This window comes from Chironomus tepperi, unplaced genomic scaffold, assembly GCF_022539635.2.
Source record: "Chironomus tepperi strain 1889 unplaced genomic scaffold, CSIRO-AGI_Ctep_v1 contig_23, whole genome shotgun sequence".
NCBI classification, from domain to species: domain Eukaryota; kingdom Metazoa; phylum Arthropoda; class Insecta; order Diptera; family Chironomidae; genus Chironomus; species Chironomus tepperi.
In genome coordinates, this window is record NW_027226145.1 from 92,085 (window position 1) to 164,173 (window position 72,089).

The 72,089-nt window shown below is 34.0% G+C and overlaps 1 pseudogene; it reads left to right on the top strand.

Moving 5' to 3' along the window:
* The first annotated feature begins 28,711 nt into the window (after positions 1 to 28,711).
* Positions 28,712 to 31,032, top strand: LOC139093542 (UDP-glucosyltransferase 2-like; annotated as a pseudogene).
* The last annotated feature ends 41,057 nt before the right edge of the window (positions 31,033 to 72,089 follow it).

Below are 72,089 nucleotides of genomic sequence, written 5' to 3' on the forward strand. Positions count from 1 at the left end.
AGAAAATTTTTTTGGAAGGGATTGGAAGAAAGCAGTTTCAAGGAAAAATGATAAATAATTTTTTCTTGTGCTTCCGAAATTTCCTGTCAGAGAAGATTTAAGCTTTAAGCTATCCAATATTAATGATAAGAAACATTAACTTTGACATTTTCGGGTTAAACTGATTTCTTCAAATTAGTGACTAACGAAGATGCTCAAGAAGCCAACCAAAGAAATTTGCATAATTTGTTAATTTCTGAGGGGTTAATGACATTAAAATTTATATTCCAATGAGTTCCTAACTGTACTTGTCATTTGCTTGTCATCGACAATCTTGAAAGAGGATTTAACCTATGTCGTCATGGGTCAATGAGTTTGAGATGAACAAAAAAATGTCATTAATCATTGAAAAAATTGATTCTCATCGATAATTATCAAAAGGCTGGAAGCAGTCGCTTTGAAAAAATGTCAAAATCAGATAAGGGGTCGTTTAATTTTTATGTTCATTTTTAAGGGCAGATCCATCGTCTGCAATTTTGTAATATTTTGCATAAAGGAATCTCTTAGCAATTTTAAATTTTGGAACAAATAGGGAATCTGTTGCATAGTAGTTTAAAGAGTCATCAACTCCTCTAGTAACGTTCTGTAACAAAATTTTAATCCACTTTCCTCTAATAAGCGCTAAGTAATTCCCGAACATCCCCAAAGTGAAGTTCAACAAAATGAAATTTATATCATGCATTTTAATTTAATCGAACAGAAGAACATGTACGGTAGTGCACTGCTACGTCGCCGGATCAACAGCAAGATGCAAAGTTATCCTGGAAGAGTCGTGTTCGCTGTTTTTGACCAATTTTTACGGTGATTAAATGCAGTTTGTCGTATTGTATTACTCGGGTTGAAAAGTAACAGATGAAACAATTCTCTTTCAAGTTGTGGAATATTTGGTAAAAGTTCATAAACCCTAAGAGACGCTGAGAATGCTCTCAAGAGTCTATTCAACTTAAAAACACTAGTTAAGCATGTAAGAGCTTATTGCGCTCCAAAGCTCGAAGTCGACTCAAATTGAATATGAAGCTCAAGAAATTGAGTCGACTTCAAGTTCTGCTCTGCTCTTTAGAGCACGTTCTTTGCCAGTTAGGGGAGCCTAAGTCTTAATAAGATACAATTTAGAAATAGTTCCTGGGATGAAGCCATGGAATCTGTGAAAAACAGAATTTTTACGACATTTGTATGAGATTCCTTTGTTCCTTTGTTTTTTTAAAGACCGTTGGTCATACCTTTCTATCCTAGCTTCACTAGCTACACCCCTAAACATAGACACAAATGAGATTTAATCAAATATAATTGCAGTTGTTACTCACAAAATTACAAATGTCTGGTAGATGTCTTGTTAAAATTGTTCAGAAAAGCATGAAGCACCAATTTTTCTGACAAAAAATCTGTTACTTCTAACAAAGCAAGCAAAATTTATCTACAGCAAAAAAAAGAGTCAGTCTGATATGCATTTTACAATTTGCTGTTGCAATCACATCCTATACAAATTATTCAAATATCATCCTGCTTTAGATTTTTCTGTGCAGAAATCTCTGCTGTTGATTTATTTCACTGCTGGTGATGCCACTTTGGAAATACAAGAAGTAAATCTACCGACAGGCAACTTTACGAAAATTAATTGCTTTCATCCTTTTATTTGGAATAATGACCTGGTTATTCACGTATGCATGTATGCAGAAGTAACAGGATAGCAATTGCAGGGATGTAGTCGTAGTTTTGACCTAGATAAGTGGCAAACAACCATGTTTGTGTCATAGCACTCGTTGGTAGTTTGTCATGAGCGAGATCGCAGACGGCATGTGGTTTATGTCGCGGCACACCGATTGTCCACCACTGCCTTAGATAGTCAGTACCCGATTTTGACTCCAAATCCCATCAAATAAATGAGAAATGGAATCTGATGTTCTACAAATTAAACAGAGCTAAGTCAATACTCAATGAAAATTATCCTTAATTTGTCGTACCACACTTCGGAACTAACTTTTCGAGAAGCTTATAAATTCCAATAAATTTGTATGTATTCCAGCCACAACCCATACAACCATAAGTTCCACAATGAACTTCTAACCCTTGCAATTCACAAATTTTGTTGACATTCTCTTTGACCTAAAAAAAAAGCTCCAACTTAATTTCAACCTCCGCTCTTTGGCGTTCTCATTTTCCTCCTCATCTACAATTTTTATCCACAATCCTCACATTCATTTCTACACATTGAGCAAGCATAACCGGAACATACAGTGGAAAATTTTTTTTTTTATATTTTCTAATTTTATTTGTGATGCCACAATGCACATGCACATTCATACGATGACTATGGCAATGACATAACGCCAGTGAGAGTGGTGGAAGTGAACTAAGCATACAAATTGCATTTTTTTCCATTTTCATATTTTCTTTTTATTCTTTTTTTTTTCGAAACACAAGCCAAATTGCAAAAAAAAATCTGAAATGTTGAACAAAAAATCATGAACACAAAAAAAAAATTACTCTGCAATGATTTTATACTGAGGGAGCAACGAGTAGGAGTGTTGATGTAGGTCAAACAATAGAACGCAATCCGATTGGAATAATTAAGTTCAGATGTGAATAAAAAATGTTGAAATTATTTTGTCATTATGTCACTGGATTTTGATTGACGAACAAGAAACTGGAAATAGTTTAAAACATGCAAAAGTTTACAGTTTGAGGCAGTGCTGCCTAAACTTTTCTACGTCATGGTTTACCTTGATGATAAACCTCGAGCAAACAATACGGTTCATGACATTTTAAGAACGTTTTGTTGGATCACTAGTGTGTCGCGACACACGGTTTTCACAAAACTGCTTTAAGGAACATCAATCAAATAATATTGCAATGCTATTAAAACATTCATTCCAATTCTAAATTCTTGATAAAAATGAAAAATATTGCATAAACTTCTAATAACATACCAGAGCAACACAAATGAGGAAGGTTCTACCAAGGAGCTTTTAAGGGTCCGCGGAACCTCCTTTATTGACACTAAATGGTAGGCGATCAAAGAACTCTTAGGAGGAAGCTGTCGATGGAGATAGTGTTGCACTTGGAATTGGAAATTGGCATTTGGAAGTCAGTGTTAGAGTCAGCATCAGACGACACATATGGAAGGTCACAATTGATATTTATGACCAGGGAAGTAAGTAAGTATTGCTGCCAAAAATAGGCGACTCCGTTTAAGGTCCATATGGCTGCTAAAGGAGGTTTAGGGCAAGTGGAACCAAGTAATGTAGGTTTAGAGTCGATTTTAGGCGACATCTGAGGAAGACCATGGATCACACTTGATATGTACGACCAGCGAAGTAAGTTCTATTTGCCAAAAAATAGACGGCTCCGTCAGGTACCAGAATTGCTTCCATTTGATTTTAATAAAGGAAGTTCAGTGGAGCCTTAAATGCTCCTAAATGGATCCTTCTTCATTTGTGTCGCTCGGTCTCCCATCCTCAAAACTTCCTTTATATAGAAATAAATCGACATCCTCAACCATATAAACAAACCAAATAACACAAAAGTATTTGCTAGAAGAGAAAACTTTTTCCTTCATGAAGTGTTGTGAATTTCACCAATGCATCTACCTTCCTGTATATTTTTGCATTAAACTAGATAGAAATAAAAGACTAAAAGAAGGCAGAACTTTTTTTCAGGTTGCGTATGGGGAAAATAAACAAAAATAAAGTTTTATTTTTTATTCTATCAATGCACACTAGCTGAATATGTGAAGTGCACTTTCTAATGTATGTATATGAACACATACATGCGATAAAAAATAAAAGTTTAGCAAATAATTCATCTGGAAACAAGTGTGCAATTGAAGTGATTTATCAAATACAAAAAAAAGAGTCTGTATACCGGTGCTTATAACTTTATTCATACTAAAAATGTGCTTTTTTTGAAGAGCGACTTTTTTTTTGGGAAAGTCAATATAATGTGGAGTGTATTTGACTGCCTATGTCGAAACTTCAAAGTCATAGCGATGAATCGCATTGACTTATTGACTTTCCGGTTTTTTAAAAAACGGATGAATTACAAGAGGTTCATGAGCTTTTTTTAGATTTCGGGTATCTAGCTTGTTATCTGAGTAGCTTGTTGGAATATAATGTATTGAAAAATGCTGTACAAGGAGTTCCAGGAATTTACAAAATCATTTAAAAATAGTTCAAAATCAAGGAGTGGAAATTCAAAAAAAATCTCAAAAATCGACTGAAACCAGCTGGAGAGCCATCGGTGAAAGGTATCAGTGGATTGCCTGCAAAGAAGGCATTCGGGAGAAGGTGACAATCTGCAAAAAGAATCTTTGAAGAAGATTGTCACCATCTGAAGAGATCTCCTGGGGAAGCTGAGATTTGGTGGGCTTTTGACAACTATTTCTACCTGATCTCTACTGCAGTTTATGATTGCTTTAGGGATATACAGAGAAATTTCAAAAATCAAGTTAAGAAGTAATGGGATATGTTTGAAATCTTAAGGATTTATAGAAGTTTCCAAGCCTTATTCAGAATTGCCTTCAGAGAATGTAAGTTTAAGAGTCGGCGAGCATGCAGACAAAAAACGCTGGTTTGCAGCCTTGGAAGAACAATAAGGTACAGCCGAAAACTATAGACCAGTGTATCTAAAGTGTAGGTCAGCGGTTCTTAGCCGAAAAATATTTTTAGACCTTATACAGCTAAACTGATCAACTAATCCTAGTATGTTCCAATCCTGCACCGATTCTACAACTTTTAATAAATCAAGCTTCAAAAACATTCCCCTTGCATTTCAACTACAACCCAGCAACCACCATTACCACAAAACATTCAGAAAATTCACATTTTTCTTATCAAAAAAAATTAATTAAAGCTTCAATAAGCTCCTTGATGTATTTGGGTCAACAACTACAAAAAAAAATATTCAGCATAACAAATAGAGGATGCGTTCCATTTACCAATCAGCCTAAAAACTCACATATTTTTATTTGATGCCGCACACCATCCGTTTGTGTGTTTAAGCAACTAGAACTTTTTTTTCTGTATGCTATCTCAATATGCACAACTTTTGGCTACACATCAAAATTGACATTTTAATTGATGATCATTTGAACGAGATTTGTTTGTCAGTTTCAATGTGTGTGTCGTTAGAGATGTGAAGATTCATAAAAGGCCAAAAATAGCTTTATAGCTCAAAATTGTAGATTCAATATGTAGCATGTTGTTTTACGTCATGAACAGGGTAAATTAGATTTAATTAGTGCTCTAAAAATAACTGCTTAATATAAATATGGTTTCATGTGACCTTTTTGATTTGCGGTATTGTTGAATGGGTCAAGATTTTGACGTAGATTCAGTGAGGTACGAAGGGTATGTCCACTTATTGTGTAATGAGAAAAATCGATTATTGACAGCTTTTATTGATGAAATTTCCATACAATTCAATTTCCAGAGTTTTAGGCATAACAGCATCTCCCCTTCTTTAAGAGCCTTTCCTAATAAATGAACGCTCCAAGCCTGCTTAATAAGTCATTAAAATTAATTACTATAATGATGAGATAATTCAATTAAAACTGGCAAAATAAGTGTAATTCTTGAGAATCTTAAGTATAATAAGGATTATTGAGATAAAAGTCAAATTAAAAACTTGATAATTTTTAATTTTATTAAATAAATTCCAATAATTAACAATATTCGAGCAAGATTAATACGCCAACATGAAAAGCTATTTGATTTCATTAACTGAAACTGGAAAAATCGAAATAAAAATTTAATCAAATTATGAAAAGTTCATGATTAATTTTTGTATCATTAATTAAGGATTCATCATAATATGATGATACTGGGGTATAATATCGTCAAACATGATGGACAGAAATAACCCGCAAAGTTGGGTTTCTAAATTAATAGTCGTAGGGCTTCAACTTTACTTAAATTAAGCAAAATCTCAATTGGAGATTCCGCCTTTATTAATAAAGACGACGAAGCTTAGACAAGAATGACAGACAGAATGACACATTTTATTGATTATGTTTGTATTGTTGGCAAGTAGTAAAGGAACGTTTGGAAGTTACCTAGCCCTAGAAATTGCATTATTGACTTCAGGATCGCAATGCTTTGTGACAGATTTATTAATCTAAGTTTGTAGTATGTGACAAAACTGTTAACTCTCCCTAAGTATTACGTAATTTATGAACATTCCCTAATGCTTTATGCAACTCAATTTTTACTCCTGTTCATTACTTTACACATCTCGTATGCTATAAAATAATTAATATGGAACATGAAAAGTCGACTTTCAACACTGAAGTGCATTAAAAATTAAGGTGATAATTTGCATAATTTTGCATGTCTTTGACTTCAACTTACATGCTTCACAAAGCCAAATTAAAATTTCCTAGTAATAATTTTTAAGGATTTTATGATTTTAGCACTATAAAATTTTATTGCACTATATGTGTCGTGTTTATCATTCTTACAACCTTTGATTACAGTCCAATTTACAGATAATTTACTTGAATAAGCCAAATGCTTTCAATGATTCGACCATAGAGGTTTACGACCAAATTGACACATTTTTTGAATTGCTGCTAAATGAAGGCTATTTATGGAATTTTTTATGGCAGTCAACAAGAAAATTGCCATATTGCAATCAATTGACTACCATGAATAATTTGCACCGATCGGGTTTTTTTTTTCCATAACACACAACTCACTTGCCCTTGACACGATTTATAGATGATTATTTTATTGCAAAATTGCAGAAACTGTTATGACTTTTCAATTGGAAAACTTTAATGTGGTGGATAGAAAGCTGTAAGTTGTAAATCCAAAGCTAAAATCGACATACTTGAAGTCGAGTCAAACCAATAAGACTTCGTATCGAGTCAAGTTGGTTTGAATTTTTTGAGTCGACTTCATTTGAATTCGAATTCTGTGTAGAACTCAACTAGAGCAGCATACAACATAACTTACTTCGCTGACCATGCAGATCAATTGTTGTCCATTGTCTACTTCAGATGGTGCCTAAAGCTGCCTAGTCAGGCTCTCTCGAAGGGTCTCTTAGTGTAATTTAAGGATGCTGGCTTGCTAGGTTAATGCACCTTGTATTAACCAGAGCCTCGCCCACTGTCAGCAAATTGAATTTCTGCCGTATCCATAAATATATGATAATAATTAGATGATAAAAGAATAAATTACTTACTTACTTACTTCGCTGGTCGTACAGATCAGTTGTGATCAATGACCTCCCTCCTGCTTGCTAAATACCACTCCAAAACAACAAAACACTCAAAAAATTTATTTTCTTTAAAGGAATTCAGCAAAAATTTAATGTAACTGAACTTTTCTCATAGGACAATTTATATTATTAAACTTTTTTTTTTGCTGGTGCATGTAATAGTTGAGACTAAAACCACTTCATTTGTAGAGTGTGACCAACGAATAGTGTATAAATACCAGAACAAAGTCAACATCAAGTTTATGGAAAAACTATTTAAATTGTCCAACGTATATTGTTGTTGTAAAAGAATGTAAAGTTTTTCTTTCAATTTATTCATTTTTCATTTTTCTCTTTTTGCGGTTTTTGCGGATTTTCCAAGAAATAAAGCACATTGGAACTAACCAGAACCGAGTGAGAATGGGGGATGGGATGAGAAAAAAAAAGTTGTGCTTCATTCTTCATCATTTTAAATTACATGTGTTTGTATACATGTCTGTATTTAGTCATGAGCAGCATGAACAATACATCCATAAATGTATTAAAAGAGCATTCAAACCTTAAATGAGGTTAACCCACTTTTCCATCTCATAGCATTTTATGCTTTTGGATCCTATAAAACAGACATACATGCATGCATAGACATCATTACTATCATCATCAAAATCAGGATAATAGGTAAAGAGACGTGCTCTTTCATTTACAGCAAATACTCGTTTATAATTATATTTTCTCCATTATTCAAAAATTTTCCTTTCACTCGCATGATTCATTACATTATTTTTGGCATAATATGTGTGTATCAATAATAGGGCTTGAAGCACTTTGTTCTTGGCAGATTCGGAGGTCCTCTTCTCATGAATAAACACTGTCGATAGAGATGGTAACGCGTTTGACATCGGTAAATAACAAGCGGTTGACGGCGATAGAGTCAGTTTTAGACGCAAACTATTGGAGACCATTGATTATAATAGATCTGTACAGCCAGTGAAGTAAGTGAGAAAAGTAAGATTCGGAGGTCGGGGTCCAAATTTAGACAAAATTCTATAATTGGATTTCGTTTTTGAAGATTCTAGTCTAGAAGCTTAACCTTCGAGAAATTGCTGGCTACGACTATGCATAATTTATTCCTATAATTCAGTCTTAATTACTGACTTTGTGTCGAGTACCAAAATGACCCAATAAATCACAATTCAGCATATTTAAGATGTAGGAGGATGTTAAGGATGAGAAACTAGGATGTAATGCTGGAAGTTTCATTCAACTAGGATGTTTGCCAGTTTCATAAAAATACCGCAATAAACCCCCGATACCGCCAAGCTTCTCAGCAATGGCACATTCAGAACAAAAATACAAATGCGCTCTATCCCAACTCTATCCATTCATTTCCAACTTGCAGTTCACATTTTAATTTACTTTTTTTTCACAAGTAATGCAGAGAAGGAAAAAAAATATTTGCACAACACAGCTAAAGCTTCACAAATACTCTTCTCATCCTGTTTGCTTGTTACTGCATGCAGTAAAAAAATATTCTTGGTAACAACACAATCATATAGTTTCAACTATGCACATTACCGGTACACAGATTATAGATGCATAAAAAATTAAATACCTTATTTTTTTCGCCTGTGAATGGAATGAGATGGCAAAAGAGCAAGGATGGTGAAGGAATTAAAATTATTCATCATGAAATATGATGTTAAAGTATATCTACAACAACAAAGTAATATGATGATACAAATACACAAAAAAATGAGAGGAGGAAAAGTTAGTAATAATGGAATGAGAATGAGAATCATCACATCAGGCAAGTTGAAAGAAATTTCATGTCTGCAAACATTTTTGAATATGACAATTGGAACAACTTTTGAATGTGAATCAACGACTTTTCATATCAACTGCCAGACACATTTGGGAGTAAAGGAACGAATGCATCAATTATTGTCTCTGAAGAATTCCTGCATTGAGTATTGGAAAATTCCTCGTAATATTCACAGTAGTTAGTACTTTAGTATAGCATAGTGTGATCTGAATCCAACTCAGGTTCAGAAAGGTCAATTTTGCACCATCAGATATCCTAATTAATTCAAAGCTCAGAACCGACTAGAATTTTATTTGTAGTCGAGTCGACTTCTTCATACAAAACCTAAATCGAATTCATGCTTTGATTTACCTGACTCAAGACTCATGTGACTGACGCAAAGCAACGAACCCTCATTGAAAGGTCGAAATAAGCTGTCGAGGTACCATCAGGGCAACTTCATGTCTTATAGTTAATTCAGTGATGTAACGGTGACTTAGTGATCAAGTTTTGATCAAGTTGTGCTGTTGAAGTCGGATACTAGATTTAGAAAATTTCTGATCATCCCTTAGTAGGTGTTTGAGAAGAATTTATGACAGGTACCCCAATATCACTTAGTTACTTACTTCGCTGGCCGGACAGATCGACTGTGATTAATAGCCTTCCTCAGATGTCGCCAACAGCAAACCCCAAAATCACGATGAGTCAAATTTTACTTCTCGCAGCAAAAATTTGTCAAAATCTGCCATCAATTAGTCTTATGGGCTACTTCTTAACCCAGTCTTGCCATCAACATGATGACGTACCGGCACCCAAGCGACTCTATTGTGTTGCTTAGATTAGTCACCATTTGACTGAAATTATACCACTGAATTTAATCTAAGTAAATGATAATAACGATTGATGTAACGATGCAAAAGTGCTGGGAATTAAAAACTGTCCGAAGTTATTTAAAGACAGATCCAGCTTCCAGAATTCTAAATGTGGCAATGGGACGCCGTGTGCCTTCGCCAAGAAAGTAAAGTAAGTAAGTGATAATATGCTAAAACTGGACATTAACTTGCCATTAACCAGTAGTAGTATATTCTTGTCTACTCATAGAATCAGATTCTAGACCCCACGAACCATATTGTAGCTACATTGCAAAACATACAGATCATCAAAACATCACAGATTATTAAAAGAAAAATCTCGCCTGAGAAAGTCGCGTCAATTTATTATAAAATCGTAAAAATTTGAGAATGAAGGGATTTCTTCCTTTACACAATTTGAATGTAAAATTTATTATGCACAAGAAAATTATGTTAATAAACTGAGTGTGAATATTTAAAAAGAACCATCTCATTTGTTTACGACAAAAAATGAAGAACTAAGAAGAACAACACAAAAAAGTAGAGGAAGAAAGACAGAACAGCCAAATGAGAGAGTTTATCATTTTTTATATGTGGGGAGATACGATAAATGAAAAAAAAGAAAAGAAAGCATGCAAAAGCTTACAACAATATATAAATTCCTAATAATATAAAAAAAAGAGAGAAACAAGGAGTGGAGAAAGTTTTACTGCTGGAAAATTTTACGAGACGCTTTTAAAATGAGACATTAAAATCTGGCAAAAAATAAGAAGGAGAAAGAAAAAAAACTTTTAATGCAAAACAAGAATGTTCCTATCCTTTATTCTTAATATTCAGAGAAGAACATCGATGGGAAGAACAAGAAAAGAAAAGTTTTACGAGACACGAGAATCATTTAGGAAAAAATTTTATGATTCTTTTTTTTTCTCTTTTTTAACGAATGAGTTATCTAAAAAGTAGCTGTCGTTGTTAAAATAATGCCTTTGTTACGCAGAACTGCCTTCAAACAAACATTATTTAGGAAGAAAGAAAAAAAATGTCGTTAAATGACTTATTTTAGTCATTGACAGGCACTGATTCAATATTCAAGTACATTTCGCAGTACGATGTATTTACGTGTGAATATATAGTAAGCATAGATACTTAACATTACATAAAGAGATTTTGTCTTTGTTAGAGTTTCCAAGGAAAGTTGCATCAACGGTAGGGATCTATATATTAAATACAAATATTCAGAGCAGAATAGTAGTTAAGATTGACATTCTGCAAAGCATTACAAACAACCCTGATAGCTCAATATTAAAAGCTTATTGCTGCAAATCATAAGACACTGGTTCTTTCCCCCATTCGGAAAAAGTTATTGAAAGTGTTCCTTTTTCTGCTTGAGGTTATTAATTATCAATTTGGAGTTCCAACAGTCTAGAATTGAATAAAACTTTCTCAATTCAATTCAAATATTCCGAGACCGAAGCTCAATTTGAGTTTGTGTCCCACAGCACATTGAGAATTTCCAAAGAATTCTTGGAAGGAGGCTGTTGATAAAGACAGTGTAGCACGTGGTATTAACAATTGGCAAAGGGTAACCAGCGATAAAACCAGTTTTTAGACGTCAATTTCGATAGAGAGCTCGAATCGCTCCTGATATGTACGTCCAGCGAAGTAACTAAGTAAGAACAGTTCGCTAAGAACCAATTCAAATTTTTGTAAAATGATATACTTCACAATTGTCTGCAGAAAAAGATTTCTTACTAATTTTAACCGATTCCTAGCTAACTCAACCCGATCGGCACAAAAGAAGGCATATGAACGCCAAACGGTGGTGCGGCTTTCATCAAAAAAGGTGCCTTCTTCATTTGTGTCACTCGTTCAAGTCAACTTCAACTCTTATAAATTACTTCTAAACTACTTTATTAAAGAAATTTTTGAACAAGTCCAAATACTTCTGTAACCATCATACACTCTACTTTTGCCATCATTGTTTAAAGTTCTTACAAATTCAATTCTGCAATTTCCTATGAATAAAGAATGGAACAATTCCTACGTACTATTCTTATAATAAGTAAAGTTGTTTTTGAAAACAAACAATAACCTGATTTAAACATTCAAGCAATGTGGTTATGCTACGAGTAAACAGTCATTGAAAAGTTTTTGAAATTTTAATTGGATCGAAAGTTTTCAATGCCGTAATACTGAAAAATATTTTTTTCCTAATTTCACTGAAGGTGATTATCTTAAATTTCGGATTAATTCAATTGAGTTTTGAGGATGTAAGTTCGTTTTAAATTTTAGTATGTTTCACTATATTATGCCTAATGGCACATATAGAGAATGCTCCAATACGGAACTTTCAGGGTCTCGCTAAACCTTTTTTACTATCAGCATATGGAATCTGCTCAAATCTCTTGCATGTCCACATGGATGTCTAATTTAGGCAACTTCCATTTTCTTCTTACTTTCTTGACTGAGGCGCTCGGGGGCCCATTTAGGGTTTCTGATTAACCGCGTTTTTTCATAACCGCTGTTATGCTGTTATGAAAAAACTCAAAACAGCTGTTAACGCGGTTAACAGCGGTTATTAAGAATTTTTAATAATATCTCAATTTTACTATGTTTATGAGCTTTTCATTGATATATTTCTTTTTTTATTTGCATCGTATGGTTGAATTAGGTTTCGTAAACCTACAAAAGTAAAAAATTAATCAAAATCAGAGAAAAAGAATAACTTTTAATGATCAAACTCCAAAATTATTTTTTCTATTGAAAACTCATAAATATTAAAACATTTTATGATATATTTGAAAGCAATGCTGTTTTTTTGCACAAAAATGTGCGAAAGTTAAGAACACTCTCTACGTAACATTGTAGACTGAAATTTTCCTGAATTTCAAGGCACGCAGGAAGAAATTGCCCACACGACAATCGCGAAATTTTGAAGGAAAAAAAATTCCCAAAATTTTTCAAAGGAATTCTAGCCTAAAATTTTCATCTAAAACTCACATTTTCTCACTATAAAAAAGAGGTTTCAGAATGTAATTTAAAAATTTTTATTTAAAGCCTTCAAATTGCTTTCAAATTTTTCTTATTTATAGCCTTAACAGATAAAAATGCTGTTAACAGCGGTTAATTTTCAATAACCGCTGTTTTGCGTTAACCGCATTTTTGTAAAAAACCGCTGTTATGCTGTTAACGGTTAACCTCTGTCAGATTAGGCCCATTGCCGCGTTTAAAGAACGACTGTAGACAGCTCTATTTTTCGATAACTTCTGCCGATTCGGGATATTGAGAACTCTAGCGTCCAACTAATCCAGGACATTTTCAAGCAATTTCCATTTGGTAATAATAAAAGAGATTTAACGGAGTCTTCTTTATTTGTGTTGCTCTGGTTAGGCTGAAAATCCGCAATCGAGGATAATTTACATTAGTGAAAATGGCCAATTTTGAAACTTTTGGTATTTAAAATTTGAATGGCAAATATTATTGGAGAAAACTTAATGATGAATTTATCTGCTTTAATTAATACAAGATTAAATAAATAAATACTAATAATGCAAACAATGTTAACTTACAAGGAACTACGGAAATTATGATTTAATTTAAAATTTAGCTCGTTTCACTTAATTGAATCAGCACAGATCAGCTAGATAATCAAAAATCAGATTCCTCGCTGCCATTGGGTCAATTTTGAGTTAATCAGACACCATGTTCGAGTCACGTCTGGTGTCAGATTTTGGATCAATTAACCAACTTGTGCTGTCCAGGTAAGACATTTGAAATTATGTCTAATGTAATATCCCATAGATAGCCCGTCATAAAGTTTGATAAGACATCATTTGCCCAATAGTCCTCAGTAAATTTACATTCATTGAAACGTATAACTGTACACATTATACCACATGAGACTACGTACAGCAATAGAATTACCTTGTTTGAATTTCATGTTGAACACTTTGATTAAATTAGAAAATTTTCTGCTCATGATTGTACATTATTGCTAATGAAAATTGAAATGAATGTTTCATATAGATAGTATAAGAAATTTTGAAAGAGAAAACTAATTAGATTTTGTGTCATTTTAATTAAAATATGTCTAGAAGATTTAATTAAAGACCAAATATTTTTTAATGAGGTTTCATGGTAATAATCAGCTTTGTGCAAGCTTTGTGTATGCACAATCATATTAGGTTGGAAAGAAAATGTAAGCCCGAGCAGTACAAGTGAACGCTCTTAAGGGTTCATTGGTAAGTCTAGGGGACAGTCCATTGATGGGTCGATTATACAGTCTATTGATTGGTAGGTTGCATAGTCTATTGGTTGGTCGATTGGACAGTTCACTGCTGAGTCGATTGGACAATCACTTGGTGGGTCGATTGGACAGTCCATCGGTTGGTCGATTGGACAGTCCACTGGTGGATCGATTTGACAATCTCTTGGTGGATTGATTGGACAGTCCATTGGTTGTTCGATTGGACAGTCTGTTTTCCGATTGGACAGTGCCTTAGTGGGTCTATTGGACACTTCAGGATCTGACACGGAGCTTTTAAGGCTCTTAAAAGCAGCTTTACTAACACCAAATAGTACTTCTATTTGACTGCCATATGTATGCGTTAGAAGAGCTTTGGAGGATCCTCAATTGTGTCACTCGGGTAATAAAAAAAAGTAAAAATTAAGCAATCCTCTCAAAAACACAAATTAAATGTAAACGAACTCATTATCGACTTGACTCCCCTTAATCCAAGCCGTATGTCTGATATCAATTTGAGTCACCCATTTCCACGAATTTTTTAATGACTCTAGACATAAAGAAATTTGCAAAATCGTTTGACATTCAATATGAATATGTTTTCAAATTATAATAAACGTCTTCAGTTTAAATGCGGCAGCAACAAGAACATCAGCATAATCATCATGATTCAGGATATAAAATATTAAATAGGATATATGTTCTTTTAAATGTTTACGTTTGCACAATAAATCTCTAAATGTATGTGCATATATATATTTATTGTGTGAATGAATATAAAAAAAAGAAAAAGGAGATAGAATGAGGATCTAAAGCACTCAGTGATGCTCTGAAAACATAAAACAATAAATGAACAAACATAAAATGACTCAATTAAATTTTCTGTTTGCATTTTATGCAAGCAACAGCAAGTTTCCATCATTTTATGTATTGGCTTTACAGTCATAAATGTAGATTTTTGTGCGTCAGCTGCAATATGTGGTTGATAAATTCATTTTGTCTTTAAAATTTTCAAGGCATTCATACATCTTTTGAAAATAATTTGATTTTAGTGGAGATGAACATTTGGCACACTTGTCATTTTGTTTGCTTTTAATCCATTTAAGCTGATTAATTATTATCCTTGGGATTTTGGTTTTGTAATTTGATGAGAAGTATGCTTAATTGATGATTGACCTGAAGGTCATGATGTGGCAAATTTAATCTTTTGCTGTAAAAATGAGCCAAAAACAGTAATCATGGTGTCAGCAGGGACACACCTTGCAATCAACGGGACAGAATAAAGAATTCCTATTTAAAATGTAGGGATTAATAGTTGACCCAAAGAGTTACCCAACCTCCCTGAATAAGCTCCTATAGCAACCCAACGTAGCGATGTCCTTGTGATTAAATTGTGTTACTCAGGATGAATGATTTACCTAGTTCTCCATACAAGAGAGGCCACATATCTTTGGATAGGTGTCTATATAGGCCTAGGTAGACCTAGAGATGCCTTAGGCAGTTGCTTTGACTAGGAATGTATTTTGGTCATTCCATGTGCAAACCAATACGTAGTCAGTGTCTAAGCCAAGGCAATTGCTTTCATTATACATCATGCAACATAACAGGCAAAGAGCATGCTCTCGAGAGCTTGCTTATCTTAAATATACTAGATGAGCATGCTTGTGAGCGTTGAATTCAGCTTACTTAGCTCTTGCAGCTAGGCACATTGCAGCTATAGCATGTAGTTAGGCAAATTGCATCTATAGGATGCAGTTAGGCACATTGCAGCTAAAGGATGCAGTTAGGCACATTTCTATAGTAACTTATCTGACAACTCTGATCCAAATCCAATAATGCGCCAAATAAATAATCTCACTGCAATTTCACCCCAACTTTCCTCATATGTTGTTCATGGTGAGGCTTAAACATTGCATGAATAACACAACAAATCCGTACACAAATTTCTCTCCCTTCGCTTGTGATTTTCACAAAAAAAAAGAGAATTTGTATTTTATATTTTATCTCATCCATGACAACCATTCTTGTACTTATTGTGTGTGTATATGTGTGTCCCCAACCACACTCAAAAGCACGCCATATGTTGCAACTCTCATGAAATTTTATAATATATAAAATATGTTCAGCATAAGCATAGAAGAGCCAATAAATCACAAACAATAACTTTTAGTTTCCTTCATACATTCCAATATTATTATTATTATGTATTGTTATTATTAATATTATTGTTGAATAAATTTTTGCTGTCGCTTATGCTTGCTGTTTAGAAATTTATTGAATACAAGCAATAAATTTTCCATCCTTTTAGAAAAAAAAGCTTGAATTTGTTATTGATATTCATATTTATTTATTCCTATCTGCATACAGCTATTGAAATATGACAAAAACTGTCAGGGGTGGTAAACCCTGCCTCATTCCACCTTTTTAAGTTCTACCTTTAAAAAAAGCTTTTATTACTTTTTAATTTTATCAAAAATCGCGTTCCTGATAAAAGCAATCACTGACTACAAAAGACCTTAACTGAGCAAACTATTTCAGCTATTTAATATAAAACTTGATTATATGAAACATTTTACCGTGACACCCACGTGCATATATGTTGTTTCACAATTTACAGATCAACCCCCGCTGCATCATATCAATCGTGACATGGGTATAGGAAAATTTTAATAAAATATTTTATTTTTTTCCTCTGTTTGTCAATATTGTTTATTATTTTGCATATTTTATTGGATCGCTAAAATTTCAATCCCAATCAATTTTTTTCTTTCTATCTAATAGGAGACTGTACAGTTGTTACGTGACGCTCTTAAGGTTGGAGGTGTCTCTTTTCTATAGGAATGGAGGTTTACTCAAATATTCAAGCATATGTTTAATGAGAATATTGCGTTACCAATGAGTATGCTCACTAGGTATTGTAAGATGCTCCATGAGCATATGCTTGTTTGCTAGGGTACTGTTACACCTCAAATAATGCAAATGTAACGAAGCACCACCTCTCCTTTTAAATCGTCAATTATTTTAACGTTGTGTGAGTTCACTAGTTGTTTCATGAATAACAATCCAGTGCTAAACCCAAGATCTTCTATTTTAGATAAATCAAGCGACTCAAAGCAGGACGAGGGTTTTACATGGAGCCCACAGAGTCTGAATGTAGGAGCAACAATGTGTGTCTTCCTAATGACTTTCAAATAGAGTCTTATAGAGTCTAGGAGAGCCTAAGGACCCTTAAAGAGTCTTATATAGCTTAATAGAGTCTTGCTGACCGAAAACGCAGGCATGGTGCTTTGGACGCTCCAGATCTCGTCAAAAAATTCAAAAGCGACGTTATCAGCGATCTTTTACGTAATGAGTGAACGGCAACTTCTGTAATTAGTGGACAGTCCCATTCGTAATAAGTGAACAGTTTCTTACATAATAAGCAAACAGTCTTTTACGTAATTAGTGAAGGTCCCCATAGTATTTTTATTTTCATCATTTTCACCTAGACAGCTACAATTTTTTTTCGTACAACCCACATACTTTATGACAAAATATGAAATCTTCTTCCTTTATTTATCTCTTTTGCCTTGACTTTTGTGTAAAGACATGAAGGACTTAATTAGCTAAATTAGCTTTTTATAAAAGTATATTAATATTAATTAAAATTAAGTGAAGTAAGCAGAAAAGTGTACAAGAAGTTAACAAGATTTGCTAATTAGCACTCCGAACAGCTCAACCCATAAGAGGTAAAGAGCATGCTGTACTGAAAAGCAGTCTCTTTGGATGTAAGGAAGCACGTTAGTTGGAAATTCGAGTCGACTCAAGATGACTCGACTTCAAGCTCTGTTTGCGACTTAATGTTGATATGACGACATAGCTCAGCTCAAACTAACGCGTTCCCTAACATGCAAAGAGACTGCATCATCACAGCTCGACTAGAGTCAACTCCAAGCTCTGGTCGCAAAGTTGTCCTGACATCACCATGGAAGCTGATTTTGACTCAATTTTTCAATGACAATTGCAATTGGCTGCATTTGTGTCACTCGGGCAGGTAAATTCGCCTGATTCTTTTCCATACATAATTAACATACTTGTAACAGACATAGAATATTTATAGATTGAATTTTATAATCAAAATTTCAACTCAGACACAGCTTCTATTAAATGATTATAGCTTACAACCTTGACCTTGACCTACATATTGTTGCTATTTTGATGTAAATTATTAGCATAAAATTGACTACATCTGTGTATACGCATCATAAAATTTTTGGACAATGAGTATTCAAATAAAAGGCCCTGATTCATTCATATCATCTATCATCTGCAATAGAATATTTTACTCAACTAATCCTGACTGAAAATGCCCTCAAAAATTTTACATATTGTTCTCTAAACAATATTTTATTTCCGAAATCTATCCATCATGTGTCATCATGTCTGTATGTTCAACATAACATGAATATTTTTATTAAGTCATAAATTACCTTCATTCATTGCATATATGTATAGGATGTACATGCACAGTTTTTCAGGTTGTCAGATACTTTTTTTCACTAATTCATTTAAAAAAAAGTTTACAATCAAGCTAGAAAAAGGAGGATTATTCATTACTTCCCCATTGTTTTTCATATATTTAATCTGTAGACATGCATACATGCCTGTCATATAACAAGAATATTACAATGACGACGATGATGATGATGATGATGAAAAAAAAAGTGTGGAAGGGATTTTTTTATTCTGTATATGAATCTAAATAAATGCAAAAGCACCAAAAAAGCTCGTTAACATCAACGTGAGTGAATGGAGGACTTTGCGCTAAAATGCAAATTGGTGCTGAAAATTAATGAGTGTTTGTTTTCGTGTTCATTATGTTGCAGTCGTAAATTAAAATGCTTTCATGGGCCCCTCCTTCTACCGAAAAAACAGCACAAAATAAAAATATACGATGTCAACGATATTTATAACAGCAACAGTAAAGAGCTTACAAATTATATGCTTTTTTTTTACTATATCCAAACATACATGCATATGCATTGCATGCAATTATGAACGGTTAATGGAATAAAATATATATATATGTATGAATATGAGAATGGCGGGGAATGGGATAATGAATGTCCAACCTCATCTCACCTCACCACTCATTTGCAACATCATAATTAAATTGTATGATGATGTATTGCACCAATGGTGCTTATAGCTATTAACTCACATACAATATTTACAGCTTAAAAAGCTTTTTTCCTGTGTTTTATACAAAGATACGTTAAAAAAGTGTTTTGAGAGGAAATACCCTTCGGCGCATTTTAGCTAATTGTCTCATGCAGTCTCATATTGTGTACTTATATGATGATGAAGCTGTTATGGCTCTTATGAAACATGGAATGCGGCATTTTTTTACAAAATATTTTATATGATAATTCGCAGTGCTTTTTTGCCATCCTTCTTAAATGCTTAGCGTAGGATTTGTTCAAAATTGCAGGGCTACAGACAGAAGATTGCATGTCATCTGCAGTCTTAGACGAGCTATAAGGTACAGTCTACAAATTCAAGCCTGCAGCCTTGGACGAGCTATAAGGTACAGTCTAAAAATGCAAGCCGGCAGCCTTGGACGAGCTATAAGGTGCAGTCTAAAAATTCAAGCCTGCAACCTTGGACAAACTATAAGGTACAGTCGAAAAATGCAAGCCGGCAGCCTTGGACGAGCTATAAGGTACAGTCTATAAATGTAAGTCTGCAGCTTTGGACGAACTAGAAGGTACAGTCAATAAATGTAAGCCTGCAGTCTTGGACTAACTATAAGGTAGAGTCGAAAAATGCAGAATTGCAGCCTTACACGAACTATAAGATATAGTCGAACTAACCCTAGTATAACGTCATTTACGAACGAATCTAACTCTAGTTCCATTGAGCCAATTTTATATTTTTGCTGAAAAAAAATCCAATATTTTTAATTGCAAAATCCTTTTATAAAAATCTGTTTGTTAAAATTGTATAATGGAAGCATATACCAAAAAAAAACTTTCAACTTGCAGTCATCCAGCTACAACATACTCTCGACAACGATACATTGTGAACTTTGCTTTTAAAAAAAAGTATGAAATGAATGAATTTTTTACACTATAATGCATACCTTACCCTCCATACGATGTATCGTGATAATGTTCATACATTCATTTGTGTGATATCACTTACTATATATTTATCATGATTTCGAGATCACTATTGACACTTAATAACATCATGCATTACTTAACCTATACATGCTATTTACAATCATACGTTCATTTTTAATTAAAATATATTGAATGACTTGCAATTAAATAAATTGATATTGATTTTCATAAGTAGACATTCAACGAGATGCAATGACATAGAGTACAAGCCATATGTGAAATGCACGAAGAAAGAAAAAAAGAGTTTATGACAACATTTCATGCAATTGCGTTATAAAGATTCATTCCACTGACGTGATGTTTATCATCTGAATCATACATTTTCATTTCTTCGTTGCTTGCTGCTGGTTTTGAAAGGGGTTCAAGATGGAAGGTAAATGTACGGAAATTGTCGATCTTGTTATGCTTTCAATGTGGAAGTTCCTTTGTAGAATTCGAACTCTCAATGATCTTCAATCTCTGCTTTGATTTCATCTTGCAGCATCAGAATACTCTAACGATGAATTTATCAGCTTATGTTCTTAGTTACTTCCTTTCCTGGTCGTACAGATCAGTTGAGATCCATGACATCCCAGTTTATGCATCCAATCGTGCTTATTAAGCTTGTTGGTCTCTAGTAGAGCTCAACAATTGCATGCAAGTATGCGCATACGGTTTGCAAATATTACATATAATTGCTAGAATTTCATTTAAATTAAAGCACTTGCATGCATTTCTTACAAAACAGTTTGCACATACATACATGCATGCAATTGTAGAACCCTAGTCTCTAGTATCGTAACTGATACTAATTTTTGAGTAAGTTAATTGAAAAAATTCTATTTTTGAGACGACATTATCATGTTAAACATCGTCTTAATCAGTGCTGTGTAACCTGTTTTGCGTCGCGGTACACAATATCAAACAGAAATGTTCAAACGACACACCAAAAAGTATGTAGTTACAGGAGTAGTTCTGGACATGGTTGTAAGGACTTTATTGTGTATGAGAGGAATTTTAGAATTTTAGAGTCTAGACCCCCTAAATGCTGCTTGCAACTCTGGTTCTAGAAGTAAATCTTAAAAGGTTCAATTAACGCAAACAGTAGAGCGTAGCAAGCGGTGGCCAGCGATAGAGCTAGCTTCAGGAACCGACTGAGGGATGCCATGGATCACACTTGATCTGTACAGTATGCACTGCGTGTTTGGTAGGGTACGGGTTAATGATAACAACGCGAATTTGTTGTTGACGGACGTGACTGCTGATTTCGAACATTTTAAGGCAAAATGCAGTTTGCTGAATTTTATGAGAGATTCTAGCTAACCACGATTCACAGGTTACCCACCACTGCTCTAAACGTTTACTATTTCTGTAAATTCGCTTCTAAATATAGCATCCGTACCTACAAAAATAAGGATTCTCTAATAATTTCCACGCTCAATTTTTCACTCTTTACTTCCATTTGCTATATGAGTGGAAATTGCATTTTTAAATTAGTTTCGTTATGAAACTAGTTCATGTGAGAGATCTCACGGAAATGAGATTTGAAGAAACGGAAGGATGAAGCATAAATAAAATTGAGAGAAAAAAAAAATGACATAAAAATTTCTACTTTGTATAGACTTTGTTTTCAATCATCTGCAATTCATAGCATATATATAGTCTACAGACAATGAACATTTTTCTTTCATGCTTCTCACTTAATGAATAAAAATGACATTCATTATGTCCCCAAAAGATATTTTTTTTGCCTCATAAAAATCTCTTTTCGTTGTCTCCTTTTAAATCTTTTTATGGCAATAAAGCACGAGAAAATTGCCAAAATATAAAAAAAAGAAAGCTTACAAGACGCACATAAAAAGGATGAGCAAAATGAAGCGATTGATTTAAGCAACAGTAACTGAATGAGTTGGCAATAAAAATTTTTCTCATTCCACAAGACACAACAATAATGAGGGTAATAATAAGAATTACAGCAGAAGCAGCAAGGGATGATGAACATTTCATTCTGACTTTTATGGCTTTTTTTCAAATAAACTACTTGAGCTTTTTAAAGATACATGCTGTGAATCGAAAGTATTGAGAATTTTCTGATGAATTTTTTGGCTAGACCATCTGATGTCGCATGCTTCTTGTGGTTTTATGTGTGTCCATTCCTTGTTCAGAATTTTAAACCTCAAATGTCGTCCATAAAACTATGAAGGCAATCATTTGAATCAGGACAATAATATCAATTTGTAAAATGACTTAGGCCATGTCCCATAAAATATTAGTTCCCGACAAGACACAAGAGATGGTCGACCAACACGGAGGCTGCCACGGAGCTTTTTAAGGTACAATAAAGCTATTTTACTAACATGGAAGCCAGTTACATGAGAGATCCGTATGGCTGCTGGTATTAGGCAGCTTTCATTTGAATGCCCACCCTTGGCTATATCATGGATTCAAATTTGGCTGAAGTTTGAATTTGAATGTCTACATATGGCTAGAAGAGCTTGGATTAGGATGCCTATATTTAAGGCTGAAACCTCATTGTATACCTACACTTTGAAGCCTCTTTCATCCGTATAGTTGCCATTTAGTCTCGACTTAGAGACGTGACTTCTATTTGAATCCATGGCTAGAAAACTTGAATTTGAATAATTGTAAATGATAAAAGCCGTCGGGGACAATGGCTGCTGATGGACGTCAGTTTACTGGGACAACGGGCTCTGATAGGTGACTGCCGCTGACGCCGAACCTGATGGGCATTGCTGCCGGATATAAATGCCACCGATAAGCGCCGGCCGCCTTGGACAGAAGATGGCACTGGACAGCCGTTTGCAAACGCTGTAAAATATCTAGAAGCGGTTGATAGCTCCTTGATGGAACCATCTTCATCTGTGTCGCTCGGGACCATAATGTTTCCAATAGACGAAATGTAAATTTCAAGTAATTGAAAAGCACATAAAATGATCAGATTTCAAATTCGGAAAGACTAAATTTATGACTGTTTCCGACTTCTTTCTTTTACATAAATGAAGAAAAATAGGAAATAAAGTCAAGAAGAAGAAATCCAGCCCAGTCGAAGTTGTAATGGCAATAATATCAGCATTATTCTGCAATAAAAATTTTCTTCCCATTTTTATGAACTTGATGGCAAGCACAATTGTGCCTTTTACTACGAAACAAATAGAAATGGATCTGTCGGTAGAAGTGAAAAGGAAAGAACAGAAAAAAGGTCATAAAAAGGGAACATAAATGCTAAAGTTAATAACTAATTGAAAGATCCAAATGAAAATGTTCTTGTAATGGAAAAACTTTTTTTTTGTTACTTCTGGCTTGCTTCTTCTTTAGTCCTTTTCCTATGATTGCTTCAAAATTCCTTTTTTTATGGAATGGATCCTAATAATGACATTAACAAGGTCCTTAAATGTCCATTTAAAAATTAATATAAGAAAGTAACTTTCAAATAACTGAGGCGATGTAATAATTAGACGAGAATAGCCCCGAACTGGCAATAAAGCATTTTAAGCTTAAAGAGTTTTATTAATCATAAAATTGTTTCATTCTTAAAAAGGTCTAAGCAGTTTTGAAGACCAAAACCAGATGATCCTGCATAATCATCATGAAAATTTGCATGATTATAGCTTTTGTGATGTTTATGGTAATTAAGAGTGTGTAGAGGAGATGCTTTAAATTATAAATAGTCAATTTAAAGTCAAATAACAATCAGTTGAAATGATTGTACGCAACCGAGCTATATTAAATGTTGACTATAGAAAGTAATTCTAGATAGCATAGGCATAGTCTAAATGAAGGTCAAGGTTGGGTCAAGAGCGTTCATGAATAATTTTTAATTTAATTCGTTTTCATGATGCTTATGGCCGAACAGGCAAGAATAATGCTCATGAGTATGGTTACAAAATCGAACATGCTTAACTAAATTGATTGAATATACTCATGCCCTAACAGACAAACAGTATTCTCTCAAGAGCTTGGCCATTTTAAATAAGCTAGATGAGCGTGCTCGTAAGAATTGCTCTCACCCTATTCTGCTATTGAGAGCACGTTCTTTGCAGTCTCGGTGTCCGACACAGCCTGAAATTGAAGGAGATTTTGAATTTTGATTTTGCATGAATCACAAAGTTTAGGAATGTTATGGGTTTTATTACAAAAGAACCAAGCAAATTGAAGATTATTTTCCAAACTGGCAGCGTAAAACTCCCTACTCCCATGATTCCCCTGAACGCCCCTGGTTCAATGATTCTGATTGAAGCTTCGATTGATATGATTTGAATTTATGTCAATGAAAATGGTTGATTCTCAACCCTCATATATTAATATAGTATGCATAAAAACAGTATGTGATTGCGTGTCCGAAGTGTCGGTTTTGACAAATTTTGAGACCAGATCGAGATCGAGACCACGAGAATTGTTCCAAGTCTCGGTCTCGACAAAAATCAACTTGGAAGTCTTGGTCACAGTCTCGAGAACCCTGAATTGCATGACAATAAAATGTTAATAAAACTTCCTAACATCAACTTAAATTAACCAATTTTATATAGTCAGCCTACAAAAGCCTTGAATTTTCAAAAATTGTCTGCGGTCATCAACTTAATAAACAACCTTGAAGTAGAATTAGTCTCACTATCTTTTCTTTCTTTCCTAATTTAGATTGTCTGAATTTTTATCGCAGCAAACTTAATCAAGTCAAGATACGAAGTTTGTTTTTGTCCAACCACAATGTGTACGAGTTTCTTAGCAATTCAGTATAATTTCGAACATCATGGTATCGAGTACGTTCATGAAAATTTTCATCTTGATATTTACGTTATCGTGCGTAAATTGTGCAAACATATTATACCTTCATGGCGTTTTATCGCCATCACATCACTTGTGGAATCGTATTTTAGCAAAGGAACTAGCAAATAGAGGCAATAATGTGACATTTTTATCGGTTGATAAGCCAATTGGTGAAACTCAAAATCTTCATTACATTGTATTTGAGAATGCATATGAGGATTTCCATAAAAATGACGCAAACGGTGCCGAATTTGACTTCATGAAATTCGCTGAGGAGATTAACAATAATAAGATTTTATACGGCACACGAGCACTTACTGACTATGCTCTGCATGTTTGTGACACAATTTACAATACGAAAAGTGGAATGGATATAATTCTGAGCTACCCGGATGACTTTAAATTTGATTTGGTCATTTATGATTTCACATTTGGACCTTGCTTACTTCCACTTATACACAAATTCAATTATCCATCAATAATTGGTGTGACTGCATTCCTCAATCCATCATATACGAACAATATTGTCGGTGGAAACAAGCATCCTGCATATGTGCCACATTTTGTTGCAAATCTACCACAACTTATGACATTTACACAGAGATTTTATAACTTCTTGCTATATACTGTCGAGAAATTGTGAGTATGATGCTTTATTAGTTTATGAATGAATGTAGGTTGCATGTTTACGATGTCAGGTGTCTGTAGAGATTATGAAACACAAATATTTGAGTAATTTAAAACCCGATAAAGTGTTTGTTGACTTCCTAATTTTTGCTGATAAGACTTTACTCTCTTGACTTTGTTGCAATTTATGTCTGTGATTATGCTGAGAGCAAATATTGTCACAAATCATTTGTTTAAATATATACTTTTTTTATTGATATATTACTCTAAATTGGAGAAAATTATCCTTGACTTTGTTACTCTATTATGCATGATGGTTGGTGTATAATGCTTGCATGATGCCAGGCAATGACTTTTCACTTGGCGTACAACCGTTGAGAAAGAGGGAGAGCAATAACACATGAAACTTGCTGAATTAGTCGTTTTGGCAAGGAACAGAAGCCTATCCAGCCGCTTTAATAACACCCTACGATTCACAGTGGATCAATAGGAACTGATGAAATGGCTTTTACTTAAAAAAATCGTTGATGCAATTAATAAGAGGTCATTCACAAATCATTCATTTATTAAGATTCAGTTGTATTTAATGCGGTCTGGGCAGGGGTGTGGTCAGAATTTGTGTCAGGAGGGGTTTGAACGTTTTTGTATGGATCTCAAAAATTAAGATGCTTTGCGAATTTATTCATGAAAAGAAATAGGATGGAACAGTTTAGTAAATATAAAATGTAGAAAGTCGGTCTTTTGACTACTTCAAGTGTGTTACGATGTGGATGATTGTTTTGTGCTAACTCATGGAGAGAAGTTGGACTCACAGAGAGAAGCTATTGATAGAGATAGCATGGCATTTGGTATCGGTAATTGGCAGATGAAAGCCAGCGATTAAGCCGACTTTAGGAGACGTCTAAGTGAACAAGTTCCATGGATCACATTTGATTCGTACGACCAGAGGTTTGTCCAGTAAGTTAAGTAAGTAAATAAGTAAGTAAATAAGTAATCGAGATTTTTTAAGTCGACTCGGCTCGACTCGACTTCAAGCTTTGGTTTTGACCCTTCTCCCCCTAAATACACCCCATATGAATACGTCTTATATGGGACAATTCATATATTTGTTAATTTGACCATTATCATATGTTGATAAGAAGAGTTCAAAAATTTATATTTTGAGCATAACAAAATAAGTATGTGTACAAATTTCTCTGCAAGTGTATTTGATATCAAAAATAAAAATTATAAATCGTAAAATATACATACAGCTATAATTTTTTTTACGTCATGCAGTTCTGATTATAATGATTCTGTGTGTATTAATGACCCCAGAGCTCGAAGTCAAGTCCAGTCGACTTTAGTCGTTCAGAAAAGATTGGTAAAAGCGGATTCAACTTCAAGTGGACTCGAGTTGAGTCGACTTAAATCATGTCGACTTCGAGCTCTGGATGACCCTAAATATTTTGATTTCTGTGCTGTTGTCGAGTACAAATATAAACATAAGCCGACTGAACTGTACTCTAATTAAAAGAATTAACATTAAAATCTCATAGCTTCATTAATCAAGAATAAGTCTCAGTCAGCATTTAAAGCACATCCGAATGGGTCTGCTAGTGAAAATAATTCTTATTTTGTCAGTTTCAAGTCATGGCTACAGTAAAAATATTCTGTACCTTCACACTCTATTGTCACCATCGCATCATTTTTGGAACAGTGCAATAGCTAAAGAGTTAGCTCATAAAGGACATAATGTGACATTTTTGTCTGTTGATCCACCAAAAGGAAATGTTGAGAATCTTCATTATATATTCCTGGAAGGAGCAAGAGAGGAACTGTATTATGGTGAAAAAATTGACGTGTTTGAATACTCATCAAGGAACAAATTCAATGCTGCAAGGGTTACATCACATTATTGTAGAAGCACATGCAATGCTGTTTATAAATCACGAAATGGTTTTGAAAAAATCTTAAGCTATCCAAATGACTTTGAATTTGATGTTGTGATTCACGATTTCACCTGTGGACCATGTCTGTTACCAATTATTCACAAATTCAACAATACACCGCCAATTATTGGAGTTACACCATTTTTAAATCCACCATATACACATTATAGCATTGGTGGTCATAAATATCCAGCATATATTCCACATTATGTGAAGGATTTTAAACAACCGATGACATTTTGGCAACGATGCTACACTTTAATCCTTTATGTGATTGAGATAATGTAAGTTGAGGTTTTAATGGTTTTATTTTAATTGGGATCGTTAGAATGTTACGGTTTTATGCTGAATGAAGACGAAGTGGCACGGTGGCTGAATGGTTTAGTATTGGTACATAATTATTGCAATACCGATCCAGCGATCATAGGTTAGAGTCTCGGCATGGCAAATTTTTCAAATGTACTTTTCCGAATCATATGTAGTGAAAACGCGGCTCACACCCTTCCATTGTAGGCTAAAGACATCAAGTTGACAGTACCGTCGTCAAATAAATGGATAACTGATCCCACTATAAACTGTAGGTTTATTCAGTGCATAGGTCTGGCGCAACCTCACTCGTTAAACAGTCTTTAGCAGTGAAACGTCCTAATGCAGCTCTGGATCTCAATGATCTGAATAGCTAAAGGTTTTGTTTCTGTTCATTTATTACTCAACGCTCTAAGTGGGGAGAGGGAGTTGCGATGCAAAACGGCTTCTCAATTGAAGGTCGGTAATTTGATCTTACTTAATTTACTTACTTACTTTGCTGTTCATACAGTTTCCGATGTCTCGATCTCGGAACCTTTCTACAGTTCATCTTCGATCCATGGTCGACTAAAGTTCTATCTCTGGCTGCTCTTTGCATTGTATATAATACCAAATGCGTAAGCTAAAACTGTGTTCACAAGAGCAGATCTCTATAAATCGACAAATTCGGGAATTCTCAGTCTCGTTCTCAGCATCAAGAACACTTATCATCAGCGATCGCAATAAATGATCGATCGTTGGCAGATGCTAGACTTTTGGTTATCGAATGAACTTTACGTAGCAAATCATCATTTATTGAGTTACTTAATATTTAAATCAAGCTTAATTGCATTTTGGATGCCCAAATTGTTCAATTTAAGTCTAAATTGAATGTGACAGCACAGTCTCAAGATCAATGACCTTGACGTAATCAACAATGTTGATTCAGTAAATTTAGATATCTTCCCTATCACGTTTTATTAAGCGATAAAAAACGATACGGCACATAAAGTTCTAAAATCATAGTCGTCAGTAATCATTCAGCTGGCGACGAGATGTGTTCGATTGTGAAAAAAATAATTTTTATATTTTTTATTGTCGGTCAAGGTTACTGTGCAAATGTGCTGTATTTCCATGGAGTTTTATCACCGTCACATCACATATGGAATAAAGCATTAGCGAAAGGATTAGCTGATGCTGGACATAATGTAACATTTGTATCGACTGATCCACCGAAAGGAGATGTCAAGAATCTTCATTATATTTTTTTGGAAGAATCATATGAAAATTTGGACAAAATTATGGCATCAAGGGGCGAAAACTTTAGTATAATGGACTACGCAAAGGAATCAGAAAGTAGTAAATTTAATGCAGCTAGAGTTTTGAGTGATTATTGTATTATATCATGTGACGCAATCTTTAATTCCAAAAATGGATTGAAAAAACTTTTAAGCTATCCAAATGACTTCAAGTTTGACATTGTTGTCAATGACTTTACTTGCGGAGCTTGTCTGTTGCCAATTATTCACAAATTCAACTATCCACCAGTCGTTGGAGTTTCGGCATTCTTGAATCCACCTTACACTCATTTTCTAATTGGTGGTAATAAGTATCCAGCATTTGTTCCTCATTATATGTTAGATTTTAAACCACCGATGACGTTTTTCCAACGATTTTATAACTTTTATGATTTATTCGATAGAAGATCTGTAAGTAATGCATGTGTCTTATTATCAGCAACAACGTGACTTTGTTAGTTTTAAGTGAATGTGTCAGACAGGGGCGTACCTTGATAATTTTGAAGTGGGAGGAAAGTTGAGGTTCAGAATGCGAATATTTTGGGTTTTTTTGGGATTTTTGTCTCTAGAAGGGATGAGGGGAGGAGGGTTTGACCCCTAATACCCTCCCAGAGCACGCCCCTGACATCAGCTTCCAAAAAATTATTCAATCAGCACTTCAGTGAAGCTTAATAAGTAATTACATCTTATTTTCTCTATTCCACAGCTCATTTGAGTTCGAGCTGTATCCAGGACTAGAAAAGACTGTCCGCAAGCATCTAAACTTCAAAGACTTACCACCACTAAGAGAAATTGAGCAGAAAACCAAACTTCTCCTGTTGAATTCCGATCAAGCAATTGATTATCCCGAACCATTGCAACCAAACATGATTCTAGTTGGTGGTCTACAAATTACAGAACCAAAAGAGTTGCCTGCTGACTTGAAAAAATTTGTCGAAAGTGGTAAGAAGGGGACGGTATTGATGTCATTGGGAACAAATATATTGTCGAATCTTCTCGGTGATGAAGTTCTTACATCAATTTTAAAAACATTTGAATCACTGCCAGAATATAATTTCATATGGAAATTTGAATCGGAACCACATGAGTTGCCAATTAAGCCAAGCAAAAATGTGATGGTATCGAAGTTCCTGCCACAAAATGATTTACTTGCACATAATAATTTAAAGGCATTTGTAACACATGCAGGAGGATTAAGTACACAGGAGAGTTTATGGTATGGAAAACCGATGGTCGGCATACCATTCATTGCCGATCAATATCGTACAATTGAAAAGTCTGTTAACATGGGTGTTGCAATTAAATTGGAAATAGCAAAATTGAATGTCGACATTTTCAGAAAAGCAATTAAGGAAGTAATTGAGATTCCAAGTTATACTGAAAATGCACAAAAAATTTCAAAACTCTTCCAAGATAAGCCAAAGAAGCCATTGGAAACAGCAGTTTGGTGGATTGAATATGTCATGAGAAATCCAGATGCTCCAATTTATAAATCACCAACACTTGAATTGGGATTCTTAGCATCCAATAATTATGATATTTATCTTGTCATACTTGCATGTCTTCATATCATTGCATTTTCTATTAGAGCTGCATACTTGAAGATTTTTGGAAAGAAAAGTACAAAAAAGGTTAAGAAAAATTAACGGAAATTACGAATTTAAATTAGGTCAATTAAAATTTATATGAAAAGAAAGATTTGAAAATTAAAGATGTAATAGCTGAATATGGAGCAATTAAAATTCAAATGTGTAACTTTGTTGCAGCATATCAAAATGTGATTAAATGTGAGGGGTCAAAAAGTGATTGAAAACTAATAAAATTTTGTTGATAAATAATATCATTATGTAAGAGCGTTGAGTTACTTCCGTATTCAATATTACATCCGAATTAGTTTGAAGCTCTGTTGAAAGTTAATTCTTTCGTGATTTGCGGCTTATTGCTCCAAATGAGGGAGATGCCTTTATGGAATTATGAAGTGTGGACTCCCAAAGTTCGTACAACTCTGGTTGTTAATTTCAACGATCTAGTCACTATGCTTAGTTCGTATGTAGGCTTTAGCATTGGAGTCTTTGGTAGAGGTTGTGTTTCTGTTGATAGGTATATAAGGATATAGTCCCAGAAGTTGGGTTTGTCGACTTAAGAAGTTCGATAAGAATTGATTCAAATTTGCATGGCATTTTTTGCTGCTGGCACTTGTTTAAATCAAACTCTCATTTTGAAGTATAACATTTCATTCAGATTTTAATCGGTTTTTCACAAATTGTGACGAACTCAGTTTGACATCGATCTCTGCGAGATGCAATCAAATGGATGGTTGCTTCACGACTTATGGCAGTGTCTTCATACACAGCATATTCCAAATTGTGACGAACTCAGTTTGGCATCGATCTCTGCGAGATGCAATCAAATGGATGGCTGCTCCACGACTTATGGCAGTGTCTTCATACACAGCAATTACCACAGCATTGATCGTTTTTGCATAAAACTACATATACAGCATTCCCACTCAGTTTTACAGCCTGTGACATTCCCATTGTCAAAGCTTTTATTAAATTAAATTAAAAATAAACAAAAAGTTTCTCTTAACAAGATTTTCAGAAATTTTTTAAAATAGATTCAACATCCATTAACAGCAGTGTCCAATTTACCAAGAAAAAAATCTTTTTTAATGGGAACCATTATGCCTAACGCTATGCTCGTGTTCTTTTACTTCTTGTTCTTCACGACATTTTATTCTAAAATTCTATGCTCATTATTACATGTAAATAGTGTGTAGCATCTAAAGCAGGAGTGGATAACCAGTGTGCTGCGGTACACTTTAATATGTCACCAAGATTTTTTGGAAATGCCATGAAAGGTAAGCGATAAGAGTGTTCAGTTGAGGCTTAACTAACAAGGAATAGAGGAACATATAAGGTTGACCACCACTGACCTAAAAGGACCAACAGTAAAATTCGCAATAACATCCAAAAATTTTTTTTGTTCTGTCTTGTTCATCTTGCCGAGAAAAAGCAAACAAAAGTTGAGGGCAAATACAGAAAAAAAATAATACAAGACAGCCTCAAAAACATTTTCCATGTTTTACTGTTGAGATTAAATTGAGTTGGGGAAGCAGGGAAGGCAGCACACAGAAAAAAAAAGTTTATCTGATTTAATTCAATTTTTGTGCTCAAGAGATTATCTCAATTAAGGCATTGAAATGATTTTGAGGAAGGTTAGCGCTACTTTTCTTTCTTTTTTTTCTGTGTATGTTTGCATACTTTTGGAAGCGACTGATTAAATTTGCTTAATTAAATTTCTTTCTTTTCTTCATCCTAGCTTCCTTTTTTCTGTTCTGTTGGTTGGTTCATTAAACTTTTAGCAATTTTCATTTTATTTCGTCGAGATTTTTTTTCGTCTACGATATCGTGTTACTTGCTATTTTATTTGATAGAACATCCTACGCTTATCAATTTGGTTGACAGACTAATGTCAATATCACTCAAATACCCAGAAAGCACACGGCGTAAATCCGGCTTATGGTCGGATTGACTCTGGTAGAAGACTGGATTACATCTAAATCTGGTCTAAGTGACAGGGTCAAGTTATCCTAGCGCCAGATGTTCTGTCATTTCTACGCCGTGTATCTTCAGGGATAGTACAAATCAGATGATCAATCAAAAATCCTATCCTTGAGCCAATGTGACTCTGATTTAGACTTGATATCGAATTTGGTACCATTGCCGCACCATGCATCTATGATTTAAACTGAGTCCGGTATCAAAACCGATCAAATTTCCAGATGCCAAGACCGGCGTGATTTTGACTAAGCGTTTCTGTTGGAAATGGTTTTTTTGCAGAATCATACATCTCTGATTTAAATCGAATCTGCAACCAAGACTTAGTCAGAATCACACCGGTCTGTTACCGGATTTGGTTAGAATTCGGCACCTTTCATTTCATATTTAAAGCGATGTGATACCAAGATCAATCCAAAATCCGGTCGATCATGCCGGTCGATCCAAGATCATGCCGGTGTGACTCTAAATTAGTCATGTAGGTACCGAATTCGGTGCCAAGACCAATCCAAAAGTCCAGCACCAGGTCGGTGTAAATTTAATTTAGTCATGTAATCGTATTCAGCTTAAGTGCGGCATTATGCAAATTAGGTTTAAACTAAATCCGATGCCAAGGTTGATCCATAAATCCGGCATCATGGCGGCGTAGATCTAACTTATCCTTAGTGCCAAATTCGATTTAAATCCGAGATGCATGATATCGTATTTAAACCGAATTCGGCATCAAGATTAAGTCAAAGTCTGCCATTCAATTGTCGGATTTTATAACGATTAATAATCTTGTGTTGCTCGGATCAGCAGTAACATTAGATTTATAGCTGATTTAAGTCTCTTGTAACATCCAAGCACTCCCTTTCACATTTTTTAGACGTAAAGCCACTCCAGAATTAGAGTCAGAGTCAGAATTATTTTCCGGTTTTTCACTAATTGTTTGTTTCTTTTCCTGACATCTAAATATCTGTAGAATACTGCATCATCTGCCATCCAACACAAAAAAGGAGTAGCAACAAAAAAAAATCCTCTTCATTTGAATAAAATTCATATGATAAAAATTTATGACACAATTCTGATTGTACATGACGTGGGGCATATGCAACATAGGACTCTCTTTTTTTGTATCCATATTCATTTCCCATCCACTTTTTCATGTTTTATTTTTCCCGTGGAGTAAGTGAGTCCTTTATGTCAGCAACAGCAGTTACTGTGTTCATTAAAAATTTAAGCATAAAAACGAGAGGAGGAAAATGCATAGCACAGCATTCAGACTATAAACAAAATAACAAAAAGTGGAAGCAAAAAAAAATTAAAATCACTGTAAGACTCGCGAGGGAGTTGCTTCATCGCTTCAACAGGCAGTAATTTATTGCTCCATAGCCTTTGCCACTGCTACAAGAGGAAACGACGAGGAATAAAAATTTACCGAAATGTACATATGTTTGCAAAATGCCGCGCTCTTTACTCCCACACATATGTGAGACCTTTTTTGTCAATGATGATGGCACTGATGCTTATGATATGATAAATTAAGATGTTTTAAGTAGTGTGGGAGGAATTTAATTTTTGGCGCAATTTTGTATAAAGGGGGTTTAATAATTATACAAGTGTATAAATAGCATTGCTCGGGTAGCTGACTAACTGGCTGACTGGAAAGCAAGGTGACTAATTGGATGACTGATAAGCTGACTGCTGACTGGCTGTGACTGGCAGACTGGCAGACTGGCTGACTGGCTGTGACTGGCAGACTGGCAGACTGGCTGACTGGTTGACTGGCTGACTGGCTGACTGACAATCTGACTAGCTGATTGGTTTTCTGGCAAGATAACTGGCTGACTGGTAATATGACTGGCTAGCTGACTGGCTGACTAACATGAAGACTGGATGACTGGTATGAAGACAAGATGACTGGATGACTAGCAAGCTGATTGACAAGCTGAATAGCTGACTGGCAAGCTGATTAGCTAATTGGCAAGCAGACTGGCTGACTGGCTAGCAGACTGGCTGACTAACAAGCACTGGCTGACTAACAAGCAGACTGGCTTACTGGCAAGCTGACTGGTTGACTGGCAATCTAAATGGCTGACTGGCAATCTGACTGACTGATTGGCAAGCTAATGGCTACTTGTCAAGCTGACAGCAAATCTGATGGTCTGATGGGCTAGCTGACTGGCTTACAGACTGGCTGATTGGCAAGCAGACTGGCTGACTGACAAGCTTATTGGATGACTGGATTACTAGCAAGCTGATTAACAAGCTGAATGGCTGACTGGCATGCTGATTGACTACTGGCAAGCTTACTGACTGCCTGGAAAGTTAACTTGCTACCTGGAAAACTGACTGATTGATTGACAAGCTGAATGGCTGGCTGGCTGGATGAAGAGCGAAGATGGTTGGACCATGTTTTTTAGATTCTAAAGAGACTAATCCTACTGGATGTTGTTTTATAATCAGAGAATGATGGTATGACTGATCGCTGTGACAAAACTGTTCTTAAGTCACTCAATAAAGTCGAGAACTTGTTCAATATTAAATTTAGAAAATTTCAAATATCGTGGCTTCACATTGTGTATTGTGAAATATTTCAAAAGTTGAAATGACATCACCTCAACTAGTTTAACATAAAATCACAAAGCTAGTGTCATAAGCACCTTATTTTTTCACAAAAACATTTTAATAACATTTCAATCAAACAAACACAGCAGAAACAAAAAAAATCACTCAAACAAGTTTTTTAACAACATCAAAATTTCTCCCTCGATTTAGCCTGTGAGAAAGCTCAATTAAGCTTTTCTAACTACAGTAAACTTTCTCGTTCACAACCACTCTTGACACTAGAAATTGTAAAACTTTCTTTCAATTCTTTTTTTTTAATTGAAATCACTGCGTCAACATGAGCTCACTTCATTAAGGATTTTTGCTCATTCATCCATTGAGAAAGTTTTTTTTATTCGATAATCGGAATTTAATTTGAAATTACCGTCAACTAATGCAATTGGGATCTCATTTCAAGTGATTAAAATTTCATATTAGAAATTAAATTGAATTCCGAGCAACAGGAAAGAAGAAGGCTCTTCCTTGAAGATTTTGATTATGTTGATGAAGCGTGTTTGTTGGCATATATTTATCAGGAAATGCAAGATAAACTCAGAGATTTCGAATCAGATTCTCAAAAATGAGCCCCTTGTCATCAACGTCAAAAAGGCGGAATAGATTCAAGTCAACGTGAAGACATGCAAGAGCCCTTTGATCATCGGCGGACAGGTCATCAATCTAGTTGATCATTCACGTATCTGGCCAGCTGACTATCTGGCTGGCTTGTTGGGTGGCCGGTTGACTGTCTTGTTGGATCGCCGGTTGATTGACTGGCTGGTTGACCGGCTAACTGGCTGACTGAATGATTAAATGACTGAATGACTGGATAATTGGCTCACTGGATGACTGGTTAACTGACGCATATCACTGCAGCAACATTTCAGCGGATGACGGTACTCTGAGACTACATGAACTTCTCAAATATCTGGAAATCCACCAGCATAAGCAAGTCGCTGAAGATGACAATCTTCAATGCATGCATGCACCAAGTCCGTGCTTATTTGTGGTTGCGAGATCTGGCTCGCACCTACAGAAATACAACAAAAACTGTGTGTTTTTGTGAATCGCTGCTATATTCGAATCCACAGAATCTGGTGGACTGGTGATCCAGTTGTGTCCCTCGGGAAATGATTGTTGACTATGACAAATGGACAACTTAAGGAAGCAACAAGCGTGAAAAATTGGTAAAATCTTGATGGAAGAAAAGAATAAAATCAAAGACAATGCCTAAATGGGTGAAAAATTCGCCAATGTCTGGGGTTGCAAATAACATTTTTAATTAGACTTTGCTAATGCGTGACGAGGGTCTGAATTTTTTTGCCTATTTGTTGATTTTCTTTTTATGCTTGCCTTGAAAATGAACATTCAATTTACTTTTAAAGTTCTTTGAAGAAAAAGAGAAAGAAAAATCCTTTTTTGCATTCTTTTCGTCCTCCGCATTTTCGCTCTATTCAAAAGAACATTTAGAAACAACAAAGAAGAAATAAAAGCTATCAGATGTGATTTAGATTGAACTCGTTTAAGCATTTAATCCTTTTAATGGAAAGGGGTCGGAATTTTTTTTCCTTTTCCTTTCACTTTCTATTGTTTAATCAATTATATCTTTCTCGGATTCTTTAAAATACGAATTGTTTTTAAAGAGATGCCTTTTTGGAAGGCTTGAAACAAGCTTGAAATTTGAGTAATTGAAATTTGAGTAAAGTGCTGTTGAATTCAGATTTCATTTATTAATGTGACTGATTAGTTTATTACGCATACATTTTAATGGATCTACATTTTAGAGATTTTAGGAATGGGGTGCTTATTATAAAATCAGGGTTGCTCACAAGTTGCTTGTGACTGACCCTAGCAGGCAATGAGCATGGTCTCGAGAGCCTACTCACTTTACTGTACTAGTAAGCATTATCACGAGCATTGCTCTCCGTTTACTCTGCTCATGAGAGCATGCTCACTGCCGGCTCGGGATGACAGACCACCAATTACAATAAACTGCTATCTTATATATTTCCTGCAAAGTCGGAGCTGCTTCCAGTCGGCTTATTACAAAAAATCAGTTAAGATACGAGGTGAATTTGACAGTATATACAATACTTAAAGAACCCAGCCTTATGAGCTGGAGGCACTGCGTTTAAAAATCTGTTGTATCAAACCCTTTTGGTCTACAGTTTATATTAGGCCATATAGCTCGACCAACAATTCGACAGTGACTTGATATAAAGTCGTGAGCATTATGCGAATCTTTGTCATATGGTAAGCAATATCGGTATCTGATGGGAAATGGACCCAAGTGCTCACAAAATATTAATAAAGATTTCTGGTCTGTTACCTAACCATTCAATAAGCCAAAGATTTGTCTATATAAAGCTCAATACCCCAGAATCGACACTGTTCAGACACCACATTTTGATTTTTTTTAAAAAAGGACAAAAACATATCTGTGATTTTATATCCCTCATAATTCCTTCAGATTAAGGTATCTTATAAACATGAATGCTGTCCAAAATATTCATAATACTTCAATCATCTCTTCTTAATTCTTATTTACCTGTTTTTTCCTTTTTGTTCCATTAAAAATTCAATTCCTTCTAGCTATTTACTCATTTCTAGCTATTTACTCATTTCTTTCTATTTTTCATCTCATATTTTTACCTCGTTTTTCTTAACTTGCTTTCTTGTCTGTCTGTCTGTCTGTCTATCTGTCTGTCTTGATCAAATCTTGCGATTGAATTTTCGACCACTTCTACTGCTCCAATCGAGCCGAAATTTTTTATGGATGTGTATTCTCGATGACAATACAATATTCAAGCATTTGTGAATCATAAAACTGCTTAGTTATGCTATAATTAATTAATTTTTAAAACAAGATTACGTATCACATACATTTTACGTACGTAATTTTTACGTAGTCTTTAAAAATTTTATTTTTCAAAAATTCCAAGTTCAAGTCTCAAATTTTCCAACTTTTTTTGTCGTACTTTTTCAATTCTTTTTCATACTTTCTTGTAAATTTATAATGTTTAAAGACAGAATTTTCCATTTTCACGCTTTTCTAAGCTATTTTCCAATGTTTTCTTGGAGTTTAATATTTTTCATCACGCATTTTCACACAAAATTTTACTTTCGAAAGAACTATTCCTTGATTATCAGAAATCAAATTTAAATAAAAGCTAATATATAAATTTCTTGATAATAATAATAATTATAATAATAATATTAAATAACAACTTTTTGTTATTAATACTATGAATTGCAGTACATTAAAACAAAAATTATATGTCGTGGTGGCGTAATGGTTAGAGTGCAGGTCATAGTAAACATGAGGTCATGAGTTCAAGACTAGGCATGAGCAGTACTTTTTTTATCATTTTCTTTTTTTTGGATAATTTTTTGTTCATAAAATTCAATGTTTTGATTCTGTACTAGCTTAATTCTTCAAACTCATGCCAAGCGAAGCTTGGCCAACCGGTCTAGCTTAGTTCTTCAAACTTATGCCAAGCGAAGCTTGGCCTATCGGTCTAGCTTAGTTCTTCAAACTTATGCCAAGCGAAGCTTGGCCTATCGGTCTAGCTTAGTTCTTCAAACGTATGCCAAGCGAAGCTTGGCCTATCGGTCTAGCTTAGTTCTTCAAACTTATGCCAAGCGAAGCTTGGCCTATCGGTCTAGCTTAGTTCTTCAAAGTTATGCCAAGCGAAGCTTGGCCTATCGGTCTAGCTTAGTTCTTCAAAGTTATGCCAAGCGAAGCTTGGCCTATCGGTCTAGCTTAGTTCTTCAAACTTATGCCAAGCGAAGCTTGGCCTATCGGTATAGCCTAGTCTTTCAAACTTATGCCAAGCGAAGCTTGGCCTATCGGTATAGCTTAGTTCTTCAAACTTATGCCAAGCGAAGCTTGGCCTATCGGTCTAGCTTAGTTCTTCAAACTTATGCCAAGCGAAGCTTGGCCTATCGGTCTAGCTTAGTTCTTCAAACTTATGCCAAGCGAAGCTTGGCCTATCGGTCTAGCCTAGTTCTTTAAACTTATGCCAAGCGAAGCTTGGCCTACCGGTCTATTAGTTCTTCAAACTTATGCCAAGCGAAGCTTGGCCTATCGGTCTAGCTTAGTTCTTCAAACTTATGCCAAGCGAAGCTTGGCCTATCGGTCTAGCTTAGTTCTTCAAACTTATGCCAAGCGAAGCTTGGCCTATCGGTCTAGCTTAGTTCTTCAAACTTATGCCAAGCGAAGCTTGGCCTATCGGTCTAGCTTAGTTCTTCAAACTTATGCCAAGCGAAGCTTGGCCTATCGGTCTAGCCTAGTTCTTCAAACTTATGCCAAGCGAAGCTTGGCCTATCGGTCTAGCTTAGTTCTTCAAACTTATGCCAAGCGAAGCTTGGCCTATCGGTCTAGCTTAGTTCTTCAAACTTATGCCAAGCGAAGCTTGGCCTATCGGTCTAGCCTAGTTCTTCAAACTTATGCCAAGCGAAGCTTGGCCTATCGGTCTAGATTAGTTCTTCAAACTTATGCCAAGCGAAGCTTGGCCTATCGGTATAGCTTAGTTCTTCAAACTTATGCCAAGCGAAGCTTGGCCTATCGGTATAGCTTAGTTCTTCAAACTTATGCCAAGCGAAGCTTGGCCTATCGGTCTAGCCTAGTTCTTCAAACTTATGCCAAGCGAAGCTTGGCCTATCGGTCTAGATTAGTTCTTCAAACTTATGCCAAGCGAAGCTTGGCCTATCGGTCTAGCTTAGTTCTTCAAACTTATGCCAAGCGAAGCTTGGCCTATCGGTCTAGCTTAGTTCTTCAAACTTATGCCAAGCGAAGCTTGGCCTATCGGTATAGCCTAGTTTTTCAAACTTATGCCAAGCGAAGCTTGGCCTATCGGTATAGCTTAGTTCTTCAAACTTATGCCAAGCGAAGCTTGGCCTATCGGTCTAGCTTAGTTCTTCAAACTTATGCCAAGCGAAGCTTGGCCTATCGGTATAGCCTAGTTCTTCAAACTTATGCCAAGCGAAGCTTGGCCTATCGGTCTAGCTTAGTTCTTCAAACTTATGCCAAGCGAAGCTTGGCCTATCGGTCTAGCCTAGTTCTTCAAACTTATGCCAAGCGAAGCTTGGCCTATCGGTATAGCTTAGTTCTTCAAACTTATGCCAAGCGAAGCTTGGCCTATCGGTATAGCTTAGTTCTTCAAACTTATGCCAAGCGAAGCTTGGCCTACCGGTCTAGCTTAGTTCTTCAAACTTATGCCAAGCGAAGCTTGGCCTATCGGTCTAGCTTAGTTCTTCAAACTTATGCCAAGCGAAGCTTGGCCTATCGGTCTAGCTTAGTTCTTCAAACTTATGCCAAGCGAAGCTTGGCCAATCTGTCTAGCTTAGTTCTTCAAACTTATGCCAAGCGAAGCTTGGCCTATCGGTCTAGCTTAGTTCTTCAAACTTATGCCAAGCGAAGCTTGGCCTATCGGTCTAGCTCAAACCTTCAAACATGTTCCAAGATTATCAAAATATTAAATTAAAGAATCATTTGACTAAAAAGTTGAAAATAAAATACTTTTAAAAAAAAACTTTTAAAAAAACCTCGTTTTTCGTAGACAATAAAGTAAAAAAAACTTTTATTTTGTGCTGTAGAGAAATTGGTTGGGAAATGAGACCACACATGAATTACAATCATGTACCTTGACTTTATCGTATAGTTCTACAACTAAAAACGAGGGCGCCTGGTATCAGAATTTTATCAAAGCTTCGCGCCCTCGTTTTTAGTTGTAGAACTATACGATAAAGTCAAGGTACATGTTTGTAATTCATGTGTGGTCTCAACTTTCAAACCAATTTCTCTACAGCAGAAAATAAAAGTTATTTTTACTTTTTAGTCTACGCGAAAAACGAGGTTTTTTAAAAAGTTTTTAATGATAATATAGTATTTGACAGTATGAAATCTAATATGTCGATATGCTTCTGTTAGTAACTGATGACAATAGCTGAATAGACATTGAGAAGTATTAAAGCAGAGGATGATGAATATGCTGACTGACATTAACGGAAATTGAATGAAAGTTTTTTAAGATGTAAAGTTCATGCTAAAAATACCCGACTTGAAATCGTTTTGTTTCCTTTCACTAACTCAATGCCGATGGCTTTATATGAACTTCTTCACTCTCTTTGTGTGCTTTATTTCTACGGCAACAAATGAACTTACTGTTATCGTCATTTCATTCAGAAGCAATTTCATCATCATCAAAGTGCTCGTACGTGTGATAGAAAGTGATGAGATGGCAAATTAAATACGACAATAATAAAGAAAAAGATGAAAAATTTATGCGTAATTTTCCTTTTTTCTGATGAAGGCGGAAAAAAGACATCAAACATTTAAAAAAGAATATTCTGTTTGTGGCTTTTTCAGTCTCAGCACTTCACATGGAAAATGAAAGATCAGCGATAAGAGAGTGAAGAAGGCTTTCGACAAAGAAATATCGTGTAAGTATGATAATCCGAACAGCACAGCGTGTTAGCTAGGACAACACTATGTCGCTGTATTAGCGGTGAGACATCAAATTGTCCTGACGGCACCCTGAAATGATATCGACCCGATCAATTTTATAACAATAAATGCAGTTTTATTCATTGTGCTTATCGGGTTAGTTCTTTATTGCTACTCTCCTTCAATTCCCGAGCGACATAAATGAAGAAGGCTACCTTCACGGCTTCCACATGGCTGCCATTTTAGGCTCTTCCATTTGAAGTTAATACAAGAGATTTAGCGGATTCTTTAAAGTTCTTTGACGGAGCCTTTTTTTAAGGTTCCTTCTGAGGGATGAACCTCTCAGATGGTCTCAAGAACTCGTCGAGACAGATACTTCGGGAAACTAACTTCTTCATTTGTGCTCTCGGGATTCTATCTCAATTCTTCCATTTTTATTTGTCAATGATCCTTTGCTTTTCACAAAAGCCTTCTATTATTGAGCCTTCTTTATTACCATGTGTGAATCTTGAGATCATTACAATAAATTTGTAATGCTGGGCGGAAATGGCTACTTTATATTGAAGTCATAAGATAAGAATCGCTAGCCTTTAATAAATTTTAGTTAAGTCTTAGTTTGGCTGCAACATTAATCTAATGGGTTTCTCGCACAAGTATGGAGATTCGTTTAGATAAGGTTTTATAATTCAGGGTTAGATATACAGGTAAGCGAAGTCATGAAATCAACATAGGATTAGGATATCTTAACTCTTGGAAATTCTTGTCTTAAAACTCAGAATTGAAAAACAGCATTTGAATTTATTGAAACTTTATTTTGGTACTTAATATATTAAGTCTTGGCTGTTATAACAGTCACAAGAAGACTTTTCCAAATCCTTGTTCCAAACGAGAAAGAACCCGTGTCAAATGATTCCTTTGGTACCACTAAGCTATCGGGGTTGTTTTGAGTGCTTGACAGAATGCCAATATAAATTAGTAATATCACCCTTGGGGAATTCGCATGAAACGTTGACTTAGAGTTCCATTAGCTACTGGATTTGAACAGTGATGAAAGAATTCAGATTAATGCCGCATGAATGTTCGGACAGATAACTAGGAATAACTAGGTTGCAGAGCTAGCAACAGAGTCTTATTGAAAGCCTTTTGGTAATCTAAACTCCACATATGTAGAAACATTATTACATTAAGTAAGTCGGTAAATACTTCTTTGAAGGTTTCTAAACAGTGTATAATATCTTTTTGATGCAGTATTTCTTGGAAATTCCACTAAAACGATAATATTCTGGGTCTTCGTACTCATTCTATAAGTAATTCCCATCACACAGTTATCAACCTAATAAATAAATTCTATCATTTGCCAGAAATAATTCGCCAAGTACAATACGAAGAAAGAGAAGGAGCTTCAAAATGAACCTATCCGCACGCACAAACTGTCAATACAATCAAATAAATTTTTCCTTTCATCCCCACACAACATGCACAACAATGAAAATGTTGTCAGCAGCAATAAACGAGCGAATTTATTGTGAAATTTTTAAGGATAGAATTGATAAAAGAATTTTTGGCATTCACCACAGAAAAGCATCCAAGAAGAAAATAAATTCATTTTACTTTGAACCGACAATGGCAAGGAAGAAGAAATTCTTTTGTCAGAAACATGACAAGATTCTTATTACAATAAAGATGAAAAATTTTATGACTTGTGTATTGAATACTTATTGGGAAGATGAAAATAAATTTAATTTGTTGGCTTTTTCGATTGTGATGCGGTTAAGTGGAACTGCTTGAATACTTGAATAGTTTGAGATATTTTTACGTGCTTCTGTTGAGTAGCAAATTAAAAATTAAACCCTAACAATTTATTGATTGAGCATAGTCATGAGCATGTTCATTTAGTTGAGTATACTCACTGTCTGTTAGGGCTAAGGATTTGGAATTATCTGACCTTATGAATTATCTGACCGTTTAGATCTACTATTATCTATGTATGATTTCCAGGAATGGGAATATTCATGTTACTGATTCCTGAAATTTTACAGCAACCCAAATTCTAGAAAGTGTCCCGACACATTGAAATGTTGCTTCTATGATGGGAAGAATGCAATATTTAGAACTAAGTGGCAGTCTATTAGCAAATTTGGACCAAATGGAATCCATATCATCTTAAATTTGCTTAATTGAAGCTATTAATTATTTGGCTAATTTGTCACCGGTCGTATTTATAGATAAGACTACAATTGCCCTGACTTCACTATGATGTTGATTTCTAGGTTCCAGCCAAGAAATGGCTTTAAGATGCCCAGCAGTTTTCGGCAGTTCCTTAAAATTCATCCAAAGGTTGTTGGACTGCATATTTTGTCTAAAAGGCAGTAGTTTCGTCCAGAACAAAATGATTTCGACCCAATTCTTAAGGCGAAAACTGTTTTTCGTCGCATTGTGCCACTCAGTACTAGATTTATCAACATCCTCATCCAACAATATCCAGACATAAACATCAGCATCTAGACATCTTCTAGACGGACCTAAAAACCTTATTTAATTGATCTTCAATAAGTTGGTCATAAGGTCACATCTCATAAAGTGTTCAAAATAGATTAATTTTAGAATGAATAAATGTACATATGCTTTAAATAAAATCAATTTACTTCTTTTTCCTAAGTGACAAGGACTCATAGATCCCTCCTTTATTCATCATCCTTTCCATTTATAAAGCATTTAAATCAGCACATCTACTTAGAGTTGACATTATAAAAAATTAACAAAAAAGTCATTTAAAATAAGTAAAGTGATGACAAAATGTTAAGTCTATTTCAAATGAAAATCCTTTTATTGTCTCCTCCTTTACTTGACATTCAGCATTGAATTGAAATGCAACCCTCATTGATGCCATACAAATTCATTTTAAATGAAATTAAATAGGATTTTTGCATCATCATTGTTCAATTCAATTATATTATCCCTTCACATTTTAAGGTTCTACAATTCACATTTATGTAGCCTTGCAGAACAACTGCCTGTCAAATTTCTTGTCTGACTTTGATTATTCAACTGAAATTATCAGCATGCTGATTTTGATGACTAGATTTAAAGAGATTTATGAAAATGTTTAAGGGAATGACTATGAATTTTAAATCCTTTTGCTGATCATTTACTGATAAATCCATTTAATTTCAGTTATGCCGCATCAATGCAGATGCTGAAATCGGAATCAAATTCAAAAATCTCAGCCAAACTTTTCGGTTATCGATAAAAATTCGCAAACACAATTCATCTAATCAATGAACCATCATAAAAAAATTGTTGGAATCAGTAAATTTATAGGAAAACGCTGATGGGAAGAGATAAGTGGAAGTAGAAGATATAAAAAATTTTGTTTCAAACAAAAAAAAACTTTTGATATTCAAAAAAGATTCTTTCTTTTGCAAATATTTTCGATTACGATAAACCTTTTCCTTTCTTTTTTTGGGTACATTATTTGAGATTTGAAATGTTTTTGTTTGTGTTTTGTCTGCTTGATCTATCATTTTTAATGAGAATCAAAATAGAATGGTTGGTTGTTGAATCATAGATGAACTTTTTTTAGAAACGGGATAGTCTAAATAGAGAAATTGAATTTTTAGATCCTTTTGCTTTAAAAAGGATCACTAAAAGTTCTGAACTTACTTACTTAGACTTAATACAAATATAATGATATCGTGGAAATGTTAAAAGTCTTCGGATTATTGATCGAGGGGAGCTTAAGCGCATTTTTGCTCAGTATATTGTCAGTACATGGCAATTTAACACAAAATATGCGATGAAAGAATTTCTTAAGTGACACAAAAACATTACTAGTACCGTAACCTTGGAACACTCCGTCACCTTGTTGAAGTTTAGGGCATGACCTTGATCCTGCTACTTAGGCTATGCCATCCTGTGTACTTCATTATGTTAAATTTCTCTCTCATGCAGACGACAAAAAGTTAATGGGATTCTAGTTAAAGACGATACTAAGCCTTCATTTCTAGTATCCATCTTTGACTCATGTGATTGTTATGTAACAAATAAAGTTGCAAAAGTGTGAGAAATTAGAAAGGGTTTCTACAAACCCAGCTTCCGACGAATCTTCGACAATTTTCTCATGCGCCTTCGCCATGTATAGTAAGGAAGTTTATCTTTCACTAATCATTTCTGAGACTCATGAAATTTTAGGAATTTTCTTATTCAGAAACGTATTCAATTTAGTCTCCATCTAATCTAATAGTTAATAATTTAGCTCATTAGGTCATGCCGTTGCTAAATTTATCAGTTTATAGAGCTGTAAATTTTGCAAAGTCATCAGATCAACTAGGTTCAACACTGAGTCTGGTTTTGAAATTGTTCAGATATTCTTAATTCTAACTTTATGCTCAAGTGTAACAATGGTGCGATAAGTCGACCCTAAGACTCAGACTCATGGAAATTGAGACAAAAGAATTGACTTTAAAATTCTACGAATAACGCAGTCTGTCTCATTCCGGATATTTATTAAATAATTTCTGATAACTTTTTTGAATTTTTAATTTTTCAATATTTTTAAGTGCTTTACAAAAGTATAAATAATATGTAGGCTGGAATCCATCATATTTAAAAGTGCGCAACAATCATACCACGCAAGTAAATATTTTGCCTGATTTTTGGATATTTCAAGGAAAATAAAATAAATTTTCTTGTTTTCATCCAAAAAAGAAAAGAAGTAAACTTTTTCGGAAACGCAAGGAAGAGCACAGAAAAGGAAAAACAAATAAAAGTATTCGAAACAAAAATTTTTAAATGAGATCACGAACAATAAGAAGAAAATAAGAAAGGAAAAGGAAAATTTTGCACATTTGTGAAATCTTAATCGCTTCCCATAGCTTTTCTTTTTTGTTTTATATCAGTTCAATGTTTACTTTTTTTTTTGATTAAAGAATCAGATTAAACTGCTTAGAAAAGTATTAAAAGCTGATCATCAGCCATAATCATTCTAAATATTTTTGCCTTTTTTTGCCTCCTATTCTTTATAGCAAATCAATTTCAGTTTTATAAGTCGGCACACAAACATAAAAGTTTCAGTTCTTCTTACTTGTTTTTTTCATTGTTTCAAGGCACAGCACAGAAGAATAAGGCAAAATTATGAGCAGCAATAAAAGAAGAAATGAAAGGAAAAACAAAGAAATTTCGGCAACTTTTCTTTTTCTCATTGCTGCCTCACATGAAGAGCTTAAGTCTGAAAATTTGTTTTTTGTGCTTTTCAATGACATTTTTATTTCCATTCAGAAATGTCTTATCGATGGACGAGAAATGGGAAATTCCTCAATTTTTATTCATATCTACTTGAAACTTCCTTTATCATATTATATATATTATTGCTGTAGGTATAATCGAATATACTTTATGCTCATGCTAAACTTCTAATGAAATAAAATAAAAAATCTTGAAAAATATAGAAAATTTCTATGGAAAGAAATTAGATTTGAACAAGATAATGATGAGGATGAAGAAGAATCGACAGCAGCAGAACAAACATAAATTGATAAGAAATTTGATTTTCATTCCTCGCATTCTGTATTTTATCTGTTTACTTTTTCTTTGTTTCTGATTTATTGATTTTTAACTGAGAAAATTCTCTGTAACTTACAGCTTGATGTGATTTGAATATTTTAAATCATAAAAGTTTAATGCTTTATCAATGAATCAAATTTGTGTTATTTGAAAACCCGAGTGACACAAATGAAGAAAAATCAACCAGGGAATTTTAAGGGCGTCTCTAAACCTTTCATGTTAAACCAAATAGAAGAATCCTAAATTTGGTCAGCTATATGAACCTCAAATGGACGTCAAATTTAAGTGATTTTTCCTTCAATTTAGCGGAGCCTCCAGAAGTTTAATGGCAGAACCTGCTTCAAATTCGGAGAAAATGGGAAAGAATTCTGAATATTGAGAAAATTTCAGATAATTGGTAATGACAGAATTCCCGAAAAATCACTTGATAAATTTTTCAAGAAATTTTCATAAAATTCTGCTGACCCATTTTCTGCAGTAAATTATTGCCAAAATTTTTGGGAATTTTATCAAAGTTTTTGACTAAAGAAAATTTTTACTTTTTCAAAAAATTCGGTAGATAGTTTGAAAAAACTTGACCGAATTCTGACGAAAATTTGTCGCTCTTATAAATCACAATCAAACCTATTGACGTTCTTCTTACATTCTTGATAACTTAATCGGCTTCTGTTATTTGAAAATATCAACCATTTTAATAGAATTGGTCTGTATTGTGACCGGAAGCGTATCCAGAAATTATTCTATTATTCCCAGTTTTGTGTTGTTTACTTATTCCATAAAACTCTTAAGGGGCGGGGCGAAGATTAAGATTTTGTTACTTTAAGAACAGTTTAAATAATTTCTTTAAACATTTTGATCCGGATAAAACTTCATGTAAAATTCGGGACGACTCCGTATTTTTGTCACAACAAATCAAAGAATCAAATTATAGAATGTTGTATTAACCCCCAAGATACGCCCCTAATCGGAACTTTTTCGAATTTCTCTTGAATAATCAATAAGCATTAAACAATTTCCAAAGTAAATTAAACTGAAAATTAAATACAATGATCAGTCGTCAGTAATGGGTGGATAATTGCAAAGTTAATAAATTTTTAATGTTGTTAAATTTTTGGTTAAACCAAAGTGGTTTTAATGGAAAATCTATAATAAGATAAATAATAAAACACGTAATAATGGATATGAAAAAATAAAAGTATTCAAAAATTAAGCTTACACGTTGATGAATTGTATGAAATGTTTTCATTCCCAAAAAAGTATAAAATTCAACTGATTCTTAAGAGGATTACAAATTTCGTATTCCAATATTTACTCATATCCGATTTTAAAAAATTGGAACAACACTCACTGATTTTTTTTCCAATCAGCTTAATAACGGATGCAAATGTTTTAATTTTTCAGAACCTAGTAAAAATTGAATCCAAATCTGAGAAATTTTTCACTTAGCGAAATTGCATTTGTTTCTGCGGTGGCGTGTTGTTGTACTTGTTGAGATTTTCATTTTCATTATCAATGTCATAAAATGCAGTGTAGCAAAAAAACGTCGAGTGTCGAGACAGACGCAAAAAATGCATTTCAATTTTAATCAATTTGGTAATGAAAATTTATTTTTTGGAACAGAGGTGATTTTTTGGATTTTAAATAATATGCAAAATTATTGGCAGCGATTCCTCATACTGATTACTTGAGTTACTTGCTGGTACATCATGTACCCTGATGACCGGATCCAGGTCGGATGAATCTGACTTGGTCCCTAAAACGGTTAAAATCTGGGATCATGTCAGAGTTTTCACGTCGGTCGGGTGCTGGATTTCGGATCGATTAGCCGACTACGATGATTCGCGGTGGCTCGGTGATGGAATAGTTTCATCCATCGATACCTGATTATTGTGATTCCAACCAAGCGGTCATATGCAGTTTAAAACGCGGCTCACAGCCTCCAGCGATTTTGCAGGCTAAAGACAACATACTAAGTGCAGTTGTCTGGCACATTCTCACTCGTTTAACAATAATTAGCCTCAAATCGCCCTAGCGTAGCTCTGGATCCCAATGATCTCAATAGATTAAGATTTTTTTGCCGACTACAACAACTCTGCCTTTTATCCACTCTATCCAGCTATCGAATGACACGCTTAAATGATATTATTGCTAATTGATTTCAATTTTAATTATCCCAATGTTTAACATTTTTTCGTCATTCAATTTAATTTCAGATATTGATATTAAATTCACAGCTTCAATTAGTCAAATCTCATTAGATGATTTATTAAGCTCTGTCATATTGACAGCGGTCGTGTTTTATGAAAATCAAGGATTTATTGTATTTATTTGGTATTTATAGATGAATGTGGAAATTTGAAGAATCTTCTACATGATTAAAGTGGTTGAATATTTTTTAATACAAGGCACATGATCATGTACGAAAATCATGTTGGAACCGCAAAAGGCAAAAGAAGTATTGATAGGAAAATCACTTGGCGTACAACAGTAGAGAAGAAGGCAGAGCAACAATACAAGAAACCAGCAGAAATAGCCGTTTTAACTACGAACAGAAACATGTTCGACCGATTAATCAACGCCCAAATGTTCACAGTGGATCAATAGGAACTAATCATCATATGCATTTATATTCATTTTAATTAAAATAAATTCACTGCCCTTTGAATCCATGGAATTTAATTACTGCATCTTTGAAAATTAATCCTGATATTTTTTTTAATAAAGTGCATTCATTGAGGCTTAAAAAAGTATTTTATTATTAAATTCATAATCAGGAGCAGATTGTTTAGCGTAAAATTTCAATTGAATTAAATATAAAGGGAGTTATTTAGTTCCAGCGACATTTGAATAGAATTTTTTAAAAGGTTTTATAAAAAGAATATGCAAATAGAACATAACCACTGCCTTTTTATTAAAATCAGTTGAAATGAGTAGGATAGAGTTTGATTGAAGCGCATTTTTAATGGAATTGAGTAAGTAGAAGTAACTCGGTAGCAGAATGGAATACTTTGGTTCCTATTTATTACAATACCGACCCTGCAATCATAGGTTCGAGATTCGGTAGGATAAATGTCCATTTTTGGGGCATATGTAGAGAAAACGCAGCTCAATGCTTTCCTTTGTAGGGTACAGACTTCCTGTCATCAAAGGAGTGATTCTGGTCCCACTGTAAGGTATAGGTACCTTAGGTGCAGTTGTCTAGACCAGATCTCAATGTCGAGTCTGATTTTGTATGAAAAAGTTGATTCTACTCCATATAAAATTTAAATTGACTTCAAGCTCTGGTCTAGAGCACATTCACTTGTTAAAATTTAGTATGTGAGTCACATATGAATTCTCAAGTATTTAAAGACAACAAGACAAATTTTCAACCCATCAAAATATCCAAAAATCAGCCAACACCATGTCGAGGTTTTAGTCACGATTGTTATCATTATTATGATTTTTAATAATGCAATTTATGGTAATTCTTCCTCACCCTTTTTCACATGCATACAAAATTCCAAAAAAAAAAAATATTTTCAAGTTTCTCGTCTCTTACAATTGATTTATTAACATCCTTTTTTTCATGCTAATTAAATAGACGTAATAAATTCAAATTTCAAAACACACCAGCAGCGTCAGCATCAACCAATAATTTAATATACACAGCAGTCAATTGTTGAACCTTTATGGGGTTCAATTCTATTGAATGTTGCTTCATTATTATTATAGAAGGGTAGAAAGAGAAAGAAGAAGTAACAATAAAAAGGTTTTGAATTTCTCGAGTAGTCATGTAGTTGTTGCTACTTTATATGATGTCAACTTACTTATTTTGTCAAAATTTAGGACAATAAGTACAATGCAAGCTGGTAAGTTGTGTAATTTTTATAATGACATAGAATTTTATGCTATTTATGGGTCAATATGGGCTGGATTGTATTAATTAATACAGTTAATTATTTTATTGTTTGAATGATCTTGCCTGAATAAGCACGAGTCGGTTGGAAATCGATACTAAATCCGGCACCAAGATGCATGACTCAAGCCAAACTCTAGCCAGGTGTCGGATGCAAACTTGACTCAAACCGATTTCGGACCCTAATAGAGTTACGCAGCTCTGGAACCGGAATATTCTTGAACGATCCATTGTGTGCTAGTCGCGTTAATACTTGCCATGTAATGCTGTAAGTAACCGTTAAAAACAATTTAAAAGTAAAAATTCCAGTTTATTCGCATAAAAGAATTAAAATTCTCTACAAATTCAGCTCAAATGACAGCAAAAATACAAAACTGTCAGAAACACTAAAAGCTCTAAAAAGAGCATAAAAATGCCTTTGAACCTTTGTCATGTAAGGCTTTCTATCAACTCACATGTGAATGTAAATTTTGTATTTTGCCATATAAGAAGTATTCATATGGAAGAGCGGAACTAACATTGACTGAATAGCATGAGAAACCTTCATTGACTCAACATGACGTTTCAATTTTTGCTCATTCTCTTCTGGCACTGTTTTTGCAACTCCGCAAAATAATGAAATTGTTGGAAAATAAAAAATGGAAAGGCACACAAAAAAAGAATTTTTTTATCGCATGTTGAAAAGTACTTGAGTGAGTAAAGGAAGGTAAATAAGGCAGAAAAAAGGAAGACAAAGCAGTAAGTCATTGCGCTTGTAAGCAAGCTGTCGGCAAACATGAAAAGATCAGTAAAGGATAAGTCAAAGATTTACTTCGTATCATCGCGTCCTATCCAAACAATCGCGAGATGAAGGAACCAATAGAAATGACTGACTCATTGTCGGACTATCCATCAGTCATCATTAACATGTAGATTTTTCATTTTTATAACAGAAAAAAATTATAAATAAATAAACACGAGATGTAATGAAGAACAGAGTCAAGGCAGAGTTGGGAATTGAGGTAAAATTGGTAGGAATTGAGTCAACAATCATGGTGGAATCAAGGCAATGTTAAATTTTGGATCTATCGAGTTGAATTAAGGTGAATTAGTTAATAAGAGAATAAAATCTTCAAGATTTGGCAACTAGAATCTAGTTACTACACTCTATACATGATGGTTGAGAGTTCGGACACTGATACGAATCGAACCCACGTCCTCATAAAAGAGTGATTTAGATTCTATTAGATTCTTAAGCTGTTGCCCTACCCTCGGCCACAGATGCCTTACTTCCGCACTGGCAGATTCGACCATATAGCTCAATTCTTGAGAATCTACTCCATTCAGGCACTACACATTCTTATGTAAATTTGTGGATTCTCTCGAATATACTTAGAATCAAATGGCAGTCAATTGGTAAATTAAGTGGTTTTTGCCAAGTGGCTTCCACTTGGTGCCTGGTACAAAGCCACTTGGTTTCTAAGTAAAACCTCGCCGCTATGATGCCAAGATTTCAACAACCGATCAGTTCTTACTAATAAAAATTCCCTGAACTTGAAATCGTCACAAAATATAGCACAATAACCTTGATACAACAGATATTAAAGCAGTCTAATGACTTCCAGCAATTCAATACCAAAGCAACTCTGTTCAAAGAATTTCACATCAAAAACCATCAAAAAATGAGAAAAAAATTCAATGCAAGATGATAAAAAAAAATATTTCACAAAGACGCCGAAACGAATTTTATGAGCTCAAATGAGTTCTTTCCACTTCACAGTTCTTTCAGTCGTTTTTATAGGCATTGTTTTCTTTTCATATTTTGATGAGCCGTAAGCATTGTAAATTAATTTTTGTTTTTTCTTTCAATTCACATATTTCATATTTTTTGATCTTGACTGGATGAGCCAATAAGTCGAAACGAGATGGAAAGAATTATTAATGAAAAATAATCAATAACTCTGATGTGTGTGTGCCGGCTCCACATGTTTCCCAATTACATACAGATTATACACCTTCTTCATCTCATCTCATCTGTTCTATTCTGTTCTCTTTTGTACTTCATTCCTTTTTTTTTTCTTATTTAAACTTGCCATAAAATGATCTTCTTGTGCTGTCTATGGAGATCTTGTTCTGTTCCATGAAATGAAATAACGAATAATAAAAAATATAATAAGAGATGAAATGAGAAAATTGAATTTATGCGGAGATACTTCTTCTTAGTTCCTTTTGTTGTGACCTTTTATAGAGGCTTGGTATCATCACATCAATTTAAAAGACCTCTCACACAGCACCAAAGCAATGGTAGTAAGTGTGTATAGACCAAGAAAAGATGATGATACTAACAGAAACAGCACACAAGACATAAACAAGGTATGAATGATATGACAGCAGGTAGAAATTTCTTCTCATCCTCAACGTTCCATTTCATTTGAATTTTAATAAGTAATATTTCTCTCGATGACTAACATTTACTGGGAAATGAGATAAATAATCACTTGACGTTTAAGGAATTATGATAGAAACAACGGCATTAACATGAACATGCTGATTGTACTGCTGTGAAGATTTATGCCAAAGAAATTTTTTGGCTGTTAAAGTGGATATTATTCTTTCCAGAAATGTCATTAAAGAGTAGATGATAGAAAAAATCGGAAGTGAAATTTTTAAAAGACGGAAGATTTTGTGTCAGTGAATTTTAAAGACATAAATAGGAACTGACTTCTAAGTATGGGAGTTTTGTATTAAAATCTCAACTTTTCAGTGTTGTTCAAACTGTATGCTGCGGGACATTAGTGAACTGCATGACATATGCTGTATTGATCGTGCCATACCATCAAGATATGCCGTAGCTTGTCAACAAGGTGTCCCATGACACAAAAAAGTTTGTACAACACTGCAACATCTTGTGAATATTCGCACACATTTTGACCTTCAATTGTATATCCAATGCCGTACAATAGGATAATCATCCCCAAGTCACCTTCCCATCATTTCCATTTACTTTCCCACGTTTAAATCCGCTAACAAAAAAGTTTAGAAGTAAAATAGCAAAAAAGCGGCCATAAAATCGTGTCATTCAGCAGTTTAATTAAAACCACAATATGGGTAGCAATAATTCATTTGAATACACAAATTTTAATGGTTAAACATTGTCGTTTTTGTCGTGCATTTATGCCGCGGATAAAAATCCTCTGTTGAAGCTTGTTTTTTAGACATTAAGGAAGTGGTGGGCAAGCTGTGTGCTGCGGCACATTATTTTGTTGCTTAAATGCCATGAACAATATGCAGTATGTGGTTCCAATCGAGGCTACCCGCCTAGACGTGCCGCAAAAAATAAAAGGTTATCCACCACTGCATTAAGGATTAAAGTGGATTGAATAAAGGACTGAGCAAACAACAAAATGAATTTTTCTTACTTTTTGCTGTTTGTGGAACAAACAAAAGATTGGAAATGGAAGTGAAATGAAGGAAAATTAGGAATGAAACATGAAAAGGCCGCGAAAGGTCAGAATTGGAAATTTCACGTCCCTTTTTGTAATTAGAATGATTTTTTTCTGATTACTCACATTTTGATGATTATTATTGTACATATCTATGACTCATGCAGGCATTGCAACCCCTAAATCCATAAAAAATATTATTTTATGAAGTATATGAGGCTCGCCTCCTTTACAAATAAACCATCACTATTGATGCTTATTTTCTATATTGTTCGTCTAATAAAATAATTACAAAAAAGGAACCGACCTGAATGAACAAACAAAAAATGATTTTTTGAAGCCAATACGAGTTCTGTTCAGGTTTTAGATTAGATCAAATCGTGTAAATTCGTATTGTTAGGAATTTTTGAGGGTTGAAACCAAAAAGTTGTTGAAAATGCAGTCACGATGCAGTCATGCAATGCACCCCTTCTAAAAAATTCAATTCAATTCTGCCTTTAGATATTTTTATAGCTCTAAAAAATGTGCAGTTTAAAGAAATTAATTGAAAATCACAACACATCACAGCTTGTGCATGCAGAATTTTAAATTCATCTCCATTAATGACTGAATCATTTTTCCAGACTTTATCTCCTTTCAAAGAAATTTTCTCCCTCTTTACACTTGGCACACGTAAAAGTTTAATTAGATTTTTTTCACTTTATTCAGATCTCATCACACGAGTGCATCAAAAAAATGTATATACCGTAACTATGACTAAAGTAAGTCTCACTCATGTGTCTTTAGAATATTTTATGACTTAAATTTATGATCGTTTGCACATATTGCCTCATGCCACGAGATTTAAATGACAACATTTACATAATTTTCCACTTTGGTATGGTTTTACTGGCTTTTATATGTTGAAAGATTACGGCTTGATGGCTGTTAATAAAATAAGAATCGGCCGTTTTTATTTTGGATTCAAATGCTTTATTTACTTTATCATATGAAAATTTCTCTACACGCCTTTTGTTCATTTTATGAGCTTATAAATGAATATTTAAATAGTTGATGATTCAAAGAAAGCTAAAGTAATTTACCCGAGCCATGCAATTCAACAAATTTCAGTTTTGGCCGTTAAAATGGATCTAAATCAACTCTCACAGTACAAGGAAACTTTGATTCTTAACTTTAATGTAGCGATGGAGCGATGCCCTGATGAATACGTTGTACTGTTCGGGCAACATAAAGATTTTTTAATGTTTGTCAACATGTAAATGCTTCAGAATATCAACGTTTATTATTATGAATAATGCTTTGACCTATTACATGAGAAATTTAATAATAAACAGAATAGTAACCATCAGTAACCAACTTCTGAATTTGATGAAACTGTTCATACAATTAAATTCTCACAGTTCCTCGCTTGCTCCCCACTCAGAAACATCTGGATACCAAATCTATACTTGTTGAAAGTACATATCAATTCGTGATCGCTGACCTTAAATGATGTTATCTTTGGACCCATGTACCACAGGACCGACTAAAATGCTGTCAATTTTTCGATCAAATTCTGAACAATGATCAGACACTTCAATGTACAGTACTGCACTTGTTGAATTTATATGAAAGTATAAAGTTTTGACCTGTACATTTTGAGTATCTATTTCTAAGTTCTGAACGACACAAGAAACAGACGTTAAATTGTCAGAAAAATGCTGAAAAATCTTCAAAAAATTGAAAAATTCGATAGACTTACTTACTTACTTACTTCGCTGGTCGTACAGATCAGTAGTGATCTATGATCTTCCACAGGAGTCACCTGACGCTGGCTCTATCGCTGGCTTCCGATTGCCAATTTCCGTTACCAAGTGAACTACTATCTCTATCGACAGCTTCCTTCCAAGAGTTCTTTGGAAAATTCGATAGAAAAATTGCATAATTCAAATTCATGAACCGCAACCGTTCATTGACCAACCGCTTCCCAAATTTCTGATTTCAAGTTCATTACTAATTCTATCTATAATTAGTAATCACCATCAATATATTAGCAACATGTGACACATAAATAGTCATAAACTCACACAAATGTTATTTAATCAGTCAATTATGTAGTCAATTATGCAGGAATTATGACAGCTCTATCACACATTTCTATGGATTCACGTAAATTATTCAAAGACAAACGCAGAAAAAATCACCTGACCTACTGATCTGCCTCAAAAATAGACTTTTCACAGTATCTCAATCATATTATTGCAAATAAATAATTTTGATGCTCAAAGCTGCACGTTTTACATTACTATAATTAAAGAACATCAATTGAATATCATTCAAGAAGTAAATTTACTTCTTGATACCACATTATCATAGCTTCCCACTACTTACATGTCTTTTCACTGTCAATTTTCCCAACAGTTTTAGCTTTCAGCTGTCGAATTCCACTTGAGATAATTTATTTCTGCAAATAGAGAAATAGACACTTTTTCTGTATAAATCTGTTTGCTTTATCGATTTTTTCAATGCTCCTGTCTAGTCAAATCTTTCAAGAAGCTATGAAAACAATCAGCAAAGTCTATTAAGCTATTTAAAAAATAATTGTTTTCGTTCATCTTCTTTTCCTTCTTAGAAAAATTAGTTGAAGATTCTGGAGGCTGATTTTATTATCAGAACTCGAACTTTATACAGCATTGAGCTGACTCGAGTTGGCCTTTCCATACCAAATTCGAGTCGATTTAAAGCTTTCCCAAAAGCAATGGTGCAAGGTAGAAAATGTAAAAAATGTGGCCGATGGCAGCGTAAGTTTGGAGTATGCTTTCTCGATACTGGAACCGAGATCGGGAAATCCCGGGACAGTCCCGTTCCGGTCCCGTCAAAGAAAGTCTTCCGGCACCGGGATTTCAGGAAAACACAGTTTGGAATAGAGCTGGATTTCATCGAATTCAGTCTTAAGCTAGAGTCATACTGGCCTGACCACAGTTTTCGTCTTTTCTGCGCCATGTGACTTTCGAGCTTGTTTGTTAGTATTTGGATTTACGAAACCAAACAGCACTATGTGTTCACTAGGACACTGCTCCTTAGCCATAATACAGAAAGAAGCGAAAAGGTCTTAGCAGCACATGACGTGACTTCTAATTTGGACCCTTTTCTATGGCCAAAAATTCAGTGTGCCACTCGGGATAAGTTGGACAAATTCATTAAATTTTGTGGTCTTTGTAGTTTATACAAATTCAATTCATACTGCTCATCCTTAAATAAATCTTCAATACCCAAATATTTAAGTATGACAAATCCCATCAATGTTTATCCTCGAATATAGGCCAAAGAAACGACAAAAGGATAAAAACTATTGATTTTTTTTCCGGTAATCTCAACCAGCAATATTCAAATGGATCATCAATTTATCGAAAAGATTTACTAGTACATCCTTTTCTAGAGAATAAGTACAATACCATGAACTAGTAATTTATCCTTTCGATTTTTGCATATCAATAGAATCTCAATTTCCATCTCCAACTTTTTTTTTATTTTTTCCTTGCTTACTTACTTCCCAATATTTTTTTTATATAAGAGGAAAATAAAGATCGATGAAATGATTTCTCGTTGCCAAAAGATATAATCTCAATAAAGCAGCACGAATGAGCGCAAAAAAAAATCTTCTTTTGATATCAAAGAGTCATAAAAAAGGCTGCGATGATGAGTTTTGAGATGTTTTCGATCGATTTTTTTTCCATCCATTTCACCATCATCATGTGTTTGTTTGCATTACGTTCACAGACATAGCACAAAAGTAAGTGAATGAATAAATATCAGAAGATGTTGCTAGAAAAGGAAAGCTCTTATCGTGAAATGAGTAAATGGCAGAACAATTTTTATGGCATTCATTCTCACACTGTGTGTAGGGTTTCTGGAAGCGGTTTTCTGAAAACCGCATAACCGCACTTTTTGGCCCAAAATGCGGTTTTTAAAAAACCGCGGTTTTTGAAAGAAAAACCGCAGTTTTAACTCTTTGTATAGAAAAAATTCACTAAATTTTGAAAGTAAATTTTGAAGGTAATTTTTCAAAAATAAGTTTAAAATTTTTTTTAACTATTTTATCAAGCAATTTGGAACTAAATTTAATAAAATGGAGAAAAATACAAAGATTTAATACTTTTATGCATAAAACTACAAATTTAAATTTTTTCAAAAAATTTCATACATTTGTATGAAAATTGAAAACCGCAAAAAACCGCAAAACCGCGGTTTTTAAAATTTTGGAAAACCGCAAAACCGCGGTTTTGAAAAAACGCGGTTTTTCAGAAACCCTAACTGTGTGTTATGTGTTGCGATGCGGTGATGGCGGTTGTTGTCTTGGAAATTTATCATCTATCAACATTTTATATTTCTTCTTTTTGTTTTTTTTTGTTATTTCCATTCATACTGTTTGATGATATTTTTATGTCTTGGAATTTATTTATTGCCTTCTCATTCCATTCGTTATGATTTGATTAAAAAATTATATTTCGTTCTTGGATGTTTCGGAAATTATGGTGATTTTCTTCTTATAAGTAAAATTTTGATAGTATTCTTGTATAGGAAGACGTCGTTTGGAAATCATGCAACAGAATAAGGAGAGTATGTCAGATTCTATGTGTTACCATGGGGGGACGATAGCCATACCTTTCTCTAAGGTGGAAATTTCAAAGCTATTTTGGAAGCTTTTGGTTTTATCAAAGAAATTTTGCCTACGAGGAAGGTTTTGATCTTAAAAACCTTGATATTCTATGCCTTTGCCACTAATATTCTTACTCAAAATAAGATAATACATTTTAAAGCAATTATCAATTTTCAATTCGAACTCCTTAAGGGTTCCGGGACTTTCCGGGTTATTCTTGGTTTTGGTCATAGTCTCGAGAATTTTTCGAGACCGAGACTTTGGAAAACCTAAGGACTTCCGATGTCAAACATCTAATGTCGAGTAATCTAAAGATCGAGACAGGGAGGTTTTTATCTTGGCATAAGAGATCCTTAATTTTGATACGGTAAGTTTAATTCTTGGTTCTTACATAGCTCGAAGTTAATTCGGATTTTGTATCGACTTCGGATTTTATGGAGTCACATTTGAGATCTGGGCTTTTAAATAACAATTTGTATTTCTAAAAACGACAAATCACATTGAGACAATGTTAGTCGTCCTTAGAACTAATCAAATAACAGTTATATAGGTAAATAGAAATATGTGCAATTGAGATTAGATTCACATTTTTTTCCTTTTATTTGGACAAATTTGGTGGCAATTGATTTAGAAATAGGGTTTCGCAAGAAATTCTTGAAAGTCTTGGTTTCAAAATTTATCGGGTCTTGGTCTCGAGCCCTTAGCTACACATGTTCTAATCCCGAATAGCACAAGTCGATTAATCGATCTTTCATCAGGTTCACATTGGGGCCAAAAGTGGAAAAGATGGCAATAATTCATCTGATATGCCTATGTTATAGACACTAGTGAGTACTATATAGGAAAAATAAAATTTCTCCCCATGAGTGCACTGTGCGCGTAATACGGGGGAAAACGTTTTTTGGGTAGAGGGGACTTTCAAATCGCTCTAACTTCTCACTGCCTTAGCAGAATTTTTTGAAGTTTTTTTTATTTAGTAGGTATTAGTAAGGCCTTTCAGAAAAATATTCATATGTTACACTCTGGGTCAATTTGGGTGTAGAAATTTCAAAAAAAGTTCGAAAAAATGCATTTTTTTAGTATTTTTCACTTCCTGTGGCTGCATACGAAGCTATAACTGTTAATAAGTTACTGCATATGAAAGATCTTATTTATATCTACAATACCTACATACATCATAAAACAAAAAAATTCTGTACAGATAGTCAAAATTAGCTTTGAAGTTAAAAACACGTGGTTCTTCTGCCTTCTTGGGTCAATATGACCCCCCGAACATGACCAGCGGTTTTTTGAACCTAGTTATATTTTTACCTAACACACTTATCTATCTAATAAAAACAAAAAAATATCAATTTTTCTGCCAGCGCGATATCGAAAAATTGACTTGAAGGGGGTCTAGGGGGGGTACCTCAAATTTCAAAAATTTCTAGTAATTACCAAACTTGATAAAAAATTTTGAAACTTACAGATCTTATTCAAATACTAATATACTTTATATTTATGTCATCAAAAATTGTTACGCAGTGTAATTTTGCCAAAAATATTGAAAAAACTGGTTTTTGTGTTTTTGAATCCACTAAATGACCTTTGAACTTACTATAACCAATTATTTTTTATATATCTCATTATTTTATGCAAAGTGCATTAAATTACCTTTCCAATTATATATAATATGTTACATATTTTGCGTTTTATATCGAAAAAACTAAAAAGTTGTCAAAATTTTTCAAATCTGAAAATTTATAAGTTGCTATTTTGCTCATAATTATTGTAAATTTCAACAATATTTGACAAATTTGGTATTATTGGAAAGCTAAAAGCAGTATCTATGAGATAATAAAAAAATTATAGCTTGAGATGTACCCGGTGCACAGATATGCTAAGTCCAAAATGTCGTATTTTGGCGATCCGTCCTATGTGCAACGACTATCCAAATTTTATTTTTGAAAGTGATTTTCATATTTTTACTCTAAAACTGTCTAAAAACAGGAAATAATCCCATTTTACACCATCAAAAACTGTAAATGACAGAAAATAATTCAATCAAATTTTTCGAAAATTTTCGAATTTCAAAATTTTTCCGTTTGCTTATTTACAAGTTTTAATGATGAAAAATGAAATTTTTTAATATTTCTAGACAATTTTAGAGTAAAACTATGGAAATCACTTTCAAAAATAAAATTTGGATAGTCGTTGCACCTAGGACGGATCGCCAAAATATGACATTTTGGACTTAGCATATCTGTGCACCGGGTACCTCTCAAGCTATAATTTTATTATTATCTCATAGATACTGCTTTTGCTTTCAATAATACCAAATTTGTCAAATATTGTTGAAATTTACAATAATTATAAGCAAAATAGCAACTTATAAATTTTCAGATTTGAAAAATTTTGACAACTTTTTAGTTTTTTCGATATATAACGCAAAATATGTAACATATTATATATAATTGGAAAGGTAATTTAATGCACTTTGCATAAAATAATGAGATATATAAAAAATAATTGGTTATAGTAAGTTCAAAGGTCATTTAGTGGATTCAAAAACACAAAAACCAGTTTTTTCAATATTTTTGGCAAAATTACACTGCGTAACAATTTTTGATGACATAAATATAAAGTATATTAGTATTTGAATAAGATCTGTAAGTTTCAAAATTTTTTATCAAGTTTGGTAATTACTAGAAATTTTTGAAATTTGAGGTACCCCCTAGACCCCCTTCAAGTCAATTTTTCGATATCGCGCTGGCAGAAAAATTGATATTTTTTTGTTTTTATTAGATAGATAAGTGTGTTAGGTAAAAATATAACTAGGTTCAAAAAACCGCTGGTCATGTTCGGGGGGTCATATTGACCCAAGAAGGCAGAAGAACCACGTGTTTTTAACTTCAAAGCTAATTTTGACTATCTGTACAGAATTTTTTTGTTTTATGATGTATGTAGGTATTGTAGATATAAATAAGATCTTTCATATGCAGTAACTTATTAACAGTTATAGCTTCGTATGCAGCCACAGGAAGTGAAAAATACTAAAAAAGTGCTTTTTTTCGAACTTTTTTTGAAATTTCTACACCCAAATTGATCCAGAGTGTAACATATGAATATTTTTCTGAAAGGCCTTACTAATACCTATTAAATAAAAAAACTTCAAAAAATTCTGCTAAGGCAGTGAAAAGTTAGAGCGATTTGAAAGTCCCCTCTACCCAAAAACGTTTTCCCTCGTATTACGCGCACAGTGCACTCATGGGGAGAAATTTTATTTTTCCTATATAGTACTCACTAGTGTCTATAATATAGGCATATCAGATGAATTATTGCCATCTTTTCCACTTTTGGCCCCAATGTGAGGTTATCGAAATTGGAATATCATCGAAATCACACGGAATAAAAATGGATGAATTCCAGGATCAGCCCAGAGTCAATTCAAGTATAGTTGGATTTGCAACTCTTTCTACCAATCGGCAATCGGCCTTGCTGGTATTATATAATCTAAAGATAAATTTGGTATTTTAGCTGAAAAAACTCAACTTACACATAACTTTTCCAAATTTATGATTTTCCAAAGTGCATTATCTTAAATGTCTCAAAATACTTCAAGTATTTTATGTTTTCCCCAAAGATATAGCAAATTCAAGTAACCACTGAATTGGTATTTTCCTTTAATAATCTTTTTTGCTTCTTCTTCTTATGCTTCCATCTATCGTAACATCTAAAAAATTTTATTATATCTATTGAACATCTGAAAGAAGAAAAAAAAAGACAGAACAAGAAGAAACAAACATTTCGATTGGAAAATTCAAGTCACGAACGTGTAAGCATTAAATGAAACTTGTATTTTTCCAACAGAAATAAAGGAAGCAAGAGCAAAAAAATAAAAAAAAAAAAAAAAAAAACTATCTTAAGACAACATCAATACCATTATTGTTCAATATTAATTTTCCTTATGGGAAAGGATAAGCGAACATGATAGGAAATAACATGAAGAGGAGAGATGATGATGATGATGATGATGATGGTTTTGGTAATACAATAATATAGTGATAAGGATACTCCATGGAACTTTATATTCAATTTAGAATTCATCTCAACAATCCAGACATGCTATATGCTGTGCTTTTTCATTTATGTCTATATGAATGTATCCATATCCAAGGATCTTTATCAATCATTATTGAATTTTGATAGGAACATACAAGATATACTCATGAATGTTCATGTTTGGTGTATGTACATACATAACACTGAAAGATTTCCTACAAAATGAAGGATGTGGGTTGGTTGGTACTCTCGATAGTTCGATATGGAGGTTGAGTTGTGAAGGATGTGAAAGATGAAACTTTTCCTAAATGAAAATCAAAATAAATTGATTAGAGTACAATAATGATTGGATCAATATATGGAAATTTTTGAGTAGATTCCATCAAGTGTGCTGTGTGGATGAAAAAAAATCCAATATTAATCCTTAATTAAAATGCAATAATTTTCTCTCCTCAGATCTTCATAATTTTTTCATGGACGATTGTCAGTCGAGATGATAAGGGTATTTATATAGGCAGGATAATTTGCATTTGGAAGATTTGATTAAGTAAGAATTAAATTACAGTGAATTTTGATGAAAGCCATGAAAACACATAATTTTTAATAAAGTCATAAGTTTTTTAACCGCAAGGTATGAATATCTTATAGACCTCATTAATATATTAATTTTCGGTATGCAAACATGGAAAACACTTGTTATGATTAGTTAGTGAAATTTAGTGTAGGCGTACACTCGTGTACATAATAATTAATTCATGATGATTTATTCAGCAACAAAACTTGAAAATAGTTTTCAGAAAAATAATATTAAAGCTGAATTTTCTAGATTTGAAGCTTAATCAAAAATTGTTCAATTAGTTCTTGTCAGTAGTACAACTAAACTAGGCATTTTAATCAAACTTTTGTCAAGTAGCATATCAAACCATAATTCAGTGGAGGCAATATATTGTTTATCGTAGCACACCTTGGTAGGAAGCCTCAATAGAAACACACATGACATTCGTTTTATGGCATTTCTTAAATTTTTGGCGGCATATATGTTGACTACCACTGCTATAACTGTTTTACTAAGAGTCATATCATTGATGGCATTACTGATTATATCCGGAATTACTATTGCATGATAAAAAAGACTGAGTCAACAAAACAGAGTTCTACAAGAGTAAATCCTGTTTCCAAAACATATGATTTCAGAAGTTCTCATGATATGTTTCAAACGTATGATTACTTGTTGGGTTTATAATTATCAGAGCTTGAACTCGAATCCGATTTTGTATGGAAAAGTTGACTTGTGCCGAATAGATTTCATATAAATCGGAATAGCTCAAGTCAATTGCTAAATTAACTGGCCATACAGATCGTACGTAATCCATGGCTTCTCTCACATGGTTTCTAAGACTGACTCTATCGCTGGTTCCCCTTTGCCAATTCCCAATACAATATGCTTAGCCTTTTATTTTAACAATCTTTTTGCATGAGTTCTTTGGCCAAAAAGGAATCAAAAAATTGGTTAATCGGTTCAAAACCCGATACCAGGCCGACGTGATTATGACGTAGTTTCGGAGTTAACTCGTAAATTTTTGATCGATTTATTGAATGTTTTAAGCGTTTTTAGTTCGTACCTACTTCCTGGTACGCAATATCATGATAAAGTAAAAAAAAATGATAATCCATCGACTATGAGTATCTCTCTAACCCTATTCACAGCATTAGATAATCAAAAAATTTAAATTTTTTAATTATACGATTTATCTATCCATCCATCCGTTTATTTATCTACCAATCGTCTACCTTCATTACAGGAAAAAATAACAATAATAACTGATATTACTGTGGTGAAAAAAATTATTTTTTCTCATCAGAAATTTTTCCTCTCTGCAGCATGTGAATTAATTCTCTTACGGTAACGTTTAACATACACTATAAGCTTTAATCCTTTTGTTAGTCATCTACCCGGAAATAAATGCTTACATTCTTTTGTTGTTGTTGTTTGAAGAGTTTTCATATTTTACTCAGGGGTCGTTCGTAAATAGTGGGAATTAAAAATGGGAATTTAATTAGAAATTCGAGGGTTGGTAAAGAATTGCTGACCTGGAGGCTTGGACGAACTATAAGGTACAATTGAAAACTGCAGGTCTGCGCATTTATAATGCAGAACAACTGTTTTTGGACAAAATTTAATAAATCCCTTTTTGGTCCGTTAGGATAACGCTGTTTTGAATTAACGGAAAGACGCGGAGTTGCTCTGACGGCACCGTGACGGCATGATAATGAGAATTTTTATCATTAATGTGTCCCTTTACTGGAATTGGTAATTTACAAACGGTAGTCAGCGATAGGGTCAGCTTCAGGAACTGACTGAGTGAGGTCATGGATCACACTTGATCTGTTCATGTCAGCGAAGTAACTAAACTAAATAATGTGTCACTCGAGGCTGTGATTGTAATCGGCTTATAAGAAATGTCACAAAATTAGACAACAAATCCTCTAACTACGTCACTAGCTCACTCAAGCTTCTCAGCCTTTACATTAGACATCAATTATGAATAAGCTCTTGTCAAACTTGAGTAAAAAGTTTCTGTACTCTTTTCTTCTCGACAAGCTCTCAATTAAAATGCTAATTTGTTTAATTAGCAACCTTTTCTATTGGCACTCATCAACTAAGACGTGAAATGCTTTTTAGGAATAAATGGCAAAGTTTTTTTTTCTCATTCTTCTTTTGATTCCTTTTGTGTTGATAGGCATGCTAAAATGCAATTTGATTATGTCGAAAAAAAAGAGGCTTCGCACTGATGCCTTTTCGAGGATTTTTTTTCCTCTCTTTTTGTCTTGAACAGTCGTCAATTGTAAGCCGATTTCATGCTTCTGTTGCCACTGAAGAGATTGCTGAAAATGAATTTTGTTCCCTTTGTGTTTCACATTCCAAATGATTCCAAAAAGAGACAAAAATTCTGAGAGAGTAAAATAATTGAGAGAAGTAAATCCTCTCACCAGAGAGCAGCTCTTACATAATGTTTATAAACACAATTCAATGTCAAACTTTACGGTGTATTCTCGATGATTATAATGCTCGGTTGTACAACTTTTTTCAACTGAAAATTGTAATCGGAAGAAGAATATTTCTTTTCGGAATTATTTTTGTTGACTCTTTAATCCCAATCGAGAAACCCAATCTCATTTGTCTTGTCCAATAACCCGTTTGGCTCTCTTGACATGTCACAAAATTTGTTTTCAGCATATATGCATAATTCGGACTTAGTTCTTAATTTAAAGAGAAGTTTACACATTTATATCCGATTTGAAGTTGGGGATGTTCGGAAGTTATGTGACGATAAAAACAGCTTTCAAGACCCCACTCTAGATCCTCCGGAATGCTTTATGACTGTAATGCCTTGAGGATTGCGCGAATCCTGTTAATATTGACACCACATTCTAAATTATGCATTGAGAGATCGGTTTTGGTTGGAATCTAACCCACGGACTCCCAAATGACCGATACAGATATCCGGTCAGTTGCCTATGAACTCGATCACAGAGGTCATACCCTCAGACTGGCAGATTCACCTATATACTTATGGTTCTTCAGATTCCACTAAAATAACAAACTCATGAATGAAAGTCAGTTCCTTAACAGGATTCCTTAACAAAATTGTAATCACCTCCCTTGCAAGAGTTACACTAAAAATCACACAGCATTGACATGATCCAGCTCGAGATCAACATGGTTCTAATGCATTTGTGGGCAACGATCTATTTTTCATGATACACCTTGGTGGTAAGACACGACCAAAATCGCACGGCATTCATCAGATTGATGAAATCCGGCATTACGTCAGAGTCAAATTGGTCTCATGGGCTCTGATTTTTGACCATCGTGTCTACATCGTGTGCCTTCCGGGTACGTACTTTTCAACCATTCCTCCTACTTTAAACTTTTTCTTGGAATTTGACCATTCAACAAACTCTACAATTTATTGTTTTGCACAAAACTCATTCTTGTTTACGTTGAAGAATCAGGATCATATTTTTCATTGTTTACACAAGCTTAAAAAAATACCTTGCATTATTAAAAACAAAAAAGTTTATTGTTTTGATCGAAGAGGTAGTTGCTAAGTGACTACTTAAAGCTTTAAATTCTGAAAAATTCATACCTTTATTAAATTTTATAATTTTCAAGGAAAAAACATCAAGGAATGATTTGATTCGATATATACTTTATGGACATCAGACATATTTGTTTTTCTTAAATTTTTATGTTTTCAGACTAATAAGAATAGACTCTGTAAAAATTGGGTAAGGATTTTGATAAAGGTCAATCAAATCAAAACAGGACCTTACATCATGTTTACAGATGAATAAAATTTATCCGCAAAATTGGCAAATGTAAAAGAAACGAAGATGAAAATCTTGGAGAATAATGTCAATTTAATGCGGTTTAATGTTTTTCCTTTATACTGAGAAGGCACAAGGCTTAGAAATAACAAAAAATTTTTTTTCAAGGACAGGGTGACTTTATCCACAGGCCAGTGTGGACTTATTTCTTGGCCAGATTCGATTAAATCCTGCTTTATGCCTAAATCAAGTCTATTTTAGGAACTGACCCGATACGGTAATAAGCTTAGATTCTATTAGCACTCAATTGAGAAAAACAACCAAATTCGCCAATTGGCTAACTCTTAGTTTTAAGTTTACTCCTGTCTCGGAGCCATGGTGGCAACATTTCAATGAGTGCTGATCGGGTTGATGAAATTTTAATATAAATAACTGCATCCTTCCTAAGATACTGTAATAAATTACATGAAGTTAGATTGAAAATGAGCTATAATCGTCTTGACTCTGGCTGGATTTCATCGAAACTTGCTTAAAACCAGAGTCTCGCTGGTCTAGGACCAAATTTTTCATCATTTCTGCAGCATGTGTCTTTCAGAATTAAAAATATTTCACTGTGATTCCATTATCCTAATGACTGCAGTAAATTTCATGGTAAAAATATAGGTAGGATATCAAATTTTAAGTCTATGAATTCGACAAAATATTCAGACACTAAGATGAATATCCAAGGAATTTCCATCATTGGCACATACATATGTAGGAACATGCAGTTTAACGAAATTTATTACTCAATCAATTGATGCTCATATTTGAAATACTTTGTAGTCATTGAAAGCTTCAATATTTAGTTGCATGAATACAGAATATCATATTTACATAAATTGCCTCTTATGGCTGCATAATGATATTCATTGGAAAATTTTACGATGATTTTTTTTAATAATTTTATCTCTTGAGCCATAAAATGCAGCCAAAAATCCTAGAATATTCATTTACAATTCCGTTCCCAACAAAATGCAAATTAAGAACGTAAAAGAAAAAAGTTTAATTTCCGATCATTTCTTCAGCTGTCTCATTTATCATGTCAGTAATGTAATATTATCATACATTATAATCCTAATTATAGTTTTCAATACCATTAAACTGCATGCATGCATATTATGTGTGGTGGAATCAAACAACAAAAGTCTATAATTAATTAATAATAAAATACCACCAAAAGACACGAGAGCAAATAGAACTGACTCTTTATTTCATGCAATGATAGTTTTTCCATTCTTTCTCTATGCATATCATGTGAGGCATGCAAGCATGAAGAGAAAATATAAACAAAATTGACTCCTCCACAAAATAAATTCGGTTTTGTCCATAAAAGCATATTACTTTACATCTTTAAGTCAGTGGTGGGCAACCTGTGTGCCTCGACACACTAGAGCAGTGGTGGACACTATTTTATTGTTTGTTGTACACCTTGGTGGTTAGCCTTAACTGAGACTACATCCGACATACAGTTCATAGCCTTTTTAGTGTGTCACGGCACACAGGTTGCCCACCACTGCACAAAAGTACCGCTGAAATTACTTAGAAATGCAATGGAACGTATTCTATGTCGTGACTTACCGCGAAGGTGTGCCGTGACCCAAAACAAAGGTTGTCCACCACTGTTCTAGTTCCTTAGCGAGACACAATAGAAACAAAAGGAACAGACAAAATAGAAATTGATTCTTAATGATTATTAATAAAAATTACATCCATGTCTGCATATATTTATCCATTATTTGAGCCTATAATTTTACTGCCGTTACAGTTTTTCTAAATTAAAAATTTGATGGCGGAACTAATTTAATTTTTATCGTTCGTTAACTCTGTGCGCATTATTTTAGGAGCTGTTTAATGCTTCAAACTATAAAATTTGAAAAGTAATTTGTGATACAAATTAGAGGAAATAGATAAAAAGTTGTAAATGATTTTTATAGGGTGGACTTTATACGCGCATGTGAATATTTGAAGATTAATGCTAAGGAGAGTTTGAAGTGGACGTGAATTTTATATGGAGTCATGTGGAGTCGAATGGGAAAAGGCAAGTAATAGATTCAGATGGAAAGCCTTTTGTAGTAATCTAGGATTCACTTCAGAGCATGTGTATCCAGTAAGTAAGTTTAGAAAAAACAGTACTCCACTAAATAAGGTCTTTAAATCAGACTTTGTGGATGGTAAAAGAGCTCGTGGTAGACCAAAGAGCTTCTGGAAGGAAGCTGTCGATAGAGACAGTATTGCATTTGGTAATGGCTATTTGCAGGCGGAAGTCGGCGATAGAACCAGCTTTAGGCAACATCTGAGAGAGTTAATGGATCACAGTTGATTTGTACGGGCATCAAAGTAAGTAAGTAAGACACAACCAAAACATGATCGATAGAAAAATTAAGTTAAGTAAGTCCCGAGTGGCACAAGATAGTTGCTGGGGCATCACTACATCACTCTTTAGACAATATAACATCAAATTGACATGATAACCAATCAATATCCACCATAACCACTGCTTTTGCCTGTTTTAACACCAAAAAATTGTGGCCGTCCTTAGCATCATGCACGTATATCTACAGAATCTTGGATAAAATACAACATTTTCCTCCTAAATCAGCAATAAATTGAAAAAGGATCCAAAAATACAAGTTCTAAAATCTTAAAGCCATCAATCTTTTACTCCACATGACTCACACCAAATGTCCCACCTGATCAATCAAACAGACAAAACGCAGACATAATAATTTAACTTTTATTGCTCACATATGTATCCATACCCACTAAGAATAAAATGCATTTAAAAAACAAGTATTAAGTATCCCTTTTAAGAACAATAAAAAATTCGATTAATAGCCAGCAATAGGTGCCATTTAGGCCATCAACATCCGTTTTTTTTTTCTCCCGTCACAACCGAAATTAAGAAAAAAAAACCCATTGAAGTTCATAGATAAATACACACAGATAGATGGATGGATGAATGGATACAATAAATGTGATGTGTACCTTTTTATCTCGTTCTGTTCTTAACATACATATACGATAAATGGCCTTCTTTATGCTACATAGAATGGATGTTATATCATAAAATAAATTACATTTCAAGAGGCACCGTTGTCTGCCCTTACATACTTGCTGCATTCAATTTTTTTAAGGTAATTTTTATTGAGATCGTTTACGAGAAATGAGGAATAAGAAGAAGGAAATTTGTAAACGAGATTAAAGTGGAGATTTAAAAAAAAAGAACATAAGATGAAACTTTTTCACACGTAGATGTGAAGTTTATTGAATTATTTTATGTTTGAGGTTGTAGGATTCCTTGTTTCACAAATCGATTCGGAATGTCTTTGAATGTTAAAAATAAAAGATTTTTATCTCACAAAATTCCTTTTAAAGATCAAGGAATTCTGACCTTGAACCTGAGAAAAAAGAATGTTTGATCCAACATAGTCGCATAGAGCACTCATTGCCGGGTTGGCGGCTAAACGTTAAAATGTCGTATATATGACTTGGTTTTGAATCTGTTTTTGACAATTTTTCCTTTGAGATTTAGAACGGCATGATACTTGAGAATCAAAGATTAAACAATATTAGATTAGATATATCACGTGGCAATATATAGATATGGCAATATATCACATGGACGGCCAAAGATCTCATGGTAAGAAGCTATCGATCGAGAAAATATTGAAAATTGGTATTAATTAAAGAGCTGGTTTTCGGCGACATCTGAGGTAGGTAACATGGATCACAACTGAACTGTAAAGCCAGCGAAGTAAATAAAGATAGATGGGATATATTAAATTGTAATCAAATATCAAGCCTCAAAACCTGAAATGCCAAGTTTACATATTACTAGTCTAAAGGTCGACTAATCACAGCCTGTTCCAAAGTCTAACTTGAAAACTACACAAAAAACCGAGAATTCAATTGCACAATACACTTCAAAGGCATTGCTCTATTTCTAAGTCATGCTAATTATTTCGTGACAATCCAATAAAATGAAATTGTTTTAAAACTGTCAGCTTCCGTAATCAGGAAAGAAAGTGAATGCATTCACTTACCTGATAAATAACAGATAACGACTAAAGTTATTTACAATTTCAGGTTCAAGGCTTGTATTGGCTTGTAGCGTTTTATGCTTCTTTTATTTTTATAGGAGGCCATGGATCAGAAATGATATTTGCAGACATTGAAGCAACCCGAAAAGCACAAGTCGCTTAATAGATCAAAAATCCAGCACCAGACTAGTGTGACATTGGCAAGTGATTTAGATTAAATCCGGCGCCAAGACAGAGTCATGCAGACTTGGGACCGGATTTCCTATCGATTACTCGAGCAGACAGATCACATGCCCGTGAGCATGCTCATAAAATAGAGAATGTT